We start from the raw sequence: 65,581 nt of genomic DNA, 5'->3' as shown, positions 1-65,581 counted from the left end.
CAAAAAAATTGATGAAAGGCAAGTGCAAGTATGGAGGTTTAAATATTCGGAAACTTAATTATTTTTAAGATCTGAGAAACTATTTGCATGCTTCCTTTTTTCAGACAGTATTGACATATAATCTGGCAGCAAATCAGTCGCTGTCTACAAAAACAATCTTTGGTTTAAGCTTAAGGTGCATGTTCTTTGACCACAAGGCAGGCTGTACAGTTGGTCAGGCTTTGTCCTCAAACAGTGCAGAATGGAAGTATTTCGTCCTCTGTTCCTCCCTGAATCTCTTCTGCTCAGAGTTCGCTTAGGTTTTGACCAAAGCATTTTCCCCTTATTTGACTGCCCCGGAAAGTCACAAAGCAGACAAATGGATTTTTCCTCATTAACTAAAACTTATACTATTCCGTCATTCGTCTTTCAGTTCAATTCACAGTACTGTAAACCTCTTACCCATTAATAATTATTACCAGAAATTACCGTTAGTGAGAAAGAAATGAAGAGAATGTCAATTATGCATCCAGGCCTAGAGTAATTAGTTTTCCACTTGAAAATAATCAAGGTAACATAAATGCTTTGTGACAATGAAATGAAAGCAAACTAGTTTAAGGCAAGTAACTTTTAATTGTCTTTTCCCTGCTGTTCATCACCGGCCACCCAAGATGGTGTCAACTGTGCTGTATGCAAAGTGTGATGTGAAATGCATCATGGGAAGATGTTTCAAAGAGACAATCTTTGGTGTCTGAACAGGACTTAATAGGTCTCCTGCGTGAAATACCACTTTTCTTAATCTCTGCTAAGATCAAAAATACATACTGAGAACCAGATAACAGCTTCTAAAAAATATATTTTTGAGACCTGATTATAAGCACGTGTGACGAGAAACCTAATTACTGTCGAACAGTGTGCCAAACTATATATAATCTAAGCATAATTAGGAACAGAGACTGACTAAGTCTGGATAGAAAAAACATGAAGTGAGATGCAAGAAATTGAATAAATGACAAAAGGAGGTGTTGTAATCTTGTCTTTTAAAATGTCTTATATGATCAGCAGGGCCTCCCCCCTGGATGGGTTTTGGTGTATTGGCTGCAAGAGAGGATGTCTGTGTTTGTAAAGATAAGCTCCTCTAATGTGCTTAAGAGTAGGTCAACAACAGTTACTGTTTATTAGTCATCTGGTCCAGTGGATGTGACCTCTGCTAAATTTGAGAGTCTCTTCTTCTGATAAAATCTGTGAACATCAGGAGTATTTGCGCTCCAAAAACCTGGGTCCCACAAATTAACCTATTAAAAAAACGACTAAACTAAACCCCCCCATGCTCAATCATATAGTTTCTCTGAAATCCCTACCTTGAAACGTGTTCTCTGATTTTTAAGTCTTGTGATTTATTACAGACACAGATATGTTAAGGGCTACAGGCTATGGTCTGAAAAGTTTTTAGAAATGTTTAACAGATGTTTCTATTGCTTTTCTTTTGGGCATGACGTAAACCTTTGTATTGAATTGATTTTTCTGTGGAAGTCCGGCAGCAGATACAGATTAATGTTGTTTTTAAATTCAAAGAGAAATTGTGTGTGTATGTTTGCGTATATATTTATATAAAATCTTTTCTTTCCTCTGCTTTGTCGATAAGTGTCAGATTATTCCAACTTTTGCCACTGAAGAGAGTGCAATGCTATTTTAGTCTGTGTTGGAATACTATATGAGACATATTTTACTGCTGTCTTGAGATCTACAGTTGTCAGGTAAATGTGAACTTTCGATTCTGTCGCAAAGAAGAATGGTAATTGATGGCATTGTTGTGACAGCTTTCCGACTGTGAGCCTCTTAAAGACACTTGACCAGTGTTATAGAATAAGCCCTCCATGTATATCAAGCCTTTGGGTTTATCTGTCATCTAAATTAAAGTGGTTTAGTGATTTAAGACCAGTTCTAATTTCACAAAAAGTCAAACGCAGTTCAAGTGTATTTTATATATATATATATATATTCCCCTTTTTTCCCAAAAACAAAACTGATAGAGTTACAAATAACCACCAACGATCATAATGTCCTGGCGCAGACAAACGAGTACTTGCCGGGAGCAAATACCATTAAAAGATGCTTTAATGATTGGGGGATTTTAAGTACGATCACTACTGGAATAACAATAAGGGAGAAAGCTGGAACCTTTGAAACAAAAAGTCAATTGCCAGTTGATTTTGCAGAATATTTTTACATTTATTAGTTCAAAATTGAAAGCCTGGACTGAGCATGAAAAATCATTGTAGGCAAATTGGATTACAGCGGTTTTGAAACATTGTGTTCGGTGGCAGGAAAGTGCCTTTAATCTTTTAAAACTCATAATATTAATTTATATGATTCATATCAGTTAGCATCATGAAGTCAGTCACTGGAAGAATGTATTTTGGATAGTGCTGCCTGAGCTCATCTGCCATTAGTAATGAGCCAGAGATACAGCTGGCATAAGTCATTTCAGTGCTTTGTTATCTGCAATAGGCGCACTTGCATTACTTCAATAATAGGTGTGATCATTAAGAATCATGCATTTAAGTAATTGCCAGGGAAAAAAATGAATATCCTGGCAACAAGATGGACTTTAATTTTAGACAAATGTCTTCCAGTCTGCTCATATTTATTTCTGTTTATGATGGGATCTCACCTTTGCCTGTGTCGATAACGTAATAAAAATCCTTGCAACAACTTTTTTCTCCCCAATAACTCAGCAATTTTTTTTTTTTCCTATTGTTGTATTTACTGTACCCTGGAGTCACATGCATACATAACAGCATACTGTCATATTGTGGTAGGACTTCTTTTGTGCAAATATTGCACTTTAAATGCTTACACAGAAAGTTGTCTTTGAGTTATCTGCTTATTTGCAATTCAAAAACAAGTTAGAGATAATTTAGAGAAATAAGTGAAAATGCCAAATCTATCTTTCTACAAATACATTATTTGTATGAAAATATCTTTAAAGCAAAGGGTAATTACCAGCTAATACACTAAGTTGGATTGCTGCTTTTGGAAAGAATGAAAAGTTAATACACTGATGTTGTTTAACAAATTAACATAAAAAAACATAAACTGAAGCAGGAAAGAAGAGCAAGTTAGAACTTGAAAGACTGAATAATGATGTTAATATAAGAGCAGAAGATAGGGGTGGTAATAAGGACAATTTCTTGAGTATGAAATCAGATTGCCTAACACCAGGTAAAACAATGGAAGTAACAGAGGGGATTTGCATAGGCTTTAATACATTGAAACAGGTACACACTGGCACTATTTCAAGCATCGGCTGGCTGATTGACAATCTTAAGATTTAGGCAGCCATGTCAGGTAAGAATGTGTAACTGTTTTAATAGAGGTGTTTAGTGTTTATAGGTGCAGTGCCAAAAGGTGCATTTAGTTCAGGGACCAAGGGGATAGACTGCATGTATAGTTTGCCAGATACGAGTGTTGCACAACCTTAGTAGGAACTGCTGTGTGCATACAGAGGATTGTGGTTACTGTGTCTTGTCTAAAACTGTGATTCGCATGACTTTCTACAGCTGCTGACTGCGGGCTGCCTGCTCAGAGTTAATGGCTCCCTTCAGAGGCTTGCAGAACAGGTGTTCAATTAGGCAGCCTCTGCGCCGACACATCCCCAGTGGATCTCTGCTGAAAATGGGTCTCAGCTCCTTGCAGATCAGATCAATTTGGGGGTGGGGGGGGAGGGTGGGAAGCATGTGATTGTCCTCTTTTGGAAGTGTCCTGTTACCCTGCTTGTGTCCATTTCTGACCTGAGAACTATTCTGCGATTATTGCACTGCATGAGAGCTGTACAGAACTGGCTGCATATTGATTTGTGAAACTGAAAGCTACTTTTGTGTGTATATCGAAAATCAAAACTTTGAATAAACCTAAAGGGAATAGGCCAGACCCACTATAGTCAAGTTCCATACATGAAGATTAAGTGAAGAGTAAATGTGAACCAAAAGTGCTTATTACACCCATTTCCATTAAAATACATAATAATAATAATAATAATAATAATAATAATAATAATAATAATAATAATGGATTGGATATTCAATGTGCAATGAATATGTTTTGTTTATAATCCCACTAAGCACTAAACTGAAATGCAATTAATTTCAGTCAAATGAAGACTGCCTTTGTTGTTGTTTTATTTATTTTACTTTTATTTTATTTATGCTGAGTTTTTATCAAAGACTCCAGCATGGCAGAGAAGAGGAATGTAGAAAAGGGAGTTGTACGGAGAACCAGTCTTCAAGGAAACCAATGGATAGACTGCATGCAAATCAGCTCTTATTGAAGGTGCTTGGCAAACAGATGCATGATAATGGCTGTCTGCTGGGAGGGAGGCTCCTCTCTCTCTGCCTCCGCCACTGCCAGCCCTGCTCAACAATCCATGCATAGGCCTTTTGTTGAGAGACAGTGTGCCCTCTGGGAGATTTTTCATGAAGTGAGCCTAATCCATGACTCACAGTGTATCGACAGTTGGAAGGCAAACAGACATGTTGTTTGCTTCACTTCCTCAGTAGTGCAGATGTTTTCTTTGGTTGGGTTTGTGTGACTAACCTTAAAAAAAAAGAAAAAAAAATAGACTGGGTTTTAAAAGGCACTGTCCAACACAACTCAGAGTGACTTTTACTAACTGAACTGTCTGAACATCTGCCATCTTCATATCACAGATGCTGAGATTCTCTTGACAAAGGAAAAAATATGTCGAGATTTTGATCTTGTTCCTGTTGCATTGATTGCATAGGTTTTGGGCAGTATTTTTTTCTTTTAAAACCGATTTGTATATTGTCAAATTACTTTGTTCATAATTATTATTCTCCTCAAGACGACAAACCAAAGTATTTTCATTCATCTCGTGTTTTGTCTATCGAAGGTGACTTGTGTTCTAAAAAGGAAATATTAAATGTGTAAAAGGTTTATACTGGTTTGACAAGAAATGTAGAACACAGTGTAATAGAAATGTAATGTAAAGTAATACAATGAAGCAAAATGCAGTACAGCCACTAAAACTAATTGGGTACAGGGTTACAATGCACCAGAACAGCAAGCATGCAGTCAAATGACAAATTTAACTGAAGAGTAACCAAGTGTAATCTGATCTCTGCAGTGGGCAATGTGAATGTGCTGCACTGGTGATAATAGATTATGCAAATCTTTTATGTTGTTTTCACTGGAATTACTATGAAAGTACATTAAGTATAATACTAATATCACAAAAGCTGGAAATTATTGAGGAAATAAGTAAACAAACAAGAAAATCATGTCACTGTGTGGATGAATAGGCAAATGTTAAGAGAATTTGTAGTTGTTTACAAAAGAGATATATGCTTGCCATTTTGCAGTTTAGTAGAGGAGTTAGAACATGCATAATACATTTTATGATTTTTCTTTCTTCCATTTACACAAAATCAGACGTCGGTCCAGGAGTGCATTAAAAGCATGTCAGTTAGACTTTTGAAGAGTGGGACATTCAAAGACATTATTCATAACAGATCTAGTGGGTATAGTTTGTTAAGAAGTTCACATATAATAATAGAGATAATAAAATAATAATAATAATAATAATAATAATAATAATAATAATAATAAATTTATCTTTTACTATTTTTCAGATCCTACATGCCTGCAGAGAATTACCTTAAATATATGCCTTGTTTGCTAAACATATTTTCTATTCATTATTATTATTATTATTAATAATAATAATAGTCTTCTAGCTTAACTGTGCTTCATATTAGACAAGCAAATGCCTACATACAATTAGTTTAAAGAAATGCCTTTAGTTGCTCAACAAAAAAATATTACTATCATCATCAATAATATTATTATGAATAATAAAATGTCAATACATTGTCTTCAACTTTACCTGTAAACAAGTAAAGGGCAGGTCTGTGCAACCATGTGAATATGGAGCCCTCCTCTCCAGACAGAGAGTTGAACAGTGGGTAAGTAGGCATGTTTGTCAGCATTCATGTTTGTCATGTCAGCCCTCCTCCCGAGGAGAGGGACGGGGGTGGGAGTTAGGGGATCGGATTCCATGAGGTGGAGGTAACACGCTTGGTTACAGACCGTTTACTGGCTGGGTCAGGAGCTCCTCCAGTCTGCAGTAACCATATGCAGAGCCACACTTGTAACGTCACAATGGCAGTTTAGATAGTGGGGCAATCGGTTAAAAAATAAAGAAAAGAAAACAGTGTTACTAATAATATGAGTTCAGTAACATTTGGAATTAACATGCATGTAAGTCCAATCACCTAGCATGTAAGGAAGGTGGTTTACCTCGGCGGGGGGAATGTTATTTTATATATATATATATATATATATATATATATATATATATATATATATATATATATATATATATATATATGTGTTGTGTGCTGTAGATGGTTCAGATCAGTCGGTTGGCGCACGCATCAGTGATCTCTTGAGTAGGCCAGCTGGTAATATTGGCTCTGAAGGTCTGGGCCACATTGAGCGAGCGAACACTGCTGCTATTGTCTCTGAGGCGGGTGATTGAACCTCAGATAATTGGCATGTAACCTCCTCTATTAATAGAGCTGGGCGATATGTGAATTCAGCCAGGGTTTCCAACATATGTTGTGAATTGACTCAAGGGTTTTTAGTTGGGGTTTTCTCCCCCCCTACTCTCAGACCCAGAATTACTGCAATCTGCATCTCCATCTCTCTGATTTATTGCTCGCGATCCTTTTTTATATTTTCCCCCCTTTTTTGAGATGCCACTTAGTTTTTTGGTTTTTCCTTCTCAAATGATTATATATTTTTCCATCCAGACTGACTGGATTCTCACCTAGCCTTGAAGCTCCCCTTTAATTGATCTTCTCTGCCTTACTGTATGTATACAGGGCACCTTTTTAGCTCACTCAGAGCAATGAAAGTTTTTTTGGAAAAGGTGTCATATTCTGCTGAAAATACTACATCTGTTGTAGTTTATGAAAGCTGGAATGCTTACTATAAACTGTAGGTTTATTTATTTTTTTGCCTGTGGGTTGAATTAGAAGCTAAAAAAAAAGCTTTCTGGTCTTTCTGGTTTCAAGGGGTACTTTCCCATTTAAAACACGACACTTGGGAGGGAGTAAACACAATTATGTTTCAGGAATTGTGATTGTATTCAGTATTTTAGTATTCATTGATCTTGGCTTTTATCCTTTTTTGTTTTTGTTGTGTGTGTATTATAAAATGAAGTACCACCAGTTTGATGGAAAAGGAGAATGTAATAATACTTTATATGAGTAAAGAATAGTGTGTGATCTACAATACTGAAAGTAAGGGAACAAGCCTTCTTCTTCTGGTCACAGATTGTGCTAGATTGTGATTGCGGGTCACAGGTTTTCATGTGCTATGCAGAGGCAGGGTTTTGTGTGTGGACACTTGTGACCACCACTACTATTGTGTTGTTTTGGACCACAGTGTGCTGCCAGTAGCCACGGGATTTGATGGTGAGGGCTTCAACAATAACACCACGTCACAAAGGTGAGAGGACAATGTGGTGGTTTAAGGAAAACTGCCTGTTCAGAGCCCAGACCTCAATCCCCATGAAGCACATCAGGGATGAAACTGAATGTCAAATCAGGAAGAAACCAATGAATTCGCTGGCTGCAATACAAACTGCTATGTTAGAAATGGCACAGTATTCTTCCAGCTGTCAATTACAATGAGCAGCAGTCAAGGGTGTGCCTTATTCCAGTACTTTTGGCCATGTAAAATTAATATACAATTATTTGTACTGGAACAAACAGTGGATTGAGGTTGTGTGGCTTGATTGAAAGAATAATAATTAGAAATCTTTTTGATCCATTAAAAATGCATTTTAATTAGTTTAACTACTTTAACTAAGCATAAGGAACACATTGCTCAATGTTGTTCTCCTAGTGGGTTTTCTCTGGACCCTGTTTTCTGCATTAGCTGGTTATTGATTAAGAATAAATTGATAATAATGATGATAATAATAAAATAGATAAGGGAAATATTTCAGAATTCCTTACATAATAATAATTTTGAATACATCCTGAATATAGTCCTTAAATGAACCAGTCTGCCTTTTCTCCTGTAACGCGCACTGGTTCCTTTTACTGCATTGTCAGCTCAGTATCTGTCTTTGCTGTTTGTGTTAGTGCAAGTCACTGGGTGCAGCATATCAGGAGTTTATAATTTCTCTCCGGTATTGTTGACTGAGTAAGAGCTGAACAGTTTGGTGAAGGGTGTCACCCAACGCACATATAAACTAATGGAAATCGTGTGGGTGTTTGTTGTCAAATTAAATTAAAACTTAAAGGACACAGTTTCAAAGCTGTTCATAATAATTATGATGATGATAATTATAACAACAACCACTCCTTTGGTCACTGTGTACAATCACTTCTATCAGGTATAAATGCTAACTGTAGTGTCTGAAGTGATTTATAATAATAATAATAATAATAATAATAATAATAATAAGAAGAAGAAGAAGAAGAAGAAGAAGAAGAAGAAGAAGAAGAAGAAGAAGAAGAAGAAGAAATATGGTTCCTGCTTGAACTTTCCTTGAATTAAATTGGAGACAGAGACGGAAGGGGTTATTCCTTGTAATGCCTTGATTCCTCTGTGGTCCAGCCCAGCCCGTGTCTGAGCTTTTGGCAAAAGGAGGCCACTGTCACAGGAATGTCACCCAATTTAGGAGGTCCCAGATGGATGGTGTGATACTATTGTGTGTGTGTTTTTTTAATTTGTGTTCTTATATATAATGCAACATTAAGCAAGAACTGAATGTCTACACATTTTATTAGTCAGAGAAGATGGAATTAGAGAAGAAAAATTCAGTGTGGAAAAATTCAAATACTTCAGGAAAAGTCTTTTAACTAAATCAATTGTTTTTGAAGATTTTACTGTATTTATATAATAATAATAATAATAATAATAATAATAATAATAATAATAATAGTTACTATACAGTTTAAAACAAGTTCCTCTTGTGCAGAGTGCTATGCAAATTGTTTTATGACATATTCATATTGCTCATGAAGGATGTACAGGCCTACAATGTTTCCAGACACCTCCAGCATGTGTGACAAGTCTTTGCCTGTTGTGACCGAGTTTGTGAAGAATTCCTCATTAGATACGAACACATCACCTCTATGCAAACTCATTTGAAAATCTATCAGCAAACAAGTCTGCCTGCAAACCCGCATGCACCTCTCATGAAGTAAAGTAACGTGAAGTGACTTGAATTTCTCTGAAGCCCCCATTTTTTCCAAGTAGATGCAATGGCATTTCTGCGCCGCTAGGGGTCTCTGCACATCACCGGAGATTAACAGAAAGGGAGTTGGTGTCTTCTTGTTTCACTTGCAACACCCTTCTCGGTTTTTCAGGTATTTTATTGTACATCATGGAAAGGGAGATTCTGACTCACCAGAAACGTATATCTGGGCTTCCCAGAAACGGACAAAGGAATGGTTCATGTTTTCTACTGTATTTTCAGAAATTACACAGAGGATGCTGTTATTCCTTTGAAATATGAAAATGGAAACCACAGTGCAGTAAATGTGAACTATTGATTCGTCTTAGTACATCTACTTATATAATCGTATCTAATAGCCTAGTTAATGTATTCACCTACTATTGCTTTTACCACTAGCAAAACTAATGATGATGAAGATACATCTCATATCAACAAAATAAAAATAGGATGTCCTCTTTAATATGACTTCTTGTTCAGTATTTCAAAATGAATGGCAAGTTAGGGATTTACTTGCACACGCTGTATAATAACGACAGTAATCACTGTTTCATTCTGTAATACCCACTATGCCTCTAAGCAGATTTTTCTGGTGTCAGTTTTGGGGGGTTTCCCTTCACTGTGAATAGGAATAACACATGTATCAGCGTTTCCAGATCAAATACAATTCACTGTAATTCCCATGATTGCTGCTAGAAGTAGAAGTAAAAGCAGTTGAACTAGTAATGCCAGTAGTCATAGTTAGGCTTTGAATAAATTCATGTGAAATTTAATGCATTTGTAAGTGTTAACTGAATGGATTTTATTTTTACACAGTCTCTTTTTCATTAAAGTATGTGAAAGGAAGCAATCTGATGACACATACTTGTGAAAATGGACTTGTTCAATAACAACTATATGAAATAATGAAGGTTGTTATTTCATACTGTACCAAAGAGAAAAATAAACAATAAAGAAACCTTTGAACAATATTGCCCTCTTTGAAGAAAGACTGCCGATGGACAGTGGTATGCAAATTAAGCATTGTAACCACAATTATAATTATTGGCCATACTTGGGGCACTCCCATGCTCTTGTTCTGTTTTCAGTACTGACACCTACACTAAACTGTGATAATACTGTAATTCATTCACTATAAATGTTCTACAGAGGTACATTTAGGTTTAGCATGGTCTGCAGTCTGTTGTTGGACAAAGAAAGCAGTGTCGAGGAATGTAAGATAGATGGAAACTGATCCAATATGCCAAGTAACCAGTGCTACACCCAGAAGTTTTTTTGGTTTTTTTAGGGGGTTGAAAAGTTTTTTTTCCCCCCAAACTAACTATTGCCTTGAAAGGAACGTTTTTAAAAAGAGATATGCAGTGGACAGGCAAGTGATGTTTTGACATGGTTGTGAAATTGTCAGTGTAAGGCTGTACGGGCCATCACTGACTGACTGGTCACATCCAAAGAAAGTCCCAGTCTGCTGTCTCTAGCGTCCCCTCACTGAAAACCATTAGAACTAACAGAAAATAAACAGACATTTAAATTGGTTATAGTATGTATGACAGGATTTTACTATTATTATTTATTTATTTATTTTTATTTTCAAACTTTTCCCAAGTCAATTCAACCCCAACATAATATATTTTCAAGCACCCTCAGGAAGAACTCTTTGGAAATGTTTTAATTAAGTTCATTTATTATTGTTGCTCTCTCTCTCTCTCTCTCTCTCTCTCTCTCTCTCTGTCTATATCTCTAATCTCTCTCTGTTTATCTGTAAATAGATATCGAACTATGCCGCTTATTCAACTGTTTAATTTCTTACTGCATGCCACTTAATTTTGCAATTTTGGATTCTTTTGTGTAGTGGCTGGGATAACTTTATTCTTGAACACTGCTGCAGTAGCCATTTTTGATGGTAACCTGAGGTGTGTGTGTGTATACAGTAAAACAATACGACATTTCGAGCTGATCTTCCGGTCAGTTGTCACTTCAGATCCATCCAGCAGCCCTGTTTCCATTTCAAAAGGCCGTAGCTCAGGCTCCAACAGACAGTTCAGCTCAGGATTTGCAAGACAAAAGCAGCTTTTTCCCTTAACCTGACAATACAACAATCCCATTGTTCCTTTTTTGGTCGATTTTTCTTTTTCTGTAGGTCAGCACGATAAATGTCACTCTCTTTCTCCCTGCAAAAAAAATATAAAATAACAGCTTGAAATTTGCTATACTGCTGGAAGACTTAATATCTGTGAATGGCTCTTAAGAGAAAGATAATTCCAGTTTTAGTAGGTGCCCTAGGCTATTAGGTCACCAGGGCTGTTCAGCATTTGGCTCTTCCCTCAGTAGGTTTGTCCTCTGCCCTCCTTGATTCCTAGTCAAATTTGCTCTTTGTGGATCCATGTGTGAAAGGAAAAGCTGCCTAACAAATCAGGAAATAACAGACATGAGAATAGTACATAGAGTCTCCAATAAGAGATACAGCAAAATATGAACACACCTTCACAATTTTACTTCAATTATATTTTAGTAGTTTTAATTTCTCATCTGTGATAGATGTGTTAGACACTCTGAAGGCCCCGTTTTTTGATTTGTTTGTTTTTTTCTTGGGGGGGGGGGGGGGGGACGCAATTAGCAAGGACACCACAATATCTCTGGCCGTAGAATGTAAATTATGATTATTTATGTATTTGCAAAATTCTTCCTCAGATCTGTAATGTGCCATTTTTTTGTGTTCAGAGTACTCTTTACAGTTACATAATTCTTCTTCGAGTTATTTACTTTCATTTGTTTTGTGTAAAATTTATATTTTTTTACACAGATTAAGACAATACACCAACCACTAATGAGGGCACGAGGGCCTCAAATAGCCACTTCTGCTAGTCATGGCAGTGAGATTCAGATTGTCTTTAATACAATATGACAGTGAATCCCCATGCATCTGCCATCTTGTTGTCTGTCTTTGTGTTATAGACACTGGTGTTGAAAATCCACAGTGGCCAGCAAGCACTGTTCGAAAGAAAATGCCATTGGAGGTGGGGGTGGGGGCTGTGCTGAAGCCTGTCTAGAAAACAGTTTGAGAAAGAGAAGGACCATCTTTCTAGACACATCCATAAGCATACATTTGAACTAAGTATCTAACCTGACAAGGGCTTTGTGGTTGATTCATGATTCATTGTGAGACACTTGCAGGCACCTTACCTTCAACAAAGAACTGTTCTTTCCCTTGTATGCCTTTACCCTTGTCGAATATGTCAGCATCCATGTGCCCCTCCCCCGGTCCTCAACTCTAACTTCCACAAACTGGTTTTAGAAGAAACTGGAACATTTCACAAGAAATGTATCATATAGACTGTGCAGTATAGTAGACTATAGTTTAATATTCATAGCATTAGATACAAAGACCTTTTAACATAGTATATAAGAAATATATCTAGATCAGTAGTGACAAGTAAAAACAGAATGCAATACTTAGACCAAGCTAAGTGTACATTTGAGAGGATTAAGATAAAGTATATCACCAAAAGTGTTTTTTATTTTTTATTATTTAATGTAAGAAATATGAAAACAGCTTTGCCAAGTCAGATCTTTGTTCTGATTTCAGAAGAAACAAATTAGGAATTTTATCAAATTTCTTCTGGTGTAAAGATAAGTTTCAATCTATATATCCTGCCTCTTTGATATGCAGCATTTCAATTGTTATTGGGTGTCAGCACCAACAATGTAGTCAGCTGCTCCTGACAGATCAAGACATAAAACTGAGGCGTATCGGTCTGTCCTGACCTGACTAAGAAAGCACAATGTGCCACATGTTAGTGTTGAATATCTCCCACAATAATTTGGTATAAGTTCCTCATCGATTAGAATTGGAGCAATTACAGTGTACAGGTTATTAGACAGCATCAGTTACAGCTTTACAAGTTATGGTTGTTTATATGCCAAGAAGATTGCTGCAACAAGAGTGAGAGTTGTTAAGCATTTTCCAGTACAGTTAACCTGCATTGTGATTTGTTTTGGAAAGATATTTCTGTGTTCCTTTTCACCTTTTCTACAATCATAGGCATTCAATATATGTGTTACATAACTAAAAGCATTTGGTTGCCTAAAAATATACTGTTATAGCTGAGACTGTGATCAAGGTAGTTTATTGGCAGCAAATGGCACAAAATGCACCCTGGCTAGTTACAACCACTTACTGTTTGTGCAACACACGGCATATCTAGTAATCTCTCATAGCAATACACTGGGATCCATTGTCTTTTGTTCCCACCATGCAAAACAATCACTATTTTCATTGTCATTTTCTTGTTTGTTTTTTAAGTCTTGGTCAGAAGAAGCAACCACTCTGTTTATGGTTGACTATAAAGTCACAGATGATAGGAAAACACATTATTTTCTAAATGGTAATGCTGAGGAGTGAGGAATGACGAAAACACCACCTTATTATAAAGTGTTACAGTTTAGAAAATAATGTGTTATACTTTTTTCTATCATCTGTGACTTTCAACCATAAACAGAGTGGTTGCTTCCACCTTTTAGACTATATTCCATTACAAATGCTTTATTTCCATGTTTAATTAAATATCTTAAAAGTTTGAAGTGCAGAGTCTTCATCTATGGATTTGCAGCCCATTTCATTGATACCACCTGTCTAAACTCTTCTAAACTCTATAATATTGCAAGCAAATATATTCCATAAACTCAGAAAGTATAATTTATTCATATTGATAGGTTAATTAAATGAATGCATTAGTGAATAAATATTTCGAATAAATAAATAATACATGCTTCTAAAACTGTACCTTTGACTTTTTGGTCATTTACAGACATTGCCAACTACAAATTATAGGCCTCAAGGAGTTGCTTACTTTTTCCTTCTGTGAAGTCCTGCTTTTTAGTCCACCACCCCTCACCACAGAGCTGGACAGTTTCTCACACTTTTTAAAGCAAAAATGTTGTTACACCCAGCTCTTTGAAGCATGATTTTGGTCCATTCTTAGTTATAAATAAAGGCAGTTACTAAGTCAGTTAATTCACAATTGCAACTTTTTAGTTTATGCTTTATAGTCCTGGAATATTATTCACTTCTCACATAAAATAATTTAATAATCTCAACTCATAATTTCAATGTTCAAATAAAGAAGGGGGGGAGATAAAGATGTATAGTCTAGTATACCATGACAGTTTATATCGTATTGTATCGTAAGTTCTTTCCATATTTCATCAAATGTCTTTTATTTGAGTATAAAACAGAAACTGTTATTATGATTATGACTGCTTGAAGATGTGGCTGTTTAAGAAGCCCAATTATTAATTTGTTAAAAAAGAATTTGATTTCCAAATGGAACTATCTTGGATTGCCTCATTTGATCAATAGTGTGAAAACTTCTCCATATTTTCCTTCTTTTAATTGTGTTTGTTGTTAACGTTTACAGCCACTCAATTCAGGGGCAGCAGTGAATTATTTTGTTTGAAAGCCAGGTATCAAATAATACTTTTACATGATTAGGGACATTCTTGTGAGTTCCATGTTACATTTAACAAGCAGGATTTGGGGTGAACGAAACAAACAAACCAAAAAACTGTTCTACCTAGGCTTTTTAATTTGGGCAAAAATAGGTATGTATAATGAAATGGGGAGGCGGGGGTTCTATTTCAGGGCATTTCATCATTCTCAGACATAATAATGTCATTCCAGATTACCAGTTTTTTACGGAGCCTTTGTCATTGCAGTACAATAGGAAATGAGCGGGAGGCCTCTGTCTGTCACATGCGACCTTTGATTAACATTCTGCACTGGATTTGATCACAGAATCCCTGGCTAAAAAAGAGAGAGGGTATCTAAAGAAGGCTAAAACACTAAGTGTATCTGCCCAATTTTTTTGATACTGATGATTGTACAAACCACGTACACCAAGACCAGAGAGATGCCAATGTAGCTTGTGTGTGTCCCCCTGTGTAGTAGCGTGTGGTTTTGATCACACTCTTATGTGCTTTGAGGTGTGTGCCGATTGCTGTCTGAATAAAACAATAGGAGACGAGCTTCCTGCAAACGTGACACTCTCATGATAATTTCACAAAACCTAAAAATAAATGTAGGGCAGAAGGTGTCATATGAGGAGAGGATCTGGAATCGTGAGGTATAGCATCGAGTGGTTTCTGCCCTTTGCTTTTAAACTATAGTTCTGGAATGAACAGCTCACATGTGTTATGAACTCAGTTTGTGTGTGGTGGTGGTGGTTGTCTTGTTTTAAATTACATACAATGTTGAGTTGGATTTGGAAGAGATGGTAATTAAGCAAGGAATGACAGGAAATAGAAAGGGAGTGAGAGAGAGAGAGAGAGAGAGAGAGAGAGAGAGAGAAATATGCAAATATAAGTAGTTAATTATTTTGATGAGATACAGAATCTCCAGAAATAAAAGTTGATCTATGGCTTAGAGGCAGTCCACATGGGACTAATATGGGTGACAATTGTTCTAATGTATATCAGTACATGCACAAAATATACATTTTTGGAATATAAGGTTCTGAATTAGTCAATGGAAAGTTTTGCATTAACCCCCTACCCTAGCTCAGATTTAATTTGCCTTCAGACATTTCTGAAACCTGCATAAACACCATCGCCCAACAGTTATGATTGTGTAACACAATGAGGGTTTGATCTAAACAGTTTTTTTGTTTTTATTTAGTTTTTTTTTCATTATAGAAACAGCAGCCATTGTATTTTGACATATTATATAGAAATAAACTTTTCTTTGTGTTAAAAACTTTTTTTTTACTAATACACAAATAAATTGTTGTATGTAATAGTGTAACATTATTTATTATTTCATAATAATAACAATAATAATACAATACATATTTCACAGACAAATAAAACATGACTGCATTTTGAGTATAAATATAATTCTATCAAACAAAATATTTAATCATAAAAGTTTTTATATAATATTTGATTTATTTCACATGAGATTTACAGATTCATTTTAATATATTTAATGACCATGATTTGTCAACTTACCATTGTGGTATCAATTATATTGGGTGGGGGGGGGCGGGGGTGTAAAAGATATTGGTTTCAGCTGCTGGAATCAATACTGCATGTAAGTGCATTTGCTTGGAGCAATGTTACACTGGGAGAGTAAAGTATTGGCTGAATTATGCATCAGGTTTATTGAATTGAACAGATGTAATTGTGATTTGTGTCTGGCATGTAGGCTGAGATTGTGAACAGCTGGATAACCTCCACTTCACACAGGTGCTTGTTAATTCAATGCACCAGTAACAGGATCTGGTGTTTGGGAGAGCCTTGTACTAGTCAATCTTGTCCACCTTAGTGGCGTGCTTCAGTACTGACAGTACAAGACATATTCTGACAATGTCAAGCAAGTCATGTGAACAACTCAAGGGGTAGGCTAGTTGTCACCAGTTGTTCATCAAGCAATACAGAGAACCGTACTAATATCTAATTTCAATGTGTTGTGTGTGTGTGTATATGTAAGTGAGTGTGCATATTTTTAAAATGACAGTTTTATTTTGTATATAGAGAGATATACTGTAGGAACTGTGTCTTTTCAGTGTGGAGTGTGATGCTGAGGGCGAGTGCAGTGGTGCAACCAGTGTCGGACTGCAGCCAGATGTTTGAGATGTTCTGGGAGATGCCTGACAAGCGGGTTCCACACAGACTGGACAGCTGGGCAGCAGAATTGAAAATTCCCTCTTTTCAGCTCACTGAACCTGAGGTATGTCGGAATGCTTTTCTTTTTTTTCTTTACTTTGGTTTCTTCCTTTTTTCTTGTTTTTGTTTTCTGTTTATGAAGTCAGCGGATAAAAAAGAAAGTTGTGGGTTCAAGAACAGTGCATAACAGAATGACACCAATTATATTTTTTTAGTGACGACACCTATTGGCATTGATTCTGTGGCAAAAGGTCTAAAATGTAAACAAAGTCAAACTTCTCCTCAAAAATGGCACATTACACACACTTTTTGTAAAAAGACATACATGTAAGAGATTTTAATACACTTTTTAGATTTGTTTTATTCATTATGATATTAAATTATAGTAGATTTTGTTTAACAATAATATCATAATCTTCTTATTCATGTGTCTGCATAAACATTATAGACAAAGCTTTGTGACACTCACAACATTAACAGTAATAAGCATGTGAATTGATTGTATGAAAATATTTTCTGTTTCCACATACATTACATTGCTATTTATTATTTATCAAAATAAATCAATTAATTAAGTGAAGGATTATTGGCTTCTTCTTTGTGATGCAAATGGTAATCTATCTGGCATACTATGAAACCACTCATTGTTCTTGTTTTTATTTTGGCCAATAAGCAACTAATAATAACTATATTGGAGATTCTTTAGTAGCGAGTCTCTTCAATTGGTCTAGGAGGTAAGGTGGGGGTGCAGACAGTCCTTCTCGATTATGTGTAGCCCATGACGCTAGGCTGGACCCTCCCTTTGTTTCAGCTGTAGGGCGATAGTTTTGTTACAGTGCTGCTGTGTAACATTCCCTCCTCTGCCTCTGAGTGTGCTGATTAATCAAAAGGACATTCATTATTCACACCCCTCTCAGACATTCACTCAGGCAGCACACATAGGTAAGATGGCTGGCAAATTGAAAAAGAAATGCAAAAACAGGCTCTACAACAAACCCGCCCCCCTCCCTCCCAGATATATATTATAGACACCGAAACTTATATATCAGATTAGAGTGTGTTTCAAGGTTTTTTTGTTTTGTCGGGATACTGTTGTTTGTGTAAGGCTGAGTGTGCCCTGCTTCTAATTAAAACAACATTGAAGAACAAGTGTATCTGCCCTATCACATTTCGGCTCCAGGTTGGGCAGGCCGGTCTGCTGAGCCTGTTCAGAGGAGGGCTTTTGAGCACTTTTGACATTGAAATCCAGATCCTTTCACACTAAGCACAGGGTTGAAAATGGGATGTTTTAAGGGGGAGGGGGGGATTCAAATGTGTTTAGAGGGTCTGGATTTGCAGGCAACCCCATTTTCATTTGCTGTGGCAGTAAGCAAACAAAAATACAAGCATTGTATTTTCTGTATTCATTCAGGAGGCAAGAAATAGACCGATGTGCCTTTTTTTTGTGTGCAAACCTATTGCAGGCAATACAGAGGGAACAGCAGGCTGCAGTTAGCTGAAGGGGAAAAAGTTGTTCTCTGGCAGACAGCACTGGGTGTGGAGAGAGGGGGATGGGCTCAGGGTGCATTGACATGCATGATATCACACTTGAACAGGGAGAGCGGCCTAGGTGATTAACTGTAAACCCAGAGCATGATATTTACACACAATCCAAGGAGTTTTGGTGTCTAAACAATGGACAAATCATTCCCGTGTAACCTGTGACATTATAGGAAGATTTCGGAAAATAAAGCTTTGTCTTTTTTTTTCAATCCGAGAGGTGTTCATAAAATATTCTGTACAGGCTAATGTGTGTAAAGGTTATGTACTATTATTATTAGTAGTAGTATATATGGATGTGATGTATTTTATTCATTTCCTGAATAATGTATACATCATTATTTCCTGTTATTTATATATTACCTCATTATATTGATTCACTGGTTTTGTGTCAGTGTCAGGTATGTCTATTAACTTATTATTGGTATATTCTGCACAGATTTTTAAAAAACTTTTGAATACCATTCAGTATTCGTATACCACATTCTTGATGTCTGTGTTGCACAGTAAAGACATTTATGGTTTTAGAATGATACAGTAAAATACAATCAATAATACATTCAGATAATAAAATAACAAACACATCTGTGAGAGGTCGTGGTGTATATTTTTATGTACTCATTAAGCACAATTCCTGTGCTGTGTGTTACCCTGCTGCAGTTAATGGTTGAGAGATTAAGTTTCGACTCTGCAGACAAGACAAAAGATAATTTTTTGAGGAACTGCGTTGTGCTAATTTTATAGTTGTAATAAAATGCAGGAAGCAGTCATGACTACAATTGGCTCCATGGAAATGTATTTGACATATATATTTATACATATAGTGAATTTATATATGCTGTAGGACTCTATTTTTTAAGAAAGGAGTTTTCTCTTGTCACAATTTGAAATCACTCAAATGCAAATCATTCTCAAATGCACAATGAGCTTAATCTTATATCCATCATTTAATGCAGTAAACATCATACTTTTACTCCACAAATGTGCTAATAATGATGTCTCATGCATAATCATGGCAACCAATTGCAAAACTGTCTCCATAGCACAGTTAGAAAACATAGTTGTAATATGATCTTCCTTTTAAACTCACTCTCTTGCATGTTTAAATTGTTTAGAATTACTCTAAACTACCTAGATTATCTGTTATTATCACTTTCATAGCTCTTCGCAAATATTAAACACAGTGCAGTGTGAAATTGCAAAGTAAAAATGAGGAACAAAAGTACACAGACCAGTCGTGCTCTATAAGCAGTGTTTCTACTTGTTTTTTATCGCTGAATCCTTGCATAGGTTTCACCAGGCTTTCACTGAGGAAATGCTTCATTCTTCGGAGATACCCAGATATTTCCTTAATCGGTACCTGAAGTAAGCAGAATAAGGCAGGCTCCTCATTCCAATTTGAGAATGAAAGGGATTGTGTTCGGGGTGTTGCCATGCTAGTATGTTATCAGTGCCATGTTACCCTGGTGCATGTTTAAAAGAGGAAATGGGGGGGGGGGGGGTATTTAACACAGAGACTGCTGAGAAGGAAACAGAAAAAAAGTGCTGAACTTTGTTACAAGGTAGATCTTCCATTGCATGATTCACACATATATCTGCACAATGTAATTCAGAAATGGAGATTTGTATTCAAATGCTAGTCACTTGCTAGTCAGAGTACACTTTGTAGAGTTTAAAGGCTAGCCCTCCCTGCCTAAATTCACAACCCAAGAACTTCACCCCTTCATTGGACACAATGTTATTCAGTGATCTGTTGAATTGAATACATATTCTTAATTAAACTGAACTTGTGTATAATAACAATAATACGTTTAGAGTTTGTTTCACACTGTGAAGATTTCGGCTGACTCAAACTCCAAACTCAGTGCAGCAGTGACAAATTAAGGGTATGATTACTTTGAGTTCACTGATATATAAATATTTCTAATGGAGGAATGACTAAATGCTACAATGGATACTGTGCTCAATAAGGACAAGATGAAGGTGCTTCATTGTGCATTCTGTGTCAAAGGCATCTAACAGTCAGACACCCCCCTGTTGCCACTTTCATTGAGAGGTTTAAGGGGAAAGCCAAGAAGAATGATATCCTTTTTCCCGGAAGTGGGGTGGTGTGGGGGACCCCTCTTATTTTTTAATTATGACAAAACATATATAGATCTCCACCTGCATTACTGGGGAAATAGAACTCACTGTATCCAGTGCAAAATCTTACAAATGGTAACAACCAGGTCCAGCTGTCTATTGAACTGATTTATACTTACAGTACTTTCGCACCCCCACCCCCACCCCCACCCCCTCTGTGTTGGTAGCTTCAAAAGCAAAATAAAGGGCAATAGATATGCCTTAGATGACAAAACTGTCAACAGAGGAAGTTTATTTGAAAGCTGAGGTTTTCACTGAGTCTAGTCTAGCTTCACACTTTATCTGCCTCTCTTTCTTTCTCGCACTATCTATTTATCTATTTATCCATCCATCTATCTATCTATATATACATATAGATACATAGATAGATAGTATATATTTATACACGTATGTGTATACGTTATTGTGTAGGTGTGTTTGTGTGTGTGTATTTCCATCACAGAATGCTTTTCTGCGTGAAGGATCATCATGGATTCATGACACATACAGCTTTGGCAACTCAGTCCATCACTCTCCTACTTCCACAGTACAGTGCAGAACAGCATGGAAATGTTTCTGTCACTGCACAAACCAGTCAAATGTACATTTGGAAAGTTACAATATAATTCCCTTATTCAATTTATTTTGTAACTCTCAGGAAAGCAAATTGTAATTGAAATTTAGTTGCTTCAAGAATATCAATTGAATATATTTGTCTTGTACCCCGACATTTAACCATCCTAGATGCTAAACAATAAAGGCTACCGCACACGAGACCGACGCAACGCAACTCCGAACACTTGTGTTAAAGCCTTCAAAATAACTCCCTGGAATAGCGGATGACACGGACAAGTAACTCCATCTTATTAATAATACAGCGTAATGGCTACTACCACAACTGTTCCGTGACTTGGAAGGGGAGATGTGAAGTGAAAATGTGTGGGTGGAGTGCAGTGTATCTTGAATAATCACAGTAAACACACATATATGCAAATGTTTATTGAAAGAGGATATTTGTGACCATGAGATTTGTGAATTTGAGGGGTTAATTTCTGCTTTTTTTTTTTCGAATGGGAGATGGGTCCTCAAAACGGGATAGCCTACTTGACAGTGTAGGTATTCTCTTGTCTTAGGCCTAACCTATATTTTATTCTTAAAGCAAATAATTGATAACTGCACTGCTATAGTATTTTCCTTTGGATTCATCTTTTTGTACATTTCCAGTACAGATCAGTTCAGTTCAGTACATACCTTTGTGAAGTAGCCTCTGTGCAAGTTTATTTGTATTATTATTATTACTATTCTTAATTTTGTAACGAGCTCTGGTTTTCTGGCCCTCATTGCGGTTCCACCATACTATGCAGCAATATTGGAGGAAGCGCAGGATGCAAACAAACAAGAACTTTATTACAGGAACAGGATTTTGGCTGGAGCAACACTCTGCTGACTGACACTGACTAAACTGAAACTAATCTCTCACTCCCACTCTAACTGAACCGCAGGAACCGGGGCACCCCTATTTATTAGTTCGTACCCCCTTCCTCTGCAGGACACACTGGCTCTGTGGAGGCCTTTTCCGGTGGAGCCTCGTCGTAGTTCAGTCGCTGCAGGTGCCCCTGGCGCTGCTCCCCTGGCTGAGTTTCCCCTGGTGCTTCTTCCCCCTCTGAGTTTCCTCTTCGCCAGTGAGTAGCTGGGGCTGGGCTTTGCACTCTGGCTCTGCATAGCCTCTCCTCACTTAAACATTTCGTAAGCTGCCTCAGCGTCTCCCTATCGCTCCAGCCACTCGCCTGCGCTCTCTGTTCCCAGTCCCTCCTGACTCTCTCCCAGTTGAACTCAACCGCCTGCCGAAGGTTGCTGGAACCGCTCACCGACTCAGTCGCTGAATGTTGCGGTGGCTCTTCACGATCATCCCGCGGCTTCTGGGCCTCTCTCACCGGCGCAGCAGCTGCCTGTCTTGGGTGCTCGTCACCACCAGTCTGCGGCCCCTGGAGCTCTCTTGCTGGCTTGTCACCACTGGTCCGTGGTCCCTGGAGCCCAGACTCCGGCCCTCCAGGTGGGGTTCATTGCTGACGCCCTTTTTGCACTGCGCCAAGACTAATCTTGCGGTCTGCTCTGTGTTTGCTGTGGGGAAGGCCAGTTGAGCAGCTCTCCAGACCTGCCCAATGAACTCTGCAACGGATTGATCAGGCAACTGGACCAACCTGCTGAACCACAGCCTTAACCACCTCAATTCGTACTTAGCGCTCCCTGACGAGTCGTTTCTCGGCTGGCTCTCTCGCCTTGCTGCGTGTGGCGAATCCATTTTTTTTTTTTTTTTGAGAGGATGGAGGATGGCGACATGGATTCAGATATCCCATTCCTAACACCAATGTAACAAGCTCTGCTTTTCTAGCCCTTGTTGCGGTTCCACCACACTATGCAGCAATATCGGAGGAGGCGCAGGATGCAAACAAACAAGTACTTTATTACAGGAACAGGATTTTGGCTGTCTGCTGACTGACTAAAACTGAAACTAATCTCCAACTAGACTCCCACTGTAACTGAAACGTGAGAACTGGGGCACCATGATTTATTAGTTCGTACCCTGTGACTGGCTCCAGCAATCACGGCGCCCCCTGTGTTCCCACGCGGGGCCAACCCCTGACCCACGGAAGTAACTAAACACTACACAGTTACACAGGCATAACATGCACAGAGCATGTGAACACATACCCCACATGACCCTCCCAGTCCCAGATCGCTACAATATTTGTATTATTATTTTTATGATTCACAGTATAATAACCAATTATTTAAATTAGCTATGGAGCTTTTCTACAGCCTATTTAACAGTTTTTCTGTAATTTAAAGACTGATAATATAACACGGGACACCCACAGACAGTTCACGACTGGGTACAATTTTTCAAAGATGTTTGAAAACCCACCAACGAGCGAAATCCATCATTGTACTGTCGCCTCAAACAAATGACAAAATCGGATCAGCATCTTATTGCATCGCGGTGGCCGGAGAATGGCCCTCACCTACATCATTCTAAACCCTCATGGCCAGACCAAATAAAACTTTGACCTATGCACAAATTGCAACGTATAAATCATTACCCTATTTAGAGTACAATAGCTGTGATGCAGCTCGGTGCTGGTATTAGGTATTAGGGGCTGGTGTGTGAGTGTGTGTGCATCGGCGGGGCGAGGCGTTGGAGTGTACACAGGCTGGTTGTGGTGGGCCGGTCTGTGTTTTTATAGTCACAGCCCTGTATGCATAGTGCTTACACATGATATAGTACAGTGATCAGTCTGGTCATTTAAATAAATAAATACATCAGCTACCCACGGAGTGTATATCTGGAGTGATACATATTGTTACATTTCTACAGTACCATCATAAAACAAGGCAAAGAATAAGTTATTGTTGAGCACCATGTGTTCTCCTAGGACAGTGGTTCTCAACCCTGGTTCCGTAGAACCCCCTACCCTGCTGGTTTCTGTTCCAGCCAAGCTCTCAATTACTTAACCGAACCCTTCATTTAACAAATAATTTCCTAAATCAGAGCCTTTTAATTATTTTAAACAGTAGGAGTTGTAAGTTAAGTATAGAATTGTATAAGTAACTTATTAAAGAACCAACTATTTTAGTATACTTTTTATAAAGTAAAATCTAAGCAGATTGTTACTTCAATTAAGGTTCAATTAAGTAATTGAGAGCTCATTTGGAACAAAAACCAGCAGGGTAGGGGGTCCTCCAGGGCCAGGATTGGGAACTCCTGTCCTAAGATATACAACAACTTTAAAAAAGTGTACAATGTAGGAAATTAAAATACTTGGTGATGTAGTTCATCAGGGAAACTATGTTGGCTATAGCAAGGAAAAACAAATCCACAGGACTGGTACACATCCAGAGTCCTTAGAAATAAATGTACTTTTACTGAATTAAAACATACAAATTTGAATAGTGAAATTAAACACTGAGATAATAATCTGGAGAACATTAAAAGCTTAATTTAGTTTTAGGCACAACTGGTATTTCTAATGAATTAAGTGTGCTTAGTGCTTTCAATTAACACTGTATTTAAAACAGGCCATATTTGTGATGAACACCACAAAGAAACCAGTCATTAAACTTACATTCAATTCTGAATGTAATATGATGTCTCCCCTATACTGTTACTGTTCTCTTTTTTTTGTAAAATACATTAAAAGCCAATTGCAATACAATCGATTGCAAGATGCCTGCTGATCCAAATGGTCTAAAACACGTATTTGTTTAAAAACTGCAGCTGTAGTTATTGCAAAGGCCATTATTAAACCCTTTCACTCGTCCATCGACTCAAATGCAATGTCTTATAGTTGGAAGACTCCATGTCACACCATTGTTAAAAGCTGGAAATCCATCTGATTTTAATTACTATGGGGCAATCCCCTGCCTTTCTGCTCTAGCAATGTTGATGTTGGAATCTCTTCCTAGTCATCAATCGAAATCTTATCTAAAACAACTTTTGAAACAAATATACAGTCCAATCTTACCATAGGACCAGAACTGACACTTTGAAAGTGATGTTTCCCTTTAGATGGACTGTTTACTGATTTGTTGGTCTTTCTAAGACTTATAATACAGTGGATCATTCTGTACTCATCAAAACATTATTGGATATTGGCACTGTCTGCATCTGGATGGTTTCAGAACTACTTTAATAGATCACAAATTGTAGTAATACAATAAAACAAATTGGTAAATAATAAATACATACATAATAAGTATTGAGCTAATCATGTTTTCAATGTTTTCACAAATAAATGTGTTGATCCCTTCATGATTTATTGTTCACATTAATAGTGTAACATTAGTGTAACTCAGTGTAACTCAGATGCAAGCAAGCAAACTGGATTTAAAATGAAGTAAAACAAAAGTAATGTTTACTAGCTTTGTCAAATTTAAGAAAATTGATCAACGGATACTCAAAGAAGTCAAAAGTTATGTCTAACGGACAACAAATTAGCACAAACAGAGATATGGAAGAAATGGAATGGAGTTGCTGTATTTGTATAAACATATTTGATCAATGCATACTTCTAGTGATCACTTATGGCTGTGAAACCTGGTTACTTTACACAAAAATTACAGAAACAATGGAAGAAATGCAAGAATAAGAATGCAAGAAATACAGATAAAAAATGGACAAAGAAAGCTATTGAATGAATTCCCAAGACATAATGTCAAAGTGAAAAATATAATCTGCACATTGTTCTAAATTAATTACAAATACAAAACAGAAGTCACATTCAAATCAAATCCATAATAAAGTTCTTCAAAAGCACCAATCAGGGGTAGGATGCTTCATGGTAGAGATGGTGTTCTCTGGATGATGTGCGGTGTTAGGCTTGTGCCAAACGTAAAGCTTAGCATTGAGGCCAAAAAGCTCTATTTTGGTCTCAGACCATATAATCTTCCTCCACTTTCAGAGTCTATCACATGCCTTCTGGAAAACTGTAGCCAAGATTTGATGCAAGTTTAAATTTCTTTCAACAATGGCTTTCATTTTGCCACTCTCCCATAAAAGGCCACTTTTGTGAAGCAGCTGGGCTATTTTTCCAGTATGCACAGTGTCTCCTAGCTCAGCTGTGGAAGACTAACTTCTTTAGAGTTGCCATAGGCCTCTTGATAGCCTCCCTGACTAGTGTCTTTCTCACATAGATGTTTTTGAGGACAGCCTGATTTAGGCAGATTCATAGTTGTGCCATATTCTCTCTATTTCCTAATAATGGCCTTTACTGTGCTCCAGGGGATATTCAATGCCTTAAAAATGTTCTTATGTCCTCTACCAATGATTGGAGCTTTTGAAGAACCTTATTCCAGATTTGCATATTCCTTCATCTTCATGATGTAGTTTTTGCTAGGAATTGTACTAACCAAATTTGGGGTCTTCCAGAGACAGGTGTATTTAACCTGAAATCATGTGACACACCTTAATTGCACAGAGGTGGACTCCATTCAACAAATTACGTGACTTCTAAAGACAACTGGATTCTCCACAGCTCAATCAGGTGTGTCATAGCAGGGGGTGATTACTTACAATTATTTTCTGTTTTGTATTTGTAATTAATTTAGAACAATTAAGTACTTCTGTGAAAGGTGAGGGTAATAAAGGATCTCTTAAATCACAAGCTGAATTTGGTAATTCAGTAAATGAATGTTATTGTGATGCTTTCTCATTTTAGTGTTTACATATTTTAGGGTAGTTTTAAAGTAATTTTTTTACTGATTGCTTTATGTGGCTTATTTGGACCTCAACTGTAAAAAAGGTTTGAGCCTCATTGTATGAATTACTGCGAAAATATAAAATACTACTACTACTACTACTACTACAGCAACTACTACTAATAGTAATAATAAAATATTATATATATATATATATATATAGTATGTGTATATTTAAACACAGTGGCTGCAATTGCTCTTCAGACTTTTGTTTTTGCCATATGCTTATTTCCTTCATCTCCATTTTAACAAAAAAACAAACGTGCATACCCTGTAGCAAAACTATCGTTACAGCACTCAATTGTTACACACCATTCTCAAGTAAAATTCCAATTCACTCATATTTCAATACTGTAATACTGCATCATTTATTTTTCCTGTTGAGTGTAACCACTTTAATATTAGTCATTTAATATTTTAGTATACTGTATATTTACAGTTTGTGTTATTTCCTCTAAAGCTGGTGGAGGTAGACCTTTATGGAAACGGCAGTTAAAAACAGAAGATTAAGTCTGAGCAGAATTGTCTGTTGCAGTCTTGAATATATAGTTAAATACCTGTCATGTATTACTAAAGCATTTTATATTTTAGTGCATGCTTTCCCAAGCCAGCTGCTGCTATGACCAGCTACAGAGGATGTTGTGAAGCGCCACATGTGGCTGAAAGAACCAGAGTCAGCCATGAGCCTCCCCTCCCCCTCCATGGTAGGCTATGGGAAGTAGTGCTGGGGGCATGTAAAAGACTTCAGTTGCCCCTTTATCAAGCACAATCCAAGTTTCCTGCTGTTTCAACAGAGAAGAGGTGATGATACTTTCCCAACATTTCCCTATACCATATATTTGTTTTCTTCACCAATCATACACAAAAATGCATGTATATATGTAAAGGTAATAAACATGTTTGGAAAGTGTTAGAAAAAATGTATCTTGCATCAATAAAACACAACAGTATTCACAAGCTTCCATGGATGGTACTATATTTTAATACTATAAAACCTTACCAACATCTCTCAAATCCAGAAAGAAAGAAATCAGTCAACATTTGATGATAATATTCACAGAAAGGATTAGAAGTCAAAAGGAGGAATCAAATAGGAATGCTGGGTGAAACAGACACAAAGCATGGCTCCAGTTATTATTCTGCTTGACTGTGTGACGTCAAAACCACAAGCAATAGATGCAGTACATCATCAAAAAAATGGGCTAAGAAATCTGCTGTTGAAACCTGCGTGTCTTATCATCATCAACATCAACATCTTCAGTCTTTGTCAGTGCCTTTCTAACTACTGCATGGAAGTCGTGTCTGCTGCCTATTATTACTATTTTGGCGGCAGTGTCTCTTTATCACGCGTCGTTGCCGTCGATTTTCCAGCACTCCCGTGACAGAGAAGTGTGGGGGTCGTCACTAAATCAATGCAATTATGTATTAAATACAAGTCAGTAAATAAATAAAGAATAAAAGTTTGGGCCACGTGATCAGCTCAGCCGCACGGCTTTTGTGCACGCGCGGTGACGTCCCCTGACGTTGACGTCGAGCAGGCGAGCGCGCGCATCTAGAGCAACAGCTGCAGAGTGAGATTTACAAACATGCAACTCTGTGCTCAACTACTGAAGACACGGGCTGCATAACTACATTCACTTAACGTGGAGAGAAAAAAATCTCTCATTCGGGGAAAATCTGTCGAGATTGTGCGAAATTCTGGGTAGGTATGGGTGAGTTATTTATTTATTTATTTATTTTCCTGTTTTTGGTCATTTATATCATTCTTCCTAATGCACACACACACACACACACACAAAGCAGGAAATACTGTCCGTGTGTCTTCGTCAAACCGTCGCTTTATCTCTCTTTTCAAGATGGGATTTTAAAAAGTGTGATCCTTGGAAGTTATTACAATAATATATTCAAGCTGATGATGTGTAAATGCATACTTTTGACGACTGGGGTGCCAAATGAGTGTCCTGGACAAGTGGGAATAGAAGTAGCGACTAACAACAGTTATAATGGTAATTTGAAAAAAAAGTTACTCGCTTTTCATCAGTGTCGTGTCTGCCCGCTTTATCAAAGCAATAACCACTGGGACAGAAATAATGCAACGAAATAGTGGGAAGCAGCAGATTGGGATATCCTGCTTCAATATCTGTTATGTACAACAAGCATCAATTAAATCAAATAGTGAATTTATAGGGGAATGTTTGAGGAAGTGCTAAAAATCTCATCTTCATTACTTTCTTTTTCGAATATATTTGAAACAGCCCATACAGATTGGGTGTAAAGAAAATGGTCTCGTTGTTGGACGAAAAGCAGACTGAATATTTCATTGATCGGTTGTCAGTTTCCTTTTGTTTCATTTGGTTGATTTTTATTATTATTTTTTCTTCCCCAAAGTCCCCGTGATCTCTGATCTATAGAGTCGGTCGACAATATTAATTACATATTAATTTATAAGGCAATATAGTCAACTTTGTTGGGCACTTGCTCTGGAAGTCGATTATAGTCTAAATCAGTAGGTGTTTCTGTAGTATGAAGTAACTAGAAGCCATTTGCTTTGTGAAGCAGAAGCGAACATTTAGGTAAGAGATACTTGAAGAACTCAAGGTTCTATGACTTTAAGGGAATGTAAGTTAAATAATTAATGATGATTATCTCAATAGCTATATAGATAGCTATAGGTATATATAGTTATATATATATATATATGTAGACATAGCTATATACATTTATATGGATAAATATATCTATATATAGGCTATATATATTTATCTATTTATATAGATGGATATAGCTATCGTTCTTAATTAACTTATACTACCTTATACTATAGTGCACAAACAAAAGTAAGGGTATGTGTGTGTGTATATAATTAAATCGGGGGGGGGGGGCATATATAGATCTTGATACATAGATTGCCTTTGAATTCTGGAAAAATACACACTTGTAAGGAGAAAATGTGTAGCTAGTTAGCAAGCTCTGAATTGAGTAGTTGAGATCAAACCGAAATCGGAAGTAGCGTTCTTCCCATTTTAGTTTCATGCGCTCTGCTAGCTGGCTTGTGCTTTCTTCTGTCAGGGTCCAAGGGGTAGAGAGTGTGAATTATTGTAGAGGTGGCCGTTTTAGCGACAGTCGCTCTAGCTGTGTACCTGCTGGTCCCAATGAGCGCCGCCAGAGTTGCGAGAATTCGAGGATTGCTGTGGACATTATTCAAAACGGTGGGTACGTGTAGGAAACCCCAGGAATAAAGTACTGAAGTGCCAGTTGAATAGCAGGCAGTGACTTGCTGACTAATGAATGATTGCATGCTGCTGGTTGGTGGGGGTTGGTGTGTGTCTGAAAAGGTATCAAAGCACGAATAACACGAGCGTAGTCTGCGCAAACTTTCACAGCGCCGCTCGCCCGGTCCAGAGGCTGTTCCGCCGAGAAGAACAGGTTGGGATTCTTTCCTTGGGTTTATTTTGTGTGCACAGAGACATGTTTCGCGGTATGAATAGTTGATGAATAGCTTTGAAGGGTGGGATCGTTAGTTCGGTGTGTATCCGCTCTTTATGCATTTGCTCCCACCGGCAGCTAATAATGTCGACTATGGAGATCTGGATGTACTGCATAATTTACTAATGCTTAGAACATGGGATCGAACTTCTGTTCTCCTTGATTGTTCTCGAAGATCAATTCATTCTAGTGGTGACGTCACGACCGTCGTGTTGTAATCCGACTTAGCTAAGACTTTTATCTAGCAGTCCTCACCAAACCATCCACCGTGGCTCTGCTATAATATTTGGATCCTGTATGTATATAATATGCTATAGCCGGAGTCTACCACACTTGTTCTTTTGTACGAGTTTCTGCGAAGCCACACAACAAAGGAATTGAGTCAGGGAAGCAACAGCTGGCCACTAGACCTGCTCTTGGCTACAGAGAGCATTCCTTGTGTCTACAGCAAGGCCATGAGCCCCCGCCGTCGTCATAGGGTCATCTTTTGAAATTAAGGTGGCCGGTAGTGTTTATGAAAAAAGTGACAAACTACACTAAGTAAAATGCAATATCTTGTCGAGATTAGTCCATAGTATGGTGCAGAAAGTCGCAGTGAATTACTTTATTAGCTAAACCTGTTGCAAAGCAGATTTTCTTGTTTTGTGGAATTCATTTTGGTTTGTTGTTGGTTTTATTTTTTTGGCTGAGAAGACCTGGAGAAAGTAATCCCCTCAAATTCAGATAAAGAAAAGCTCATTAACATTTTGTGTGCAACAATCTTGTTAGACTGTTTTTCTTTAGTCAAAATGGGTATAATTGCTTCAGTAAGAAGCTGATATGAAACAGTTTGGTTTTATTTCAGATTGATTTAGTACCATTATAGTGATAAGGAATGTGGCTTAGTATTTACAGATGAGACAATCAACATACTATAAACATTAAATTACCTGTTATTTTGGCACATGTTTTCTGGATTAGTTATTTATTTATGTCTGAGGATTGATGACTAGTAATGTTTGAATGGTGAGTTAAAATATTTCCTAATTATGTGAAGAAAGCAGAACTGTAAGGGAACAGGAGATGACTCTTGCTGTTTAGCTTTTAACTTTAAGTGGTGTGGGCCTGTTGCTACACTGTGCAGAACTAGGAAGAATTGAAGTTTCCACAAAACTAGTTACACTTGATCCCAGAGTACACCACAAACATGAAGGAGTCGTGAAACCATACAATTGTTTATATCTCTAAACCTACTGCTGTGCATTCTTTATTACCTCCCTCTTCAAATATGTTTTGTGTTTAGAACCAAGATGATCAAGTCAGGGTACAGTGTGGCATTAAGCAGTCCTTTCACAGTTGTTAATAATGTAAGGAAATTAAGCAGTTATCAGGTGTCTGATGTTGTTTTAATCTGTTTTTATGTGATACTCACGTGTTTATATGTCAGGATCCCAGTTGTTGTGTAGAGCAAGTTAGATTTTGATTTTAAGAAAGACCATTGGTGGATTAGACATTGCATTCCCTTGTCAGATGGATTAATATTAAGAACGTAATCTATCCAAGGAATGTGGTCAAGGAAGATTTGGGTAACTCATCCAGAGTGATATGAATGGTATGCCTTTTTGCTTGTATCTTCATATTTTGTACTGAGAATCATTGAGAGGTGTAGCAACAGCTTCAAATGTAAAATACAATGCTATAGAGTTCTCCTGATACTGAAAACTGATCCCCCCCCCCCCCAGTAATTTGTTAACTCCAGTAGCATTTAAACTATTGAAGTGAGAAATTTACAAAAAGCAGAAGCTGTTCATATTTTAAGATATATTTTTGGTGCTATGCAATTGATGATCCATTGTTTTGTTTTCTTGCTCTTGTATTGCTTAGCAGACATGTTTTTAACACTAGAAAAAAATATCTTTGAATCATTTTCCTAAAATACTCAATGTGAGCCTGTTTTGTGAAAGCAATGCAATGGGAAATGAATCTTGAAGGGGAAAGTCCTTTAATGAAAGAGGGAAGCACCTGTAATTCCTTAGTTTAGAGAAGGTTGTTGCCTGAGAAACAAGTCTGTAGTTGACTGGGCCTTCCTAATCTTTCCCCACAGTGTACGTGCTTGCAATACCAAAGGTGCATCCATACAATATTTGAAATTACACGTGTTCTTTATATATGTGTGATCTTTGGTATCCACCTTCATTGGAGAAATGCTGCTATTCTTGAAGTCGTGTAGCCTAACAGTTTAACTGTCATAATTGCCAGACTTACCCTTTTGTTTAAGGGTGGAGTTATTATTCACCATTACAAGTATAAGCTCTCCCTTCCCTAAATCTTTTATGACCAGTTGTAAATTTTGAGTAATTAGGTGTAAATTAACCCACATGCTGCCAACTTGGAAAACTGAATTGTTGATTAGGTTGATATTTGTTGTCCTGGCTGATATCACTGATTCTAGCCTCATAAATATAATTTAAAAATGGGAAGAAACATCAAAAGAAAGCCAATTTCTACTGCTGAAGTGCAAGCTTTACAGAAGAAAATACAAATGTAAATGTGAAAGTTTTGTGACATAAAACACCAGAACAGGTCACACACAATAACACCCAGGGGTCATCTCACAAAATGTCTTCTCTGAGCAACCAATATCCAAGACGGCTTTTCTTGCCTCTTCATTTGATGGCTGTCAAACTGTCAATTTTATCTTCAAATATGTCCATTACTACTCTTACATGTTGTCTTCAGTGTGTTGACTCATTAGACAATGTTATAATTGTATTTAACAATTGAATGTATTTGGCATTTCATATTTCAGGATATTTACAATTGTAGTTGTAAAGTCTTTCATTATAATGTACACCTGCTATAATGAATTTGAAACCAAAAAATAGAACAAATGCAACGGCAAACATGCTGGTGCAGTATAAAACACTTTATACTGCATTGTAGATTTAAGATAAAATACACAATAGCTACAAATACCTGAAAAGGTGACTTATGTAATGCCACACCATAGTGTTTCATAATTGTTATATAAAGAAGATATTCAGTTCAGGAAGCGGTTAATCAAATATTTGAAAATAACATAACAGCACAACGGTTTAACAAATATTCATACTGTGATGTTCTCAGTGGTGCTGAGAACTGGCCAGTTTAATCAATTTGTTGGAAAATTAAAAGATCCTGGAAATTGATTTTAGGACTGCACCTTCTGGCCCATTTCAACAAATGTTTACCTTATGAAGCCATTTATAACCACTTGTTTCCTGTATGAGGATTTGCACTTCTTTATGAAGCGTTAGTGATTTTGGGGATTTAAAAAAAAAAAGGTAACGTGTAGGTAAACCCAGATTCATTTTATAAATACAAAACACACAAACCTATTCTGTAAGTTATTTGCCTTATTTACTGTTCCATACAACATCTGAATATTCTTTTTCTTTCTTTTTTGATTAAATGAGACATTAAAAACAAAACAAAAAACAATTCCTTCACGTTGAGCAAATCTTATAAGATGCTGGCCTTGATTCTTGAATGGTTGTTTTAGTGGTAGTAACTTATCAGTATCTTTACATGGAATCATCAGATTTGCTAACTCATAATCAAAGTACCTCAATGCTAGAATAAAAGTGTAAGCTTATTTTATCTGACATAGTGTACAAACTAATAACATGGAATCAAGACTTTCTTAAACAAAACAAAATGTACTTGATAACAAATGTAAGTAGGATGGGTTTGTTTTGAACTTTCAGTTTAGAGTCAAATTTAGGATCTCATTTTTTCATCGTGGCTACATTGTAGTGTTAACCTGAAAAGAAGCTGGCCCGTTTCTTCTCTCTTCTCCCTCCCACACTACCTAATGTGGCCCCTCAACCAAGATAAGTTGATATGCCATTGCCTGACTGTCTTTTCAGTCTGCTGCTGTAAATATAGGCAGAGAAATTTGACAAATACAAGTGCTGAACTGATTAACCTTCAGTTGGCCTGACCTTAGAGAAAAATAGTAGCCTATATTAAAATGTGTGCATATATACAGTGCACCTGAATAACCAGTGCTTTATTTCTAACTCAGATTTGTAAATAATCACTTACTTTAATTAAAGAAAACAAGTGACTGTTTTATTTGCTCAGCTCTTCCTTAAGCTTAACCCGAAGGTACACATTTAATGCACTGCAAATGTGTTTCCAATGAAGTGTGCTAGTTGGAATCCAAAATGATGTATTCTAAAATTTCAGCTGCCCACACTTTTTTTTTTTTTTTTTTTTTTGAAGATTTCTTTCTATCCCTTTTCCACTTTAAGCAATGGAAATTATCAGCTGTGCATTCAGCTGTTCACCTAGTAACAGGTCATGTTCAATGCTGGACTGGTAAATTGCTGTGAGCAGAACTAAACTAAACCGTTGAACCTGCTCTCATTTGTAGCTTGTAGGTTGTCTTGTTCTTGAAAGGGGAACCCATGCTATCTCTCTTGAAAGGAAACTCAACAAGCAGAATAACACTTGTCTAAATGTGAGTTTACAGGTGATAGTCATTATGAACGTAGGATGTGGGAAGTCATGATTGTACCACATGTTAACAAATGTCGTTTTTAAAAGAATATCACTGCATCTAGACCCTGCTATAATGGAGGTTTTAATGTGTGCTGTATGCGCAAGTGATCTCAACTGTACCCTAACATAACCTGTTTTTTGGTTTAATGAAGTACTCGGTTGATCTGACATGACTCTTGGCTAATCTTAAAACTTGCAGTGTGACTTTTTTGTCTGTTCAGTGATTAAAGCTGATCATCATATCTGTTAAAGGGAGAAGGCTTTCTCCTTTTGTGAGAGCTACTTTGCATGTGTGGGTGGTAGGAGTTCCTTCTGTTGTCCCATGTATGATTTTGTGTCAAATTGTAGATATATAGGAAGAGCGGCTTAAAAATTGTTCCCTTTTCATCGTTTTATTTATCTTCAGGATACAAAAAATCACAATCTAAACAGAGGCTGAAGTTATGGCTTTGCAACTGACTGAACAGATTTGATTTGGAAATATGGCAATTATGTGAAAACCAGTTATTTCAATTTTAAGTTATTATATTTGAAAGACTCAGTGGCAAAGCACTACATGTATTTCCTATTGACTTGAGTCAGCTGAGACATCTGCTTTATATGAGTTCCTGGTTTCACTGCTTGTTGATTTGAGACATGAAGGGAAAACACTAGTGCAATAATTGAGTAATTTTATATATAATTATGACTTATCCATGAGTTACCGATTTATCATATGCTGTTCTATAGTCCAGACACTTAATGAGACTATTTTATTGCTATAGGAACGGAAAGGAGAAATTTTTGGGGTAAAGCTCAGGAATTTTCATGATTGTTTTTATTTAATCTTGAACACTTAAATTCCTCGGAAAGTGTGACTTCAAGAACATTTGTATCTTTGTCTTGATTTGCAGCCTGTTGTACAGGAGATTGTGAAAGGTGTAATGTTGTATATAGCCTGTATGCCTTCAGTTAAATAAATCTCGTTTTATCTGACTAATGTTATCAGTGTTTCAGGTTTTTCTACATTAGTTATAAAATTTTATTTTAACCAATAAAACAGTATTAGTATTTAAAGATAGCACAATCAGTTTCATTGTGAGATTATTTTGGAATTATTTAGTTCATTAAAATACAAACATCAGTCAAAGGGAATTTGAACTTGACTCTAGTAGAAAAAGAAAAAGGGACCAGTTAACTTTTAACTTCAAATGTTATTTTTGAAGTTCCATCCTGTATAACTGGAAGCTCCACGTAGTACAGGAATACAAGATATTCACATAGGCAGAAAACTGATGTAATTGGACTCACTTTGCCACATGGTTTAACTGTTGAGGAAATGCTGGTAAAGGATGTATTTCCTGTTTCATGTTTTGTAACACACAGCAGATTGTATTCCCTAAAACGTTAAGTTATTCTTGTGATATTTACATATTTGTTAGGCATATTTTTTGGCATTTACAATATCATCTTTTGTTTATACACTACATTTGTTATGCAGGGTGTTGGTTTGTAATATTCATGTTGTACTTCTACAATGCATTTTCAGGTGTCACACCTTCTAATATATATTTCTCTAAATTGCAGATGCTGATTGGACCATAACTTGTCAAGACTGGTTACTGCTGAATGTGTTGGCACAAAGACACTGGATGCCATCGTGCTGATGTACCTTATTGACAAGCCCTTTGAGTACTATTATGACACACCACATCATCAGCACAAAGGATGGCACATTTTGGAGCAGCACTGCAGTTTTCCTTATTGAATAAATAAACATTCACTGCAGGACAAATACATATTTTTGATAGACACTTAACATGCAGAAGTGCAGAAGGAAGACCAAAGGAATCACGCAAAGTGCCTGTTAAACTCGAGCTGAAGTACACAAACTGAAAGCTGTGGAAGAAGCCAGATTGATAGGGTTAAATCCTTTTCTCTTAAACTTTTTATTAAGGTGTTTTTGTGACTGTGGGAGACATGCCTACTCATCCTTTAATATCCTACATGGAAAGTCCTGATGGACTAGGTCAAGACATAGTAAACATTGCCAACGCCAGTATGCCAGGCACGGGCTCCAGCATGACGCCACACTCCAGCATACCGGAGAAGGCTCTGTCCCAGGCAGAAGGGTGCATGCCTCTGGACTGTATGTTTTGTGAGAAGACCTTCAAGCACCAGGATGAGCTCAGCCCCCACGTCATGACCCAGCACCCCACCACACTGTTCGAGCCGGCCGTTCTTCGCGTGGAAGCCGAGTTCCTGAGTCCCAACGAGAGAGGCAGGGGGAAGGTCAGCCCTCCTGCTGACAAAGAGGAGGCGCTGGGTTGTGAGGTGTGCGGACAGGCCGTGGAGGACGCAGCGGAGCTGGAGAGCCACATGAAGAAGCACAAAGACTCTTTCACCTACAGTTGCAACGTCTGCGGGAGGCGTTTCAAGGAGCCCTGGTTCCTGAAGAACCACATGAGGACCCACGGGAAACCGGGCTCCAAGAGCAAGGCACAGCAAGACCTGGAAACCCCTGTGACCATCAATGAAGTTGTCCAAGAACAAATGGCAATGACCATCAGCTCTCCCTACAGAATGTGCATGGTGTGCGGGTTCTTCTTCCCCAGCAAAGAGATCTTAATGGAGCACATCAAGATACACAACCGGGAGTCAGAGGTTGATGAAGGAGAAGGCCAGGCTACTGCCAACCCGCTTGCCAGCACGGCGCCTCGATGCCAGGAATCCTTCTTGGAGATTTTTGGCCTACAGTCTCGCTTGTCAGAAAATAACACAAAGCCAGAAAGGTCGGCAAAGTGGATACCCCAGTTAGACCCCTTTAACACCTACCAGGCCTGGCAACTTGCCACCAAGGGTAAAATAGCTGTGGGTCCGAGCCAGACCAAAGACCTTGGCCCAGACGTCAGCACAGACAATGAGGACTCCTGTTCTGATAAAGAGGAACTGACTGAAATATGGGCCACAGGCAGAAGCGACAAGTCCATTAAAGAGGGCTATGGCAGTGAGCAGAGGTCCAAGCATGCTGGTGGCACGACCCCTTCCCCCGAGCTGGATCCGAAGTCCGGGAGCAGCAAGGACAAGCCCACTCAGTGTGGGGACTGTGGGAAGACATTCAGGACCTACCACCAGCTGGTGCTGCATTCCAGGATTCACAAGAAGGAGAGGGGTGGTGCGGATAGTCCTACAACCTCTATAGATGGAAAGCCATTAAGCGCAGTGGACAGTGCGATGTTAGACCGAACAGAAGAGTGCTCTGAGGATGGCTCTGAAGAGGGACTGCATGGTGATGCCTTTCAGTCAGGTAAACATTTTAGCCTAATATTATTAATTAATCTGTTACGTGGTACACAGCCATGCTTTTTCTTCAGTCACATCCAACTGAAAGATACATGGTAAGATGGTGGTCTCATTCTAACTTTGAATGTAGATTCGGCAAGCTGTAAGGTGCATGCTAAGGAAGGCAGTGTTTGAGTTTCAGGCTAGCTAGAACAAAAGCATTGATATCTAGGCAAGGTTTGATTTTAAAGAATGATGTAAGTGCTAACCGGAAGAGAAAGCCAGGGCAAAGGTGTAGGTCAGGACCTCTTACATTAACCTCTGACATCATTTGAAAACTTCATCAGTTCAATCTGGAATACACACATTACCTTTAGAAAATTTGCGATTTGTTAGAATCTTATGCAAATAAAACGGTGAAAAGGTTTAATTGGTGTATCAAATTTCACATTACAACAAATTAATCTTTAAGCGAGAAGTGCAGGTCCAGGACAGCTCATCACACTAATGTAATAAATCCTGCCTTTTCTTGCCTGATAACCGACCCTAGTGTCATATTTCGTGTCATCTGCTGTACAGGCAGCAAAGACCCACATCAAAATGGCAACTAACTCTTCCCAGATCCGCTCATTCACTTTTGTGATGAAAGCTCAGATCTCTTGAATAACTACTTGTTGAGCTGGTGTATTATTTTTTGTCTGTCAAATAAGTAATGTATCACATGATAACACCACTACCTGTAGCACAAACCACAACACTTACAAAGAGAACCATTTTTGTTAACTCAAGTAGGAATTGTGAAACCTGAAATGTTGCATACTGTTGCAGTATTAGGTCGTGTTGGGCATGTAACTATGTTTGTCATATAGAATGAAATATTAATACATTTTCTATTTCTATGTAATCAATATAAAAAAATAAACTACATTTGACTTTTCAGTAAGCCACCTCAATGTCCCCAAATTGACCAGATGGTTTAACTTGTAATCTACAATGAAAAATAAATAAGCCAAAAAGAGAGAAAACAAATTGGACACAAAAAAACAACAACTAAAAAAACAAAACAAATACAGGTGCTGTCATTATGCTTACATATGCAAAACGATTTTACTCTGTCTTGGTTTCAGTGCCCTCTACTGTTGAGTAAAGGTGTAGCAACTTATCAGGATAACAACCACAAAAATGAGATCGTCTTAATTTTGAATGGGTCTTGGACTGTTACTTCAATCTGTTACAAGGCCTGTTCATTTTCTTCACCGATTAACGCTGATCAGTTTGCACCTCTGAAGAACTGATGAAAGCCAATCTGTTTCTTCCATGTTGAAAAACACTCAAGTTTTTGTGTTTTCTCCATGGAGGTAGGGGGACATGCATGCAGACTTGCACACAAAAAATGATCAACATAGAACTGCTGTTTCCCCCAGGCAATATTTTACATTAAAAACAGAAATTGAAGAGGGAAGTGGATTTATGCCCCCCTTTCTTTAGTAACTTAACTTGTAATTTCAGACCTAATTGATTGCAAATTTTCCCCCCTGAGAAATTTTCATTATAGTGACGTTAATATGCTTTTGCACAATGTGTGTAATTAATGGAAACATTTCTTGTTTGAATTTCTCAATTACGTACTCTTTGCAAACAGTGCCACAATAATATTTCTCCAGCAGGATGTGAAAACACAGGCAAACACTCTTGATATTCAGGATTATTGCATATATGCTTTGATACCAAGGCAGACCTACTGTTTTTTACAGATAAAGTTTTAGGACATGCATTTTGCAATTGCTGTTGGGAGGAATAGCTATTGCAAACTCCACCTTTAATAGTTTCCTTTTGAAGAGTTTTTAAACTGTGCAAGAATCCTAATTCTGTACCTTCAAAAACAAAGCCCTTGAGTTTAATGGGCATGGACTGTAATTAGCTATGACAGAAGTGGGCAATTCCAACATTATAGATGTGACATTTGCACACAAAATGCAACATTGTTGCCTTATTTAAGGGCTCATTTAAATAATTAACTAAATGTGATGTCAGTCTCTGAATTCTGGTACATAGAGTGATCTGGACATAATAAATTAATTCCACATAATATTTCTACTTACAGAATAAACTGAGAAAATATGGATTTTCGGTGGAGTTCCCCTTTATGATCATGTGTATTTTCAGTTTTAAGGAACATGTTTGGGCGATCTTAAAACAAAGGATTTTTTGGTGTGATTTATAATACATCAAATATGGCCTGAAAATGTCCTACTAATAGTGTTTTTAATATGTATTTTGCTTTTACATTGTAAGACATTATTTGTAATTGCATCTCATCAAGCTTAGTATTATGCTAATTTGGGCAATTTTTTTTTTAATAAACAGTAAACTTTTTATCTCATAAGTTTAACAGTTAGTTTTGCACAGAAAGTTTGAAAATATATATATATTGTATTATACAACTTTTAGAAAAACTTTACCAAGCAAATGTTATGGATGTGACATTTGCATTATTTATAAACACCATTATTTTAAACTGCTGTACTATAGTTTCCTTTTAGCAGCAGCAATTTTAGTATTAACTTTCTATTACATACCCATTGAATTCAAATTGGACATATTTACAAAACTATACATAAAACAGTTATCCCACAATTGAAACCTAAAAATGTATGAAAATCAGATTGCTGTTGATGCTGTTTTTGTTTTTCTACTGTTACTTTAAAAGGCTTTAATGTAAAGAAAAAGCCCAAAGTGAACCAAAATAATACAGCATGCACAAGTATACTCCTTTTACTAAAAACTTAGAGAGGTTATTTGGATATAGGCATTTGTATTTTTTCACTTTATCATGGAATTGCCTAAGTGATTCCTGCTCCTTTCTCCCGTCTTCTGTATTGATTCATGAACATTTTGAAGCTCCCTTGTATTTTTGTGTCATCCCACGCCCCCCTGAAAATTCTCACATTGCTGACAGCTCTGTTACATCTGTTCATAAGACATCCCGGAGAACATGCTGTTTTGGCTAACAAGGATTTGCCATGAGTCTTTCCTTAATGGTGATAATTACAGTGATGTGGGTATATTAAAGGCAGTTGCCAATCCAGGGGTTCTCATTTGTTTTATAACTTATGTTTGGGAACTAATGCTGAACTGCGATGAATGTAGTGCCTTTTATTAAATATTTCTAGGCATGTGTGTTTGTGATTTTTATAGTGGACTTTGGGGAAAAATCGAAATGTCTAAAGTAAAACAGTGAAAATAAGGTCTGCAGGTTATGATTTGATTCTGGCCTGAAGCTACTGCAATATCTGCAATATTCAGTGGAGAGTTTAACTATTTTCTTCTGTTACAGATCTGATTTTGTTCAATCTTTGTCTTATTTGCATAGATAAAAGTGAAGATGGCTCTGAAAAAGGAAAGATTAAAATTCTTGCATCCTCCAAAGAATGCAGTTACTGTGGAAAGAGTTTCCGTTCCAACTATTACCTCAATATTCATCTCAGGACACACACAGGTATGTAAACTGCAATGATTGAATGAGGTGTGTTTTTTACATGATGTATCTCTGAGCATTCAAAGAGAGAAATAGTTTTTCAAAATAAATGAGGGGATTTTCTTTAATTGTGCTTAAAGTGATAATCAAAGCAATTCTGAGTTAATAAAAAAAATATATAGCCGTTTAATTTTTGACCAAGATTCTGACATTGACATTTAATTTGTTTTCAAAATAGCTAGTGATTATCCCTAGCCAAGGAGATTAATAATCAGACAAAGGGATTCAATGCAGCATTCTATCAGTATTAACAACTTTCTCTTTCTTCTTTTATAGGTGAAAAACCATATAAATGTGAATTCTGTGATTATGCTGCAGCTCAGAAGACCTCACTAAGATATCACTTGGAGAGACGTCATAAAGACAAGCACCCTGATGCTGAGACTTCTGCTAAAATTGTGTCGGCGTCACCAACTCCAGACTATGTTTTGCCTGCCAAGGATAAATCTTCTCAGGAATTAGCCAAAAATGCCGACGGCAACCAAGATGAAAAGCAATCCAAACCATGGCCTGTGTCCAGCATGGGGCCCGAACATGCGTCTCCTGTCACCGCTCAAAATAATCTGATCTCCGGCAAGACCGTTATCAAGAACCCCTGCCAACGTACCCAGGGCAGTACCGTCAAAACAGAATGTGAGAGCTTGTCCGGTGCGGCTGAGCATCCTTCAGGCTCGGGTGATGAAGCACTTAAAAAGTACGCCTTATCACTCAATCTGAAGATGGAAGGAAAAGAGATGAAAGAAGAGTCATTTGAGATGCCATTAAATTTGTCCTTTAAGATGTCCCTTTCGGTTTCTGCTACCTCAGTTCCCAAGAGCGCATTAATCACCAGTACCTGCCCTTTATGCGTCTTTAAAACTCTATACCCAGAGGTCCTTCTAATGCACAAGAAACTGGTACATAAAGAAAAACCTGATGCTACAAAGAAAAATGGCTTAAGAAGCACACTGGCTGGACGCAAACTGAAGCGGTACACCGGCTGCCCACCGGCGCTCGAGGGTAACGATGTTGCTCCCTTGCCTCCTTTTTATAGGAGACATGCTCGCCGGACCAAATCTCCAACTCACCAGGCAGCCAAAGCAGCTGAGAGAGCTCCTCCTGCACGGCCTTCTCAAGCAGCGGTGCACTCCCCTGAAGCCCATGGCAGGAAAGGAGCCCCTCAGGACACACAGCAACGCTACAGGGTGGGGGACGTCCCAGGCAGCAGTCGACGGATGTCCATGACTGAGGGCAGGCCAGGCACCGCTAAATACACGGAGAAGTCCAGGGATTCGGACTTACACAACAAAAGGGACAATTTTGTGGTGTCCGTACAGCAGAACTATGTGGACAGAGAAGGACCAGTATCCAGGGTTCAACAGACCAGGAATGGGGCCGTGTGGCCCAGTGACACGGCGAGGACGTGTCTGTCAAGTCGGTTCCGACACTCTCCCCACGCGGACTACGGGGAGCCCTCCAGCAAGAGACACAAGCTCTCCGGCCCAATGAGCCGTGAGCAGGACCCTCCAGAGGGCACCGCTGTGCGGAGAGGGGACAGCTACGGCAAGCTGGTGTCTGCTGGGAGAGCCACGATGACCTCATCGCAGGGAAACTCGCCTTCCAAGATGACTTCGGTCAAATCCATCTCCTCCACATCCGCCAACGGAATGGAACCAGACTGGAAAGTCATCAATATCCTCCGATCCTACAGCCCTAGTGACCTGGCCTCACTGTATAACCCCAGTGGGGCCAGTGGTGGGCAAGGTGCCCCTTCTGCTGCATCGGAAGGTATGGATTTAATTTGTACACTTTAACAAACGTTTTCACCCTATCCCTTCTGAGTATTCAAACAAAGAGCACATTTCCAGCCAATCACCAAATTGAGATGCAAAAAGTCAGTGATTGAAATGGCATTCTAATTAGCGGTGCAATCTTGGGTCAAAGTGAGGTGTCGATAATCTGACGCCAATAAAAAAGACCTGGGATTATTAAATATTTGTTACATCTTTGATCACGTTAACAACATAATTAAAGGAGAGGCCTGGCCAAGGACTTCTGCTCTTACTTTTCAGGCTTTTTTTTTGTCTTGCCAAATCAGTCGAGTGATCTCTGCCCACAACAGAAATGATTCTACATCATAAAACCATCATGTAGCACAAATCAGCGTCTTGTCTTGGCAAAGGTAAAGAGCTTCATGTCGGCACTGGAGGAAACTCTGCCGTATGCCAACTGGCGACTTGCCTGATTGAAACGCATACACATCCCTGACCACGTTAGAATAAGAAATTGCTATTCTCCATCTGCAAAATTACACCCATGTCAAAAGCAGCCCTCCCATGCAGCTTCCCTGGTGTAGTTTTTGGACTTGCCATGTTGGCATCCTCGTTGCCCTGTAATAACCCTGTTAAGTGGTCCATATGCAAATGTGCGTGTGAATCAATGCTGGTTTTAAAACGGGGCTGTGAATGATTTTATGCAGTGGTACCGTGCGTCCACTATTGCTCCTGACCCCAGGCATGCTGTTAGAGCACTGCCCTGCAACGGAACAGTCTTGAAGTTCAGCCGAGGCTGACTTTCCCCTGACCTGCATGCGATATTGAGGAGAGCATAATGTTAGGAGGAGGTACATGGTATCAAATTTGTCGCAACCAACACCCGAAATAAACTTGAATACAAATCCTGCAGTAAAAACATTCATATTTCCCTGAAATGATGGAGAGACATGCTGCACAAGCTATAATTGTGAAGCATTTGACTTTGTGATGTGTTTAAATCTAGCCATGGCCATCTGCTAGCGCACTCTTCATGCATGGAGCTCTATTTATAATTATTGGGACCAGACAGCAGGTCAACATTAGTGTGTAAAGTGTTAATGTGCATTACCTAAACTTACACATGATTTGTATGCATCTGAACAGATTTTGTCAGGGTTTTTGTATTACGGAAGAAGATGTTTAGGGATTCCAGTAATTTTTTTGTATATAGAATATACTTTAAGACATTACACTATTTCTGGTTTGACAAGAATCAACACCTAGGAACCACTATACATTCCAGTTAGTTGTCAGCAGCACCCCCGCCCCTGGGTCTACATAGGAATTGTAGCCATGCCCCGATCTACCCACAGGGGCCTGCATATGGTTCCTACACAACAGTGGAAATATAGTGTGAAACTGGTCTTAACATATTGTTATGTTTAGTCCCCCCTTCCTAGGGTCAAACGAAACCCCCAAAAATGACAATCTTGACCCATAATCAAATGGTATGGTTTAAAAATAAATATATTTAAAAAGCATAGAAAGAAAGGAAGGACAATAGATTGGCATGTTGTTTTTCCAGAAACAGATAATTATATTATTTACTGCAAGCTGAAACCTTTTATCCCAGATAGACTGCAGCATCTCTGTTTATAAGCATGTTTCTAGTGTGACACTCTGAGATGTGTTCCACTTGGCGAACTTAATTAAGCTATGAGACCCTCCATTATGGCTTATTCACTGTGCCAGTTGTTGCCCAGAGGAGACACAAGTGTTCTGGAATCCCTCATTCTGCGTTATCCTCACATCGGCTCTCTCTCGCGCTCTGCCATTGTGTTAGTCTGCCTGACTTGATGCTTGATGGAGCTTGATGACAGCATTGTGAAAAAGCTAGTGAAAATAGATTGTCCTAAAAGAGAGCCAATCGGATGTGCTCAGTGCATCTGTGCAGTTCTGTCCTATTGGAAGTTCGAATCTAATGTAATTACAGTCTTGTAATGAAATAAAACAAGGAAATAAACCATTTAGGTTTAATCAAGATGGCTTCGTATCAAAGATCTCCCAGTGTTTCTGCCGTTATAAATATAATTGTGTAATCTGGGATGCCGCACGAGAAGGAATTTGGTTAGAAGTGTCTAAATGTTCGTTGACCATGTTAGGATTGCATCTGTCCAAGCACTTTTTAAACAATGAGAAACCACTTTCCTGGCAAGTTGCAGTATTTACATCAGCTTAATTCTACAATTTAGCTCCTTCTCTTAAGATTTCCAGCACCGAGTGAGGGCTCATACTACCACTGTTTCTGTACTGAGTGAAAGTCATAATGCTCTCAGTGACTTTTTATTAAGCTGTCTTTCCCCCCCCCCCCCCCCCCCCCCATCTCTCTCTTTTCAGGGAAAAGGCAGTTGCTCTACCCACATTACCCAAGTAGCATGCTACAAAGGAGAAACAATCCAAGCTCCATCAGTAATGCACGCTGTGGCCCTACTGATAAGAATGCGTAAAATGATTTGACAGATGATGGTAAATGTCTCGATTAACCTGTCTAAACTTGCTGCAAATTGCTTAGACTTAGGGGGCAGACAATTGCATATATACACACAATATATTTTTTAAGGTTTGAATACTGAAGACTTCCAACAACCCCTTGTCAGACATTGAAGGTTAAATGAAAGGAAAGCTTCGACCCACTGATATAAGCTGTGATCTGTACATATCTCAAACACTACTGATATAGTGTTGGCAGTGCCATTGAAACAAAATATATGTAAAAATGTATAGATTTGCATATGCCAGTTAACCTACACATAGGCTAATGCTTGACTGTAATTAGATGTCAGGTTAAAAGTATGTGCCTAGATGGTTTTGGATTTATTTTTTTTGTTGGTAGGGGGACTGGAGAATAAAAATCAAATCAAAAAGAGGGGGTAGCTTTCTTCTAGTTAAATGAAATGACCTGCATCTCAGTCTAAACTGTAAACCACCACCAGGAGGTCCACGGAGACCTTATCAACCTTTAAGTTGTAAAGGGTAAAGTTTAATCAATTTATGATTTTTCACTGTTTAAGTGCTTTTCAATGGCTGGACATTGGCCTGTCCTGGTGCCGGAGGCGACAAGGGGAAAGTAAAGTACAATAATTCACAGAAACATCTCCTTCATTAGCATGCGACCGAAAATGTAGGATTAGTGTTCACCACCTGAGAGGGAGGGCTTGGTCGTTCTATATTCTGGTGTCCCTTGCACCCCTACGTGGCGGCTTCTGCTCAAAAGTCATCCTAAGCCGTAGTTAGCCCTCACTGCCGGTGCCCACTGGACCCCCCCTTGTTTTAACACCAGGGACCTGCTTCCCAGAGTTGCTTTCTGAGGCCCTGCTGGGTTTTTGTTTTCCAGGCTTTTGGGGAGGCTCACTTCAGTGCTAATGGAGCCTTCTGCATCTCTTTGAGCCCTGGAACAAACAGAGGTACATGCCAGACACGGGCAGGATTACTGTTGCACAAAACCCCCTTCTGCTCCAGTAAAGCAAAGGACAGTACTTGAAAGCAGGGGAAAATACAGCTACTGAATATACATCATCCCAGCCTTGGCCGTGTTACAACTAGACCTGCCCCCACAGACGTTCCTGTGGGTAAAACACTACTCTGTTGCTCTTTTGTAAGGCATTACAGTGCAATAGTGAAGAAATGGACCAAAAATGGAATCAATCAAATGCACCACTCAGTTGATACAGGATTTAAAAATACTAAATGTTGTGACAAAGCTTTTTGGGATCAAATATTTGCATATGTAATGTACGCCACATTAAATGCAGCAACACAATGGATTTTCCAGCTCTATATTTTGAGTACAGAGCAAGAGGCACCTTTTTTACACTCTTCGTGATGTGCTGTTTCCATACATTGCCCCAAAATATTTATTTGGTTATTTGTACTGGTGACCCGTTTCTCCTTGAAGTGAGATTTAATTAGCCTTGCTATCTGCAGTGGTAATGAGATCTTCAGTGAATGGATGGTTGACTAAAAATATAGTAATCTAAACAGCCCAGGCTGAGAAACCGAGGTTTCATCAAAGAAGAAAACCTGCGGTGCATCACTCTTCCTGAAGAATGACTTTTCAAACCAGACCTGGGACTGGACTCGGTTTACATTGTGACCGATGAGTTGTCCAGCAACCGTAACAAAGTAGGGATGCTTCCAAGATTTTGAAGAATGCTTTTTTTTTTTTTTCCCTGGTGTTTTTAAGACCAGACCCTTGTCAAGACCCTTACCTTTGACTTGAGACATTGGTTACCTCCTTCAAAATGTTTCCTTTAGCAAGACTACATTGTTATGGCTTTCTCTCTTACAAGTTGCTTTTTCTAAGCGTACTTGGGAAGACTGGAGTATGAAAGTGTAAGAAATCTATATTAGTCTGCAGGTACAGTTCGGCGAAACTTTTTTTTTTTTTTTTTTTTTTTTTGTGTGTGTGTGTGTATGATTTAATATAAAGCACCATCTTATCCTTTCCCTATGACTTTGTAGATTAGCAGCTTTAGGAAAAGTAAATTAAATTCTATTTTGTTCTCAAAGTGAAAAAATACAATGTGTGGGGGTGTTCACAGAAAATATGATCTGTCATCTTGTTGGTTGTTTTTTTTTTTTCCTCCTCCGGTTTTACCTGGTCTAAACTTGAAACCAGTTATTGTCAATAGATGCTCAGCATGCAGTTTAATTTTGTTGTATTGATTTCTGTCAGTTTCTGATAATAGGACAGGGATTTGAAATGTGATTTCTTCTGAATGCTTTTAAAGAAAATCATTATTGCATTAAGTTGTCTTGTGATTTTACTGGTTAAATGAGTGCACTGTACACACACACACACACACACACACACAACACCCAAACATAAGTGTATAATATTTCATAATTTAAGGCTCTGCTATGTCATTTAAATCCAAAGATCACATCGGTTTATACGTGTCACTCTAGCTAAATATTATATAGTTTCATACAAAACAGAATCTGAATGTTAAATTGTCTCAGCAACGTTATTAAAAATGGGTCTTTTCATAATGGAATCTCTTAATACACAATTGTATTACTGGATGTTTTAGTTGCCTTTTATTTTATTATTATACAGTTAGGTTTTGTTCCTGTGCTGAGCCATATGTACATATCCAATATAAATATATATATAAGTATTTTTTTTTTTTTTTTTTCTAATTTTGCACTTTCACAGAATATTTTTGCTAGTTTATACAGTTTTGATATAAAATGTTTCAATTACCAATATTTATTGTGAACCTGTTGCTGCTTTTTCACGCTTCAAGGTTACAGGGCCACCTTTGCAACGTGAGCAGTGTTACGCAACTCGAAATGTTGCAGCTACTGACTTACGGACTGATTTCAAACATGCTGTCAGTTCAACTGTTTGAATCGCAAACAAGAAATCACTTTGGAAAAAATTCTGACCAATTTAAATGCATTTCTACTCCCTTTTTAAAAAAAAGTAAAGCTTTTTTTATGCATTTCTATTTAAAATATTTAACATTTTTTGTGATCTTTGAAAATGCATATTCCATTTCCTTCCCCACTGTTTTCAAATGGTAGAAGTGTCTAAAGCATACTGTATACTGCAACTAGGGGATAAACCATGTTTTTTGGAGAATAAAGTAATTGTTTAAATTAGAGAGAGAATCCTAGTTTTTTTATGAGCAATCTGAATGCTGGACAAGGCAGTCTATCCAAAGTATCAATCCATCAGTATTATGCACTGGGATAAATATATTTTTCTTAAACAGTTTGAATATTAAGATACATACATGACCATTTGTTTTCCTTTTTTTTATTTATTACATTGTGTGATAATTTGTAAGCCTGAAATAACTTTTGTGTAAGCAATATACTTAACTGTCTAAGTGTGCTGTACTGAAGTTAAAATCTGTCACTGCATTCACTTGTAAATATAGAATTAGAGTTTTGCAACTTGGCTCCTTTCATTTCTTGTGTTTTGTGTTTATTGTAAACCAAACTATTTTTTCTTGCAATACTTGGTAGAACCAACTTTGGCAGCAATTACAGCGGTCAGACTTTTGGTGTAAGTCTCTTACCAGGTTTGCACATCTGGATTGTGCAATATTTGTCCATTCCTCAAAAAATTGTTCAGGTTCTGTCAAGTTGGATGGGGATCATTAGTGGACAGTAATCTTCAAGTCTTGCAACAGATTCTCAATCAGAGTCAAGTCCAGGATTTGTATTACTCACAAAATCTATTTAACTTGTGTGAATTTTGAATTGGTTGCACCTGAGCTTATTTAGCAGTGTCATAGATAAGAGTGAAAACTCATGAAATGATTAGTTTTCCCGCCACATTGAAAGAGTTAAGTACAATCCTATTTAACATCACACTTTCAGATTGTAACAACAAAATGTGAAAAACTCCAAAGGGGGTGAATACTTACTATTGCCACTTTATTTGAACTTAAGTAATATAGTATTGTAAGAGTAGTTGAAGGTTTTAGTCCACACTACTGTGTCACTAAAAGATTTAACAATAAAACTAATATATTTTACTCACTAGAGGGCAGTGTATGCAACAAAGTGAACATGTGAGACAAATACAAATTCAAGACCAAAGCAAAGACTTGAGGATGAATGTAGTCATTTTAATATTGAATAACTTATTCCACATGAATAAGCTGATGTGAAATACTGTTTGATTTCTTGTAAAGGTGTCTCACACCTGTGTTTATAAGTTTCTTAAATGAAACTTGTGAGTAGCAATAGAGCTGAGAAACCACATCATTTATATCATATAATTTCCATTATGTTAATCTATTTAAATGATAAAATGGACAGCAAACTTATGTAACTTATGTGAGGTCCAGAATTACTTTCCTTATAGCTTTCTAGTGGAACCAGCTGAGGATTTCAAACAAACTTAACATTGACCAATATGCCGATTATTAAATTATAATGTTCAAATGAAGCACATTTCTACTTAATTGAAATGTATCAGTCTGTGTGATGCAGACTTTTTGACTTTATTTTTAATTTGATTTGTGGGGCTTTTGAAGATGCCTGCCAATTTCTCTCTCTCTCTCTCTCTTCCCTCCTTCTCTCCCTCTTTAATGGGAAACACCCATGTGGATTTGCTGTATTAATGCCCACAGAACAAAACCCTGAAAAGGAGCGACATGCAAAACACATCACAATGATGTACTCTGTCAACACCAAATGACAAGGGACAGTCTTGAGCACATTAAAGACTTTCAACTTTTTTTTTTTTTTTTTTTAAGTATACCACATCTGTTTGCTGTATTGTCCTTGGGGCTTATACTGTGTAATCTATTGCATTAGCTCACATTAGTGCATATAGCCCATGGGCCTGAACAATCACAAACACAAAATGAGCATTCACTTAGAATCATCTTCAGATCCCCAGACTCTACAAACTTGGTGCAGATGCACAACAAGGCAATCAAACTTTACCCTGTTCTCTATGGCCTGCAATTTGTAACTCCAAATCAGGGCCAGTATGTATCCTTTAAAAATAAACAAGATAATAACAATAAACAGAGATGGCACTTGAACTTTCCTTAGAAGATTATTTTATACATGGTTGTCCATTGTTTATACGGTCTTACCTATTGGTTATAAATGGAAACGGTCTTCATTCCCTGTACCATTAAGTCCTTTTAAAACAGATATAACTTGTACTTTCAAAAGCAGGCCATTCTGTCTTTCATAAATGAAAAACAATATATTGTGTAAGTACATCCTTTGTTTATTATAAAGTATCAATCCAAAGCAACCAAAACTATACTACTTTTTATCCTCCAGGAGGAGATCCACATTTACCTAACTAGAATAGTTTTCCCAACTAACAGATCTGGTCTGAAATATTTTGTGTCAAATTAAAGAAATTAAATTTAGGAATGGAAATGGAATAAATGCCATGTTGCTGGATGCAAAATCAAATTAGTGTCAGTAAATAAGAACATTTGTAATTGTAACAGTAAATTCCAGTAAATTGCCACAAGGGGTCAGTGTTACAGATAACTGAAACCTAAATGAGAACTAGGTATTCAATACAGACTAACACCAGAAGATCGAAGGTTTTCTTGGGTTCAATGGATGCGGTGAAGTGTTTGTTTATTTTTATTGTTTTATTTGATAATGGGAATGATCATTTTGATTGCCCTGAAACAATTTAAAATGTACAAGAAAAAAAAGAAGGAAAGGCATACCAAATTATGTCCTCAGAGATAATGGAATTGTGTTGAGGCATACGCTTTGCATAAATTTATCATCTTATAGCAATCAAATGTTGGGGAGAAGTGACTGAATCAGAATGCACATTAATAATTAATACACCCACGCACTGGCAATTTATATACACTCTCCATATAGGGTGCTGTGCTTTTTTCCCCCTCCATAAACAGAGTTCAACTCTTAGGAATCTTAGGAGTCATAGAATCGTGTTGATTTTTCATGACAATGATGTACTCTTACAAGATAAGCCACTATATTACATCTTACTACATATATAACAAACTTAAAAAAAAGTTGTTCATGTTATTGTTTGTAAATGTTATTGCAGGTGTGCAACAATGGCATCAGCAAATTAAAGTAGAGGTAAAGTAGGTTTAATCTTTGTTCCAACAACTTGATCGCATTACACTCCACAAGCATCGCTATAGATAGGAACATTATATCCAAAGTGGTTTCTCCTTTCTGTCCAGCCTGGTTAAATATGTGTTGATAGTCTAGCTCTGAAGAGGTAAGGCTGCAGGGGAAGGAACACCTCAAGTAATCAACTATCAAGAAAATCTTAAAATTGTGAGGAATTTTGAAACATCTGACACATTAGTCTGTTTTGTTGTTTTGTTGTGTTTTGATCGGTCTGGAAGGCATGGGCTTCACTGAGGTACAAGGATGAATGCACTCCCTGGCTCTCATGTGGGAGAAATTAAACAAGTTTAGTGTTGTGTTCGTTTGTGATCATGTAGTCACTCCTGCAACCGTAGGGTCTGCCTCCCTTAGTTAATGTTTGTGAGAGGGAAAGGGGGTCGGAAGTGGAAGGGAGTTGGGAGTGTGATACCATTTAAAGATGTTTTCTCTTCACCACAGGAGTCTATAAGCAGAGCACATCAGCCAAATACATTAAAGCCAAATCTTTCTCAAAACATTAACCTCTGAAATCCCAGGTGGTGATTCCACTGTCCATGGCAATGTTGTGTCACATATGGAACTGGGCTCATTTAAAGGTTTTGTTTTTTGTATGGGATGACTTTTTTAATAACCCTGTCTCCTGCCTCAATTTGGTATAATAAATGTGAGCCCTGAGATATTTTTGGGCATGACATCAAAGCCAAGGGTTGTGTATTGGTGACTCTCCCATGTAAATGGTGTTGGGGGGGAACACTTACAATCAGTAGCTATGCTTACTTTTATCCTAACTGGGTGTGGGTGACAACACTTCAAATGGGTCCCTGAACCTGAATGTCAAATTGCAATCTGGCAAGAGTAAGTAGACTGGCCTTCCATTCATTAGTTCCAGAACTGGAGTGCTGTCTCCCAGGGGGATGTGATTGGCTGATTGACCAGTGTGAGAATGGTGATGCAATTCGTGCTGCAATTGCTTGATCAATCAGACACCTAGGGGTGGGAGGCTCCAACCTAAGGAGGCCCTCCCTCTGAGGCACTTTAGTAATTTGTGCAAAAATCATAAATTTGGAACAAACCACCCATCTATTACCTATTACTTGAGTTGTGTGTCTTATTACAGCTTATGGTTATTGGTGTGTTCCTTTTCCTGAAAGCTATTGTGTTGATTTTGTTTAGTTTAGTTTCTATGTTTCCTTTAACCAACAGATTTAGCTCTTCTCCCAAAACTGTTAATCTTTTGGGTCCTTCCTGGAAAAAAAAAGCAACTGCAGTGGATTATGATCTACATATGTATTCTTGCATCATACTGTACTGTTAAAAAATAAATGGCCAAAGCTAAACTCCTGTATAAGGCTTCTTTCAGTGCTTGGTCACTATTGTGTAGGTCATATTTCTGATTTAATATTTTATATATCCTTGACTACAGGGAAAAAGTTTGGATTTGAACATTTGTGGTGAGTTGCATGCTGATTTTGAATAAGAGAGGAGAGGGGCTATAAAAAGTAGCCTTTACACAAGATGCCATGTACTTTCTCTGAGGACCCCAGTATACAGACCCTGGAGGTAAAAGCATGTTTAAAAGCAAACTCCTGCACGTTTCCAGTAAGTTCATTGCTAGGCAACCTAGCTACTTTGTCCTGTTAAAGTGAATAGAAGTGCACTTCAGAATAACCTCACATTAGCAACACTGCTTCTCAGAACCCATTGTCCATTATTTTGTCATTTATATTGTCAATAAAATATAGAGTAAGACAAACTCAAAAGCTGCAGCAGTTGGAATATCAATACTTTATTAGGCCTAATATAAAAGCATCAGCTTCTTGTTCTTGAAAATACATTTCCATTCCTGCTGTAAAAATAATTTTCTTTAACATCCAATTATACTAGATGTTTCTTTTTTTCCCCCTAGCTGTCTTTTTTTCCCCCAGTTGCCATGAAAGTGCTAATTTGAAAATCTACATTAAATAAAATGAAGCCATTTGAAGAGCTAATGTGTCTACATGGCTTCCATAACCAGTTTTATTTTAGCTCATTGTCAATACCAACATTACACCGAGGGCAGCAATAAAATGGCTGGCTGTCACAGCAGAGTTGTGATTGCATTAACTCATTAATTTGAAGGGGAATTGCCTTTTCATCCAGCCTTCTAGCCGCCACCAAGTGCAAAGTCCTTGCGAGTTAAACTGCACCGCCGACAAAATAAAAATAACTTGTGAGGGAGCTATTGAAAGGGTGACATTAATTATATGAAAACCTGTAAAGGTGTGGGAGCTGCTCTTGGCGGCAATTCATAACTTTCACTTTAGTGTTCTTATGCCCTGTCTTTCTGTTCTATTTTCACTTTGCTAATATAATTTAGGTCATTACCTAGTCGACCCTTCATAAAGTATCTATTGTTTGTTTTTCTTAAATCGATTTTCCTGTGTTGCTATTGCCACAGCAAAATCAGGGTGTGCAACAACACACGAAGTGAAAACAAAAACCATGCCTTGTCATACCACGATTACTTACCGATCATTCCCAAAAACCATGCCTGCTCATACCATGATTATTTACTGACCATTCCCACTCAACGTAATTGCTGACACTTTTTTTTTAATATACACATTAAATGTAATATTTTAATAGTTTTGGGGTTATTCTAAATTGCCAAATTGTTACATTTTGAAAAAAAATAAAAATGTAAAAAAAACAAAAAAAAACACTAGGCCTTACAGCAATATAGGTGTAAGGAGGATATTCTGCTTAATTACATACATTCATACAGGCATTCTGGTTTATGCACACTTTTAACAATGTTTATATACGGCACTTTTGCCGCAGAGCTGTGTACAGGTTAGGCCTATATTTGTAACACATTAAAAAAAAAAAAAATCTGTTTTCTGTTTTCCCTCAAATCATTCACAATAATCACATTATTACGGGAGCATAACACTTTATTTTACATTAAATATTGCATTTTGACAAGTTTGTATCTTTCACGTTTTTCTTCTTCACTGTTGCAAACTACTGTAACACTGAAAACACATAGTTTAAGAAAATGTTGTGTAGTTTTGTATTTTTGTATTTTGTTTTGTATTTTGTATTTTGTTCCTCTCAACCTGAGATGATGTCGTGTCCAGTGATAAATAGCCTAATACGTGTTTTTAAAAACCTGAACCATTTTCAGAGATGGTGAAACATCTTCATGTTGTGATCTTCCTTTAGTAAGAAAACATTTTTTTTTACTTTTTTCTGTGACTTAGTTGTGGAAAAGTCTTAATATTCACATTAGTTGACATTTAAACTAATAGTATTTTCAGTTTTACAAATCCACTGAAACTCCACACAAGACAAGTTAAATATACACCTCCCTTTTTTAAGTTAAACACAAGGTCATTTTATAAATACAGTATTGTAAACTTATGTCATTGTTATATTTTCTATTAGGTTATGGGTGCCCAATATTGTATTGCAATAATTGCATTTATTAATGAATGCAACATTTTTATTTTTATTTAAACATTTGTACTAATTTAAATGAAAACTTTTTATTTTACAGATATTATTAATAATAATAATCAGAAGAAGAAGAATAAATCACAGCAACAATAATAATTATAATTACCACTCTGGCTACTAATAATATAACTTTAAAAGACATGTAATGTGTATTAGCCTAGGTGGTAGACAACAGTGCAATCTCCTTTTACTCTATGCTCTGCAGATCACGCCCTTGGGAGCACAAGAACCATTAGGAGCTGGTATGTTTACTGTATATATGTTGAAGAAAACTGACCACATAACTCAGACTACAAGAGCAAATACATACTTTCTGAAACAATATGTCGTTTAAACTACCCAAAATGAGCAAGAGAAGTAGAGGTGGGGTGGTGATGGGGGCGGGGGAGAGAACCATGTAGGAGATTTAAATGAAGCTGATCATGTGACATAGGTTTACCCATGACAGTACAGAGGACGAGCCCATTTTGATTGCCTCCTAATGACAGTTGCATGTTTACATTTCATAAACCTTTTAATTGTGCTACCCAGAATGCTATGTAAGCTACTCTATTGAAGCTGGATAATGCCCTATAGTATTTCTTATCAATGCTCTAGGTGGCTGTATTTCTATGCCTTTCTTTGGTGTGTGCTTCATACCTTTAAACATTTGAATTGCCTAATTAGCCACCTGTTTCCTATAGGTGTGGGGGCACTTCCAGATCTGGGGATGAGTTGGTAGTCTGAAAGGCAAGTAAAGTGGCCATTGTTTGTGTTTAACTGGCCGTTCTCTTCCTTTTTATTATGCAAGGGCTTTAATTAGACTTCAAGACTGGTTTTGTTAACTTCAGCCTAAAGATGTTAATCTTTCAAATGCATGTACTGTTCAGTTATATTTCTGAATGATTGGTTCTGCTGCCATATTTTCATAATTCCCTTGTTGTGGTATTTTTTCTTTCCTTTTTTTAGTTTTTAAATACCGTGTTTGTTGGAATACTTTGCTGGTGCAATTTTCAGAAACTATAGTGTTAAATGCATGCATGTAATTTACTCTGCACTTACAGACTATAGACCACATTTAATTAGAAGACCTCCAAAGGGAATTATAGATTGTCTATAATGTTAAATAGTGATGTTTGTATGTCATTTTCAGCTGAAGAGCTTGATCTTGAACTTGATCTATTGACTCTTTATCCCTTAAGGTATATACATTTTAACATTAATCTGTGTGTACCATGGCCTAACTTTGCAGTAATGGACAGTTTTGAGGATATGATAGAGAAATGTCCAGTGAAGCAGCCTCACTTGGCAAAGTTGAAAAATTCTGGGTTAAGATGTTTTATTTGCATTTTTCTAGTTTCTCTATTGTGTTACAGTCAACATGATGTGTTTCTTTAAGGCTCTTTATACCCTCCACCCCCCCCCCCAATGTCTTTTTGTATATCATTTCATCAGGGGCCTGACCTCAGTCCATTTCAAAGTGTTAGGCACAGCATAAAGAAGAAAATAAATGACCATAAATGTCAGAAGCTGAATTGATTAATTATCCGAACATAATTGGATTTCATTTCATTCTACCTAAGCAGTCAAAAGCCCGGCAGACTAAGCTACTGAGTGGCTGCCTATCTCTGCTTCGTGGCCTACACAGGGAACAGTGCTACAAATATACAATCCACTAGTGTAGGATCCAAAAAAACATGCTTTGTTTAAGTAGATTATACAAATTAAATACCTTGTTTTCATGTATGTTCTCAGAAGTACAGATGGAAGCCAAATATAAGACGTGATCATACTCCTTTGCAAATCATGGTAAATTGTCAGTTTCTTGGAAGATGAAGATGGTGAAATTAGTTGTGTACCTTACAGTCGAGTCGTGTACATAATGTAATGTTTGGGTAATAATAACAGAAAACCCTTTGTCACTTCTTCACTGCAGGTTTCCGCATGCCTTCAGCTTGCTGCAGTCAAATTCTTTTTATCTTAAAAAGCAATTTGTGGGGTTGTGAAAACATATAGGATTGTACATTCCCACTTGTTGCTTTTTGTGTGTTCTAGAATATGTTCGACCATGCTAGAGTTCACATTATGGCGACTGTTCTTATGATCTTCACAATAAACCCAAATATCTCCTACAGCCAGTTCCTGACAACTGGTAACAAACATTTTGAGGGCTGTCACTCTGTATAATCCTCCAGACAAATATAGAATGATCACTTCTGGATTATTTATTTTAGCACTGTGAAGGTTTTTTTAATTGAGGAGTTTATAGCTTCAGATAAAGTATGCGTCCAAAAGCCCTTAAATTGGGAAGCAAAGACGAGGAACTTGTGTTGATACTGCATATAAGAGATACTTTGTTCCATTTGGAGGAAAAGAGCATGTACATTTAAAAATAAAAAATGGCTTTGACTTGAGCAAAGGGATTTAGGTGTCTGGAGAAAACTGGGCCCATATGGAGCAGTAAAGGATGGCATGACATATATAGAGAATAATAGATGACATGTCATGTTATATATTGGCATGAAGCCCTCAAGGGGCTTGGTTCTGGGAATACTGAGGAATTGAATAAAATGTAGGTGACTTTACAGCATTTAACACTCTTGTTTTCTGTAGCGTACAACTGACCCTTTTCTAAATAGGAAATGTAGAAGACCTACATTGGCCACTGTGTACCTCCATTTGCATCCTTCTTAGATAACTACATACTTGCCATACAAGAGTATTCTAATGTGATCCTGTGATTTCCTGTAGTTTAAGCTTTACTGTTTAAAATATTGCACTGCTGTCTTAGACATTTGTATTAAATCTGCACACTACCTAACTTCTGTACTGCAATGTTTGTTAAAAGTGTATTTGTATTTTTGAGTGTAAGTTGGCAGCCAAATAAATAATTTGAATGATGATGTTTGTCCAGTGATGTTATTCCAGTTAAGTCACAATGACGTTAGTAAGCATTTTCACTGACAATTAAGGCATTACAAAAGGAGAAAAAGAACACAAAGCAGAATACCTTAGGGTGATTTACAAGACAAATACATTCTGAGGTTTGGGACAATTCCCCTTGTGTAAGGAGTCAAATACTTTCTCAATACTCCCCTTAAGTAATTGGCTTTAAATGTATTTCTATGTCAGGCATGCAAAATAAACCTCCCTTTACTTGTGCTATGCTGGAATCAAACTAAATCTTTGAAGAAAAGACTGAAATACTTCAATTGTCTTTTAATCTACCCAGGGCCACAGTAAGTATTCCACAAGCTTTACTAGTGAATCCACTCTATAAAATTAATCCTTTTGGTTTAATTTGAAGAATCTTCCTAAACAAGGGCATAGGGGTCTGGAATAGTTACACACAGTTCCCAAAGCCTTCTAAAAAGATGCATAAGAGATGTTTCACTTGGGTGTGTCACCATCAACCCAGTTGCTCTTATTCTGCTTTGTAGCCATATTTGGCTATGGCTCAAGTCAATTTTATAAATTAAGACAAAGAACCGGGTCTAAAGGATGCCTTTGGAAAAACACCAAAAGATATTTTGGATTTGTAAACAAATAATTGCATGCATACATACACTATACACTAATTGCATTCACATTATATATTTTCTCAATCTGCGTTACACCTGTTGGTTGATAAATCCTGAACAAATGTGTAGCTTTAAAGCTGAGGTCAATTATCAATGAGCAAATAGAGGATAGCATTGATTTAGAAATAGTTGATCACATTGATCACGTTGACATTATTTACTTGCAGACTGAAATGGGGCTTCATTGAGGATCCTGAAAGTTTGACATCACTGTAAACGTCCCTACCACCTGTGGACAGCAGAACATGAAGACAAGAGGAGGATGAAGCCATAGCTATGTATGAAGAATGCACTGTAAATCCGGGTACAAATTTATAGCTGTATTGATGAAGCACTGTGGGGATGACATTTGTTCATGAGATTTTGAAATCGCAGGACATTGGCATTTACTGTGAGAGTCATGGTAAGGTGGTGATGAGATTGACAAGTTATATAATACAAAATTGGCATGACGAATTTTGTAGGGTGATTTTGTATAAGTTGTGGAAAGCTGCTAGTTTAAGTTCTGGTCAGGCTGAATTGAATGTTTACACTGGAAACACTGACAGGAGCACATTGACCAGCCTGTTCCCAAGGCCTGGGGAGGGAAATGTCAGCCAGTGCTGCAATTCATGCATTTATTTTAATTATCAGGGAAATCTGGAGTGATGTGTGAGCAAATAGAATAGAAATTGTTGGAAAAAAAAAAAAAAACTGTGGATTTTTTTATTTTATTTAAAATGTCTCCAAGCAGACTGCAGACCTGCTTTTGAAAGGATACACAGCACACCTTAGCAACCTGCCTATTTTAATTTTTATTCTTCTCTCTCTAGTGCTCCTCTCCAGCCTCCCTGCATGAAAAATAATCTCTGCACCTTGCTTTCTTCCTCTGTGTCAGAACTACATTTAAGTGCTGTTTCCGATACCCATGAGTAAGCCCCATAAAAGCCGCCCCATCGCTGCATCGTTATTGTTTCTTGCGGATGATTGATTGATGGATGAGTGCTGACACTTCAATGAAGCTATTTCGACTGGCATCTCTATCTGATGATGTGCAGCGTATATTTTCCATCCACGCCTCATTGCTTCACTGTGTCATTCGTGGAAGTTCATTTACACCACGTTCCCTGAAGCACCTTTTTCTTTTTTCTTCCCCCACCCCCCCCCTTCTGCCCCCCCTGTTATTTTGTGTATGCTATAAAAGAAAGCCATTTCTTGTCAAGTCTATAGACCCTGAATGCTCGGCTTAAAGAAAAAAAGAAAAATGGTGTATGGGGCAAGGCTATGTTTTTTTTTTTACAAGCAGATGTAAAAGTGTATCATGGTATACTATTGCTTTGTTTTGTTTTTTAGTTTTTTGTTGTTTATTTTTTTCTGCGCTGGTTTTCATCTCCCACGGGTTCTATTCATAATTTAAGAAACGAATGGGCAACGTTAAATCTGCAGATTTTAGAGGGCAGGTTTTAAAAAAACTGGCATATGGGCTTCAAGACCATTTACTGGCATTTGACGATTAATCAGATTTGTTTTTTTGCGCGGTGTCGAATCTAAGAGGCTGGCATCCCTAATGCCGGTGGCATGTGAATCAAGCCACAGTTGACTACCTCAGAAAATATCTCTGTTGGTTACACTTGAGGCTTAAACACCTGATCAAAAATAAAAATAAAATTAAAATTAAACTCTCTAAAACAAATCATGTTTTAAGCTTACACAAAGAACAGATGGTATGCTACTTACAGTACAGTAGGCGTTTCCAGATGACAGCCATTACCATTCCCCCTCAGGTGCAGTTGGAACCTCCTTACGTTCGCAGAGTGACATGCGGGAAACAGCTTCTCAGAAAGTACGGTAGCTATTCTCTGGTGGCTTGGCGATGTCTCTGTCTCTGTGTTTGATCCTTCTTCATAATTATACTTCGATACCTCTAACTCCTGAGGAGCAAAACCATTTCTAAGGTAGCCTTAAGGCTGTTTTTTGAGTTTCATTTAACATAACCAATTTAGAACTGCATGCAGTGGTTAATCATTGCAGTGGTTCACATTTCATTTAGGAAGTGGCCTAACTAGATATTTTTTTCTCACCTTGTTGAAGCCAAGCAAGACATTTTTTTTTTTTAACCTTTGCAAAGAAGACAGCCTGACCAAGCAGATCTCTTAGTTACAAGTCATTTTGAGTGGGTGAGCAAAGCTTAATTTCCTCTTCAAGGTAAAAGTCTCTCATTGATAAAAGCACAGCAACACCCTGTCTGAGCCAAGGTCAGCTCAGGGAAGTTATTTTAACAGAGATTTCTTTCAGTAGGTGCATCCTATTGAAGTGCAACATGGCGCCATGCATTCTGGAGGTTGTGTGTATAGATTAGTGAGATTGGAAGTGTTGTTGTGTTTCTGTAATAGTCCCCCAGTGATTTTGACCTGGAAAATAAGGAAAGCCAAACAGAATTCCGTTTAAGGTGAGTTGAAATGGCAACAATTCATATGCACAGTTCAAAATATATACAATGTATGAGGGGGAGAGAGCAAATCAGGAATGGTATGCATATTTCATTATGTCCACATCATTTTATTTTTCTGCGCTGTGGATATTAGGAGGTTAAACTGGACATGATCCTGACATTTTCGAAGAGGGGGAGAAATAGAAATAATGATCAAAATGTTTTTTTTTACTCTCAGCATTAAAATACTGGTAGGGGCTAGGGGCAAATTTTTCAAAATTGATCAAATTCAGCTCATATGACCCTTGATAGCCTGGCCCTCTGTTCCATTTCTTTGTGGGAAAGGAGATGAAGTGCTTTATAAAGAAAGGAGTAGAGACTCATTTTTTCTTCTTCTTTTTCTCCCTCCTCCAACGCCTGACTCCCCACCATGAACAAAGACTCAGGGCTCAGGGAAGTTATTGGACCACCGTATGTATTTCCCCAGCGTCTCAATAGGCATGTCATTCTTTATCAATAATCACCTTCGTGGGAGTTGCGCTCGCGTTTCTGTCAGATTGACCCCCAGTGTGATGAAACAACAGGAAGAGGGGGACCATCCATTACAGCAGCTCAGCCAGGTCCGACATAATGAGCATAAACGTCTGGAAGAGATTCCGAATGGCAGCAAGGACAGCGAAATAGAAATGGTGTGCAGCCCAGTGAAAATGATCCATCTATATATGCTGTTTTCTGTCGGTTGAAAGAGCGTTTCTTGGTCCTTGGAGGATTATGTTGCAAGGAGGAGTGTATTTTCCTCTCTTATGTACAAGAGAGGAGCTCCTGGGACATTTCCAATCTGCTGTACTTTAATCTGTCATAATGACTTGGGGAAATCACAGTGTTTTGAAAGTGCATTTCTCTGCTCATAACATACACTGTGCTTATTTTTATATATTTTTTTATCTTAGTGAAGTTGCCTTTGATGGAAATGGGTTTTTCAGTTACTCACCTTAACTCACTTAAAGGGAGATCATTAACATACTGTACAGATCTTAACATTTATTTTTTCCCCCTATCAGTGTTAGCCATTCACCTACATGTTATAAAGCAAGCAGCCATTGAATCATGTCCACTATTGAAGAGTTAGGACAGTTAGAGTTAGAGTTATGATGGTAAATTGAATGTACAGACTTTCCTAATATGCATCGCAGAATAATTCCTGGAAATTATTATTTGAGAGAGAAATGTTCAGAAAGAAATGCTTTTGATATGCCTTTAAAATTAATAAGCTCTCATGTGACTTGATACAGCAGATATGAAATCTAATCCACCTCACATATCTTGTTTATGCTGCCATCTCTGATCGGAATACAAAACACTTGGAAACCACCCTATATTCAGATCGCAAGATGAAATGTCTTAGTGTATAGTATTTTCAGCCTGATGGTGTCTGAGGTGACCTGTACTCTTCACCCACATGCTTAAATTTCCTTGAAGGGGAACTTGTAGAACGATGGGGATGACCGTCACGTGATGACACTGTAAAGCCATCTCCCTGTGCAGTCTAAATGACAGTATTTTTCGTTCCCCCTTTCACACATGCAGATAAAGCTCAGCGATGGAGTTTGAGGGAGATATCATCCATCTCTGCACAGAAAGAAAAAGGCTCGATAATGTCCTTCTTGCTTTACGCGTTTTTACCCAAGCCTTTGGAGACCAGGCGCTGTGCATTCACCTGTGAAATTCCTGCGGTCTGGAAAGCCCTGCTGCAAAACGAATCTTGCCTGTCAAGAGCCAAAGTTGTTTGTAACATTATCCCATCTTGGAGACGGTTGCTGTATGGATCAATGTTGATAAGATGTTTGTGTGGCTGCCAGTCTCGTGCTTCCTGCTGCTGTGTAGAAGTAATAAAGACCACTGAGGTGTATATTATCGCCCAAACCTCCCGTGAGAGAGGGATGCAGAGATCAGACTTTCAAGCTTCTTAAATACACAGGAGCAAGGGATCTTTATGGTCTTTCCGACACTCTTAAAAACTAAAAAAAATACTAACTAAAATTAACCAAACAAGACACAGGGTAGATATGCCAAGCTTGGCCTGTTTAATGAGCTCTGTACAAACACCAGCTGCAAAATCAAAGTGGCCACTTACAGTGTTCAAAGTTTTATACAAGAAATCGCCTTTAAAGGCCTTCTTTTGACATTAGATCTCTTTGATGTTCTATTCCAGCCCATTTTTCAGTTTGTTCAAGCCGTATATACCCAAGCAGTCTTCTGATGTTTTACTCTTCCTACTCTTAGCCTCTGTGGTAGTGGGCTGGGTGATATATGTCTGTGTACTTTCTTTACTGGATTTTCCCCCCAAAGACAAAGTTTCATAAGTCTTTTAAATGTGAAGTGCTTCTCTTTTTTATTTAAGTTTTCTAAAATGTATTTATATATAGTATATTTTTTGTGTGCACTGCTTTGATATGCTTTGGTGTGCAAGATTTAGCCTATATCAATTAATTTTGCTTTTCTCTTTAAATTTTTGACATCTCCTCTATATAGTATACACTGACCATTCACAAGGTCTCCTTCAGTCCAGTCAAAAGACTCTATTTAGGACTGTATTCAATTGACTCTCTGCTACAGTATTATCCAGACATCAGGGGGATACTGAGGCAGAAACCTAGTCTTCTCACTGCGTTACAATGATAAAGAGAATCCATAAGAAGAAAGACAACGCTATCTGCAAAGAGATGATAAACACCTGCTGATTCGGTGTCAGTAAACCAAAGGAAATTGAAGAGCAGATAAAATACTGCTCTGTTATTTTAAGGGCCTTTTAAGGAAACAAGACTGGCTCAATGTCATGCAATGCCCCATCCCCACCTGCCTCCCCCAAACCTGACTCTGTACGTACTGAGAATATAGATAGTTGATCAGTGTGACTTATAAGAAGATCCCTATCGCTAAACAATCACTCAGGTAATGTGCAAAACACCATTTTGTAAACAGAAATTAGAATGTAAGGGAACGGCAGAATGTACGAAATCGAAATCTTAACCGTCACGTCTGATCCAGTTTCATGTCTTGCATAGTTGTGTTCCCACAAGAAACAGGATGGAGCCAGGCTTCCTCCTCTGCTCATTTCTTGTGCTTGGTGTGGCTCATTGTGCCATAGGTCATGTGCTATGGGGAGGGTGTTTTTCTTTTTTTCTTTTTTTTAAGGGCACCTTGACCATCTGTACATCTTATGATTCACCAACACAATAATGCACCATGATACCAAGCTAGGTGTGCAGAATGGTATCTCTAGAACAACGGTGTGGAAACCTGTCCACAGTCCTTCCCTTGTTGTTTGTTAGTAGGATTCCAGTGCAGTCTTTAAAGGGGAACTAGTGCAGTCCCTAAAATTATTGGTTTCTATGTACTCATGTGTCAGATATTTTTGCTGGCATAGCCCAGGTATCTGTGGGAGATTACAAATATTGTGAGAGCTGCTACTCCGAAACTGTTAAGCGTTCTGACCCTTGGAAGACAAATCGAAATTCAGGGTTTATTTAATAAACCGTGGGTTTAACACGTGTCATTAGTGGTTTACATCTGTGGAAGATGAATGTGTGGCAAAACTTTCCCCAACTTTCCCCAGTGTTCTGCGAAATCAGACAACCCAGGTGCAATACTAATATCTTCACTGAATACAAACATTTCCTTTTAAACTTACTGGCACGCAGGGGCTATAAATTAGAGCTGAATGCTGCATAGGACATTTGGCTTCCAATAAGACCGTACCCTGCGCAATAAACTTGGACATTACTGCTTGAAAAATTGCGCCTCTTTTTCATTGTCAAGTGTTACAAATTGATGAAATGAGTTCATCGATGTTCCTCGGTCATTATCTCTCCAGTGGCACTTTGTTTTACAGACGGCAAGAAAGGGACAGTGGAGATTAGACACTCAGCACAGTTTATCAAACAAAATCTAATATTGTCCATAAGAACGAATCTGGAAATCAATACTTCATTACTAAATTGTTAGTGAGGATGAAGAGTAATTGCACAAGTTCAGAGATGTGTCTCTGTGGCCAGGGCATGCGAAGTTCAATGTCACCGAGGAAGTGATATG

General features: G+C 37.7%; 1 protein-coding gene across 4 annotated transcripts; it reads left to right on the top strand.

The window, feature by feature from the left end:
• Positions 1 to 28,281: 28,281 nt before the first annotated feature.
• znf217 (zinc finger protein 217) lies at positions 28,282 to 49,333 on the top strand. Of its 4 annotated transcripts, XM_066702755.1 has the most exons (6): positions 28,282 to 28,529; positions 36,404 to 38,123; positions 41,472 to 41,597; positions 41,913 to 43,403; positions 45,767 to 45,895; positions 46,764 to 49,333. In XM_066702755.1, exons 2-5 carry the CDS (start codon positions 36,797 to 36,799, stop codon positions 45,874 to 45,876), a joined length of 3,054 nt encoding a protein of 1,017 aa, XP_066558852.1. In that variant the 5' UTR covers positions 28,282 to 28,529; positions 36,404 to 36,796; the 3' UTR covers positions 45,877 to 45,895; positions 46,764 to 49,333. The 4 variants fall into 4 exon arrangements, with proteins under 4 accessions (XP_066558852.1, XP_066558851.1, XP_066558854.1 ...); XM_066702754.1 differs by having other exon boundaries at positions 45,767 to 49,333; XM_066702757.1 differs by having other exon boundaries at positions 28,282 to 28,539; positions 45,767 to 49,333.
• The last annotated feature ends 16,248 nt before the right edge of the window (positions 49,334 to 65,581 follow it).

The sequence above is a fragment of the Amia ocellicauda genome, chromosome 4 (genome assembly GCF_036373705.1).
Source record: "Amia ocellicauda isolate fAmiCal2 chromosome 4, fAmiCal2.hap1, whole genome shotgun sequence".
Taxonomy (NCBI): domain Eukaryota; kingdom Metazoa; phylum Chordata; class Actinopteri; order Amiiformes; family Amiidae; genus Amia; species Amia ocellicauda.
Note: the sequence above shows the minus strand (reverse complement) of the source record. Positions and strands in the feature narration are given on the sequence as shown.

Bases quoted from the DNA above. Each gene is read 5' to 3' on its own strand.
- znf217 (XM_066702755.1), top strand. From the start codon at position 36,797: ATGCCTACTCATCCTTTAATATCCTACATGGAAAGTCCTGATGGACTA. The intron at 41,598-41,912 runs GTATGTAAACTG...CTTCTTTTATAG, and splicing joins TCATCTCAGGACACACACAG to GTGAAAAACCATATAAATGT. The intron at 43,404-45,766 runs GTATGGATTTAA...CTCTCTTTTCAG, and splicing joins CCCTTCTGCTGCATCGGAAG to GGAAAAGGCAGTTGCTCTAC.